This window comes from Candoia aspera, chromosome 2 (genome assembly GCF_035149785.1).
Source record: "Candoia aspera isolate rCanAsp1 chromosome 2, rCanAsp1.hap2, whole genome shotgun sequence".
In the NCBI taxonomy this organism is placed as follows: domain Eukaryota; kingdom Metazoa; phylum Chordata; class Lepidosauria; order Squamata; family Boidae; genus Candoia; species Candoia aspera.
Genome location: NC_086154.1, coordinates 113,058,670 through 113,121,956, shown reverse-complemented (window position 1 = coordinate 113,121,956; position 63,287 = coordinate 113,058,670). Strand labels below are relative to the sequence as shown.

The 63,287-nt window shown below is 40.4% G+C and overlaps 1 protein-coding gene and 1 long non-coding RNA gene across 2 annotated transcripts; one reads left to right on the top strand and one right to left on the bottom strand.

The window, feature by feature from the left end:
* Positions 1-5,597: 5,597 nt before the first annotated feature.
* FASN (fatty acid synthase) lies at positions 5,598-62,177 on the bottom strand. Its single transcript, XM_063293263.1, has 43 exons — positions 61,977-62,177; positions 50,194-50,334; positions 49,142-49,294; positions 47,572-47,745; positions 46,322-46,522; positions 45,007-45,129; positions 43,480-43,595; positions 42,891-43,025; positions 41,980-42,439; positions 41,586-41,773; positions 40,585-40,774; positions 37,059-37,153; positions 35,556-35,690; positions 35,256-35,459; positions 30,818-30,933; positions 30,218-30,393; positions 29,704-29,895; positions 29,005-29,085; positions 28,718-28,903; positions 27,899-28,078; positions 27,480-27,683; positions 26,130-26,440; positions 25,470-25,859; positions 24,437-24,601; positions 23,862-23,980; positions 23,592-23,746; positions 23,014-23,217; positions 21,199-21,349; positions 20,175-20,353; positions 19,425-19,544; positions 19,158-19,280; positions 18,486-18,709; positions 16,776-16,977; positions 14,143-14,294; positions 12,991-13,082; positions 12,738-12,889; positions 12,295-12,537; positions 9,899-10,087; positions 9,251-9,472; positions 8,799-9,019; positions 8,303-8,401; positions 7,889-8,140; positions 5,598-7,145 (listed from the first exon to the last, which is right to left on the bottom strand). Exons 2-43 carry the CDS (start codon positions 50,318-50,320, stop codon positions 7,008-7,010), a joined length of 7,539 nt encoding a protein of 2,512 aa, XP_063149333.1. The 5' UTR covers positions 50,321-50,334; positions 61,977-62,177; the 3' UTR covers positions 5,598-7,007.
* On the top strand, positions 23,970-24,708 carry LOC134490323 (uncharacterized). Its single transcript, XR_010067202.1, has 2 exons — positions 23,970-24,062; positions 24,337-24,708. It is a non-coding gene; the product is annotated as an uncharacterized LOC134490323 (long non-coding RNA).
* Positions 62,178-63,287: the final 1,110 nt, after the last annotated feature.

Here is a 63,287-nt window from a genome sequence, read left to right as displayed (position 1 = left end):
GGGTTCCGGGAGGGAAGGGAAAATTCAGGAAAAAAAAATGCAGGGCAGGGTTCCTACTACGGGGAAAGACCCCTTGACTCATTTGGCGGTCTGCCGAAAAGTCAGCCAGCATCTCTCCTGCCTCTGTTTCAGGTTACTGCAGTCCCTTCCCTTAATGCAGGGCCGCGGGTGGCGGGCAAGCGGGGCATGTGCCCCGGGCTCCGCGCTGGGGGGGGGGGCAAAATGAGCGCCGGGGGGCGCGCGCCAAAATGGGCGTGGAATCCATGTTTTCCCCGGATGGCACAGACCCTAGTTGCGGCCCTGCCTTAATGGATGGCAAAGCCTGGCAGATTTTACACGCTTGAGGTTGTCTTTTAATAGCATGGAGACAAGGAGGAAACTCTAACTCCTCTAACCGTGATACAGGTGACGAGACGAAGCCTGTCTCAGTCGAGAGCTGGGATGGAGATGAAGGCAACGTCATAGGAGCAGAGCAGAAAAATAATATCCCCAGGACATTTTGTACCATGGCTGGGTTCAAGTGAGAAAAGATTAATAGTTTTGCTCACTCAGTTCCTGAGATGACTGTTTTGTTGGCATGTGACATTCATGTTCTATATGCAACATGCATAGAAAGAATTACCTGATTATGTGCCAAATGAGAGATCAGTCAGTGCCTGTCATGTGCGCCGTTTCAATGTATTTGATGCATCGTAACGTTTCGCATGTCATTAATTGGATGCGTGTTTCATTTGTCTAGGGAGGATGGGAACGATTATATTTTGGCTATGCTTTGGAATGTATTTGTGTTATCTACTGCGCTCAAGGTTACTTTCCCAGGCTAGCAACTCTGACGATTGCTGGCACCTGTGCCGGGCGGGGCTGTTACGAGGGAGGCGGGATACGTTTGAAGCAAGGGTTTAAGTTTGTATTTGGCGCGCTTTTGCTCATTCTCAGCTTTCTCTGTATTTGTCTTTAGTACTCTAATAAATCAGATTTCATTTAGCATCCTCTTGTGAGTCTGAGTATTTGGGGCTAGAGCAATCATTACATAAAGCTGAGAATCTCAGTTCCTAACTCCGCTGGCCCCTGTCCAGGAAAGACAAGCGTCTAACCTGTGAGGGAGAGAGCCCGCGATGACCGAACCCGACATCGTGATGATGGAGGAAGGGGAACCGGACTCGACCGTGAGGCCGTCCGGCCGACCGTCCCAAGGTGGGGAGCTGTCCGCCATCAGAGAGGAGGCGAGCTCCGGGTCGGAGAGCGAAGCCGGGGGGCTGAAAACGGCCCCGGAGACCACCGTGAATTCTCCGGGCGAGCTGCTCACCTGGGATGAGACCCGAGGAGATGCCACAGCAGCGGGGGGCCCATCCTGGAGGCAGAGATACCCCTTATCCCCCAACGTGGTGCAGGTGCAGCCAACGGAGGGCTCACCCACTCCGGATCGGATCCGAGTGCTGGAGTCGAAAATGGATTCGTTGGAGGCTATCCTGAAACAGCTGAGCTTGGATGTAACCTCGATGCGAGAGGTCCGGGAAGAATCAAGCCAGAGGCATTCAACCCCTTCTTCCCAGGGGCTGACCCCGGAACGGCGACGGGTGGTGCGGAGGCGCGAAGGGGACCAGTCGGTCCAGATGGAAATCGCAGCATCGCCCGGGCGATCGCCCCGGGGCCCCGTGCCGCCCCGAGTCAGGGAAGTACCAGCCGCCGCAGCCCCGGTGGTGGGGCGCAGCCCGGCGGGAGGCGGCATGCGAGACTTCCCTGTCAAGTTTGATGGGGACCCGACCAAACTCTCGTTCTTCCTGACAAATGCGAAAGCCTATATGGAGGAATGGGGGGCGGTTTTCCAATCGGAGAAGGCAAGAATCATCACCATTGCCACCAAACTGAAGGGGAGGGCGGCAGACTGGTATGTCCAGATGTGCCAGTCGGAAGCGCCTGAACTGGAAAATCTCGAGGAGTTCCTCTGGGCGTTGAAGCAACACTTCGAGGACCCCTTAGCAAAGGAGAGAGCAAAGCGAGCCCTGAAGGAACTCAAGCAGGGGTCCCGATCAGTGGCCGATTATGCTTTGGAGTTTAAAGCGCTAGCTGGGAAGGTGGATGACTGGTCCCAAGCAACTATTATCGAGCTCTTCAAAGATGGCTTGAGTACAGAGGTGCTGCGCTGGTCCCTGGGGAGGGACGACCCATACACGCTGTATGAGTGGATCCTGCTGGCAGGAAGGGCTGAACATGCCCAAGAGATCTTTGCCCAGCGGAAGACCGCCAAGTCGGGGCGGGAGGTGAAGCCCAGCCGCCCATCGACCACCGGGGGGAAACCGGGACAACGACCCTGGGACGAGGAGCGGGAGAAGCGGTACGCAAAAGGCTTGTGTCTGAGATGTGGCTTCCCCGGTTCTGGTGGCCCGTTTCCACTCCGCTTATCCCTCGAAACCGGGTCCCTAGGGGTCTTTTAGGAGGGCGGTATGTCATGTGCGCCGTTTCAATGTATTTGATGCATCGTAACGTTTCGCATGTCATTAATTGGATGCGTGTTTCATTTGTCTAGGGAGGATGGGAACGATTATATTTTGGCTATGCTTTGGAATGTATTTGTGTTATCTACTGCGCTCAAGGTTACTTTCCCAGGCTAGCAACTCTGACGATTGCTGGCACCTGTGCCGGGCGGGGCTGTTACGAGGGAGGCGGGATACGTTTGAAGCAAGGGTTTAAGTTTGTATTTGGCGCGCTTTTGCTCATTCTCAGCTTTCTCTGTATTTGTCTTTAGTACTCTAATAAATCAGATTTCATTTAGCATCCTCTTGTGAGTCTGAGTATTTGGGGCTAGGGCAATCATTACAGTGCCTTTTTATTTAAAATTATTTGCTTTTATATTTTACATAATCAGAAAGAAGTATTTCAGTGATGGTGCAGCATTGGTGATTCAACAATCCCAGAGTCACTTTTATATGAGATGGGCAGCTATATAAATATGGTAAATAAATAAATAAATATTCCATTTCCTATATTTTATTGATTTTTATATTCTTGATATTATCAACTGCAGCACTGGGTCATCTTCAAGTCTGATTGTGCTGTTTGAGCCTAACCTTCAGCCGATTTACTCTAATTGCTGGGATCAGCAATCTTATTTTGGCCTGGGGACAGCAGAGGACATGGCCAGTGACTGGAAGTGGAGCAGACAGACCTGAAATGTTTAGACATTGTTATTTTGTTTTGAGGGCTTTGAGGAGCGGCAAAATTGATATCTTTAACCTTTCAGACCTGCCTATTTGAGGAGGCTCAGAGAGCACACTTGGTGTTCTAGGCTCTGCAGATTGGCCATCCCTGACTTATTGCCAAGAAACCCTATTGCTAATAAATGCTGCATTATGGGTCAGTCAGGTCTAGTGGTCCACACCGTGCCTCATATTCTGCTTGCCATCCATTGTGCTTACAATCTGAAACCATCATAGCACCAGGTAAAGTGTAATTTGTAAAGTATAACCTTTTATACATTCCATTTTAGGACTATACGTAGACCTCATGACTTCCATATCAAGTCAGCCTCCAACTTTGCTTTGTATTGATTTTTGGTAAGATTTTGTCTGATTAAGATATCTGGAGATAGTATTACAGTACATCCTTGCCATGATGCCTTAGTATGCAAAACCAGCAGCAGCCAGGGGCGTGGAATACAAGTTAGGAACTTTCTGACATGTCATTGTGGCATGGGACAAGATGGGAGAATGCGGATCCTCTACAGCAGGGTTTCTCAGCCAGGGTTCTGTGGAGCCGTAGGGTTCCACGTGAGGTCAGTAGGGGTTCCCTGGGAGATCGTGATATATTTAAAAGTATTATTTCAAATTCAGGCAACTTCACACTAGAGAGGTAAGTTTCATTATTTTTAGTTTAAGAACACTGTTAATTCATATAGGCAGGCCTACACATGAAACCAATACAATAATTTTGTAACTTCTGGCCTATGTTTGAGCCTGAATGTGCAGGGGTTCCCCGAGGCCTGAAAAATATTTCAAGGGTTCGTCCAGGGTCAAAAGGTTGAAAAAGGACGCTCTAAAAGGAAGCCTGCAGAGGAGGCATGATAAATTGGATTGTGGTGAAACACTTGTAAATCCATCCAACTAGCAAGCAGAATCATGCACTACCTGTGAGAATTTCAAGAAGGCAGCTTACTCAAATGTTATTTGGGATTCAACTGGTTCTGACTACATAATGGCTCCTCACGGTTGTTGAGAAGTTAGATGCTTAATAGCTGGACCTCTGATCTCAGTCCTCCCATTGTGCCTTGCTGTTTCTTCATGGCGCATTGCTTGTGATGCTTATTGGGAAATAAATTAGGGCTCTACAGTAATTTGATTTTGGAACCTAGCCCTAGATCAGCACCTTCATGACTCCTCTGGATCAGTGTCCAGATTGTTGTTTGGTGTTGGAAGTGATTAATTTTACATAAATTTATACCCACACCCATACATAAGAGACTAACAAGTGTGGCAGTAGGTATTTATTTGAGCAAACTCTATTCAAGGAAGAATATTAACACTTCCTAGAGCTATATGACCTGCTGTCCAGCAATAAACAGTGCAAGAGCTATGATTATTATCTATCCTTTCGTGAAACATCTAAGTGCCGGTAGCTGTTTCAGGTTCCAGTGTTGCATCCAGCAAACTGAATGTGTGGTGAAAAATTGGCAAGAAGATTGATCTTTAAATTAAAATACACACACGTCTGGTTGGCTAATTGAAAAGTAGCTTCTATAGAACAATTGGTTGCAAGAATTGTCACCCATTAATTTTATTTCTGCTACCATTGTTAGTCTGACTGTTCTTAAACTGCTTGAACACAGCATACTTTGAACCTACTTTTTGAAAACTCGTGAATGATTTCTACCAACAGTTGCCCTAATTGAAAACTATGTATTTTACTTTTATCAACAGCATTCAAAAGTGAGTCAATAGTTCTTACTAGACTATAGCTGAGGAGTAAGTGAAGATGTTTAAGAAGCAGAGTGAATATATGGCCAGCCCTCTTTTCCTCCCAAGATTATGTGTTTATGAGACTGAGAACAAATTCATGCAACATGTGCTTAGATACCCTTTATAATGTTGTATAAAACTGTTTTTAGAAGCAGCCCAGTGAAAGCTTGCATTTTAGGAGTTTAGTGCAAAAGCAACCTGGAATACTCTTGTTATGGGTAATATATTCAGTTTGTTATTGTTCATTTGTTATGACGCAGAGTAGCTTCTGCAAATAATGTGATAATGCCCCATCAAACACATTTTAATGCTGTTGGTAATGTATGCCTCCAGGAAGAGATTATCCTGTAAATACTTATAGTTATTCTCATATTTTGCATTGATTGTCCTTTCAATTATACTAAATAAACATTAGTCCCATTCTGCTGGTGGAATTGTAAATTGTAAAAAATAATAATGCATAGGTGTTTTTGTTTTTACCAGCTTTAAATATTAAAGGAAATGGAAGACACAGATTAAGGTACTCAGAAAACATGTTTGTGCAGTCAGTAAACTGGTCTGAATAAATTGGGATCTATTTTTTTTTCAATAAGCAAAAAAAAAAAAAAAAAGCAAAAAATGTAGAAATAGACAATGAACAATATGGCAGATTTAAAGATGTGTTTAATACAAGAAGAGCTGCAGAAAAAAAAAAGATGCAGTTTTTCTCCAAAGGAATGTAAACGTCAAAAGGGGGGAAAGCACAAACAAATGGAGAGGATTTTTTCATTTTACATTTTTGATTCAAAGACTGTTTAATTGAGAACTAAAAGCATGCATCCAGCTGCATGTCCACAGAGGATGGGCTAGCCAACTCATTCTCAGCAAGTATGAAATGTGTGGGTCCCAGTGCTAGTAAAATAATCCAGTTGAGCAACTGGATTCTACAGAGTTAGCAGAGGCACTACAGTCCCTCTCACTGCTGGTTGCTCGGACTATCTCCTCTGTATCATTATTGCGGCAGAGATGCACTGACTCAACTACAATCTTCTCCAACACAGAAGAGGCAAAAATAAAAAATTCAATCAACTCCAGTAATTTTAATTTTTTTTTCACATAGGAAGTTTTGCAGATATTGAAAATTATTACCTAGTTCTGTTTGAAGAATGGGGAAAGAAGGATACATCAGATTCTTGTCAACAAGAATCTCTGTAAATCATAATTCTTGAAGTTGCAAACGGAATAAACAAATTAAACTGAAAGCATTTTGGGGAGATGTTTATGTAGGATTTAAAAGATTGTATATACTTAATTTGTGCATTCCCAGATGAGTGAGGGTAGTATCTAAAGTTTTGATCTCAGCCTTGGCTAAAAAGCATGCCGTATACATGTTCAGAATTACTGTTTCCTTACCTCAGAATCTGAATAAGCATTTGGCAATTTCACAAAAGAAGCCCATCCCTCTGCAGAGAAAGGCATTACTTGTGTGGGGAATCTACCTTTCACTCTAAATGACATGATTTTAAAACAAATTTTAGTTAAAAAAGAGAAAACCAAGATGATCAAGCAGGAGAAAAATATACTCCTAAAGGGAGTATTTCGTCCTTATTGTTTAGTCAGTTACAAATTAAAACAACACACTTCTAGTAAAGTAACAATGCAATAAATACCTAGACTATTTCAAGTTAAAAATAATAGTTACAAAAGAGCCTCAGTGGAATTAATGTACTGTTATTGCTACAGACTGATCCTTCACAGACATGTGTGTCTCCAAAATCAGTTGTAGCTTCCATCCTTGGTCACTGAACTTGGTTAATTCCATTTTATCCTTTGGAATACTTCTAGACAGCAATACAATACAATACATAGTACAACACACACATACACAGGTCTGCTCCTAATTTTTTTCTCATACTGCCAAATGATGTAAATTGTTGCCATCAGAATAGTTCCTTGCAACAGCGCAACAGTAATGTTACTCTACTGGAGAGAGATGCTGATCAATAAGACTTCCTAGGCTTGGCTGTAGAGCAGAGGACAAAGTTCTTGGGGTTGGTATCTAACTGTCAGAAGTATCTAGCCTTCTCGAACACTGTCCCGAGGTTCTGCTAGTGAGCTGTGAATGATCCCAACAATAGATTCAGCACCTTCTCCTTCTAAGACGGTACGATGGTCTCCTTCAACAACATGGACAAACACTTTCCCATCACAGACCTGCAAAGGGTATGAAGATGTAGAAGAGAACATTACAAATTCCAGTCAGGAATATAAGATTGAGCTCTTAATATCCTTCCCTTGTAACAGTGGCTCCTTTCTGTAGGTCACTTCCCATATTTCTTTCCTTGAGCTCTCTCAGTCAGCCACAACAAAAGCAAGGTCCAAGGCTTTTCCTTTTCCTTTGGCAAATCCATTCTTAGAAACCATTAAACTAGATCTTTAGCTATAGCTACTACTGGGCAACCATGAATATATTTGCAGGAAATCAATACTGGGAACGGCATCATGTACGTTTATAGTTTCCTCAAAGTCTGGCAATGATGCAAGAGTACCAAAAGAAGCAGGCAAAGGGGAAAAGGATATTTCCCATACATCTGAAATGCATTATTCATATTAACAAGTCATTAACGATGAAGAAAAGGAGGACCATTATTTCACTTTTCTTTTTCTGTACATTATTTTGATGGGCTTTGGTGTGATTACCGGTCCCCTAAATGCCTGCAAATATTCCATTTTGGGAAGTATGGCAGTTAATAATGAAAAAGTAATAGATCGTTCTTGAAAATCTCTTATGCGCTAAAGGTAAGTGTTCACAGTGATTTTGTATTCTAAATTTTCTTGGCTATCTAATTTGGCTAGAACAGGTTAAAAGTTAAGACTTCATGACCTTTGGAGAACTTAAGGTGAGAAGACCTACTAGGTGAAAAGCCACTTATGGTCATATAATTTTTCAGACTAACCTCTGAAAGCTTGTAGTCTCCACCAAGACCTTCTCCATACTCATTGTGGGTCTTTGCTTTCAGTAGTGTCACATTGCCGTGATACTTGCACTCTGGTACATACTGGTCTGCTGCCTTTAGTTTGTGGTAAAAGGAAACAGCAGCAAAGGTGAGTGCCTCGTGGCTGATATCTTTGTGACTCTGAGTAATCAGCTCTGCAGCAGCACTAGCACGAGCTTCCAAATTTGGTAGGGGCAAAAGAATCTCCAGCAACTGCAAATAGTACAGATAAATACATCAATCAATCCATGTGTTACAACAAAAAACTGCACTTATCAAATGGAAGTAACACACATGCTCACGTGAATACATTTACATTTACATGTACATGCACATGTACATTCTGCAATGGCGAACAACGTGAAATACCATTACCTTATTATACTCCATGCCAGAGAACTGCTGGACAAAGGCACACATTGCTTCCGTCTCTGTTTGAGCTTCATTTCCTGGAGTTAGCTTGGCTCTGTAACTCTGGAAGAGGAGAATGATTTGAAAGGTAATTTTCACAAAAAGAATTTTAGACACAGAACAACATGTTGGTGATCAAACACGAGGAGAATTACAATTATTAGGAAAAGACATAAGAGGATAAAAACAGCTACTACACTTCGGACTAAAGGCTTGAGATGGTTTCTAATTAGTATGATCTGTCCCAGCATAGGACTATCTTCCATAGAATCCTGTGCCAGACAATGAGATAACAATGGAATATTTCAGTCACCAATTTGCATTACAGAAGACAATGTTGAAATGGGAAATTAATTCATCTAGTAAATGGATTGCTGTGTGCATGCATAACAAAATACGTGTATGCTACTGCTGATCTGCTAAGTGGCCCTGGCAGGTAGACAGACCTAGAATCTCTTACCTGAGTATGTGCTGCTACGTAGGAGTGAGAGCCATCAAACAGGAAGAGGCTGTTGTGTAAGCAGGCGGGACTTTGCTGAGCTTGGAGCTGACAACACATTTCGAAGGCTACACAGGCACCAAAGGAGTATCCAGAAATTCGGTAAGGACCTTTTGGCTGCACCTCTTTTATACAGTCAATGTAATAGGATGCCAGGCTCTGTATACTGTCCAGTGGAGCAGCTAGTGATAGAAAATAAAGTTAGGGAAAGAATTGGACAGTCAATGATCAGCACATTTATAATCCCGCAATAAAAATCCAAGCCAGACTAATAGGAATTTTGATAAAACGTGAAAGGTGTCCAATTGTTTCCCTCTGCTTATAGTTTGTTTTTTGGTTAAAACAAATCTTTGTATCTCAGCAGTGAATTATTAGCATATTGCTTGGGGACTGTGGATTAGATAAACAACTACCTTTGGTACATTGAAGCCCATAGCTTGGTATGTGGAGCTTAGAGGCAAGGGTGTTGAAGACAGAGATGGATCCCTCAATGGGATGAACAAGGAAGAGTGGGGACTCCGTGCTCTTCACTTCATTGAGTTGTATGATGGTTGGTCCTTCTGGATTAACCAGGAGGTTCTTCAAATCCACTCCGAATGGCCCACTCTGACCTCCTTTGGTTTCCTGGGATAGTACTAAAGACAAGACATAGACACATTCATACAGTGAAGTAAAAGAGTTTTACAAGTTAGTCTGGCACAAGTCTAAGTTGTTTTTTAAAGCTTTAACCTCTGAAGTACTAGGATCCAAATCTACTCTAATTCAGAAATCCTGAGGATGGGTCTTCATATAGTTTTTCTTTTAGGTAAAAGTTGTCATAAACCTGAAATTCAGATTGAGGCCCCAGCACGAAGGGGTTTGACATTTTCTTCCTATACCATTTTCCTAATCTAAATTCTCCCTTGCCCAAGTAGCTATGACTTCTAGAGAGGAAAAAAGACAAATGGATAATAGCAACTCGGGGGGGAAGTGGTGTCTGGGTAAATACTACCATTTTAATGGCTTCTATTGTCTTTCCTTTTTCTCCATCATGTATCAAAGGCAGGGCTATACACACTTACTCTCCTGAGTCCCGGATTTGGAAGAAAAGTCCCGTAGTTTGTTAATGGTAAGCAACCGTACGTCTCTCATTGACATGACAATATCATAGTCCCGTTCCAGGGTCTGGCGGACTTCGACTCCCATCAGGGAATCCAGACCCAAATCAGCCAGGGAGGTGTCAGCATTCAGACTGTTCACATCACGGACGCCTGAGGAAAAGAAAAACCCGCTTAAAAACCCGTCATATGGGCATGGCCCTTTTAGGCTGCCCCTTCAAGGGTTTAGCACTTGTTTGTCAGCTTTCTTTTCTTTACTGACTTGGCATCTCATGGTGGGATCGGCTTTAGATTATTTTAATTGCTCAACTCTTTAAGAAGTGCATGACATACGACTTAAGATACCTATGAAATAGAGGGCAGCTATCTTTTGGGTAATACTTAGTTAATCGCATTTCAACTCTTTGTACATCCATTCTGTAGCTTGTTTAATGTAAAGCTTAACCAGGGTGTGGAATTCCAAAGAGGGTCATTGACCCATGAGAAAAGCCACCTGGGAGTGGTACGCGTTAGTGGAGGGTGGATTCAGAACCCAAGGGATGACTTTGTAGCACTAAGGCTGCGTAGCTTTTTCCGTACCACCCTGTTTCTTCTCTGCTTTTGCAACACACACAGTTACACAGACCGCTTAAGAGAAACTGAGACCTAAAGAGCAGGAGGAGCTACACAGTGTCTTGAGAGGTGGATATTCTCAGGTGACAAGACATCACGCCCTCAGGTTTCCATCCTAGCTTTATAGCCATGGTACCACTCACAAACCAACAGGCACCCTTGGAGCCACGAGGGATGAAATATAGGCGCTTTTCTTTTAGGTAAAAGTCGTCATAAACCTGAAATTCAGACTGAGGCCCCAGCACGAAGGGGTTTGACATTTTCCTCCTATACCATTTTCCTAATCTAAGTTCTCCCTTGCCCAAGTAGCTACGACTTACAATGAAGTACAAATGTATATGATGTGCTTGCAGACGAATGCGAGGGAGCTGGATTACTAAATAATAAATTAATAAAGGTAAAATAACAAGTGAAAGGACTCAACAATTGCTAGAGAAATGAACCACATTTCACTGGCATTATCCCCCATCCAAGAATCATGTCTTGACTGTGACTCATGGAAAAGAAAGCAATAATGCACAGCAAGGTGGGGGGGAAGGGAGGGGTGGAGAGAGGAAGGGGAGAATGCTGCTTTCTCAGCAAAAAAACCTTGCCTTTTAAAAAATGTGACATTTAAACCATGGGTAACTGGAAAGCCTTCACTATTTCAGCAATTAATTACTCTTCTCACATGTAGCTTCCTACTAAGTCATTTTATTTTATTTTATTTTTTCCATTCAACCACATCCGATTCTCGGAGGCTGCCTGGACCAGTCCCTGCCGTTTTCTTGGCAAGGTTTTTCAGAAGTGGTTTGCCATGGCCTCCTTCCTAGGGCTGAGAGGGAGGGACTGGCCCAAGGTCACCCAGCTGGCTTTGTGCCTAAGGTGGGGCTCTCCTGGTTTCCAGCCTGATGCCTTAATCACTACCCCAAACTGGCTCTCAAATCATTTTATATTAATTCCTTCTTTTTGAAAATCCAGCCTATGCTTGTTCTTTATGGATAATTGGCAGTGCTATTTTATTCTGTACTTCAGTTTCAGTATTTCTATGATATGCTCTGCCTTCTTTCATGTTTTAAAAAAGAGAGAAGTATCAGTTCACATCTTTAAAATTCCACAGGCATTCCCCTGCATTGCTCTGACTTCTTTTTCTCCCACATCTACTCCTACTTGATGTACAGCAACCTGGATTTCTCCATCTGTACCTTAGTACCATCTTCAGTACTAATCTCTATGGACAATTCTGCAGAAGCTCTCCAATTCTGTGAAATCAACTCCAGAAAATAACAGACCTGACTGCCTGTTAATTTAATATGGAATAGGAGGCATAACAGACCTTGCAAACAGCTAAATGAAATTATGGAATAATAGCAATGGATTGTGTGAAAAAAGAGATGAACAATAAACATAAGCCCCACACACAGTTATTTCAAACCTACAATTAGCTTACTTAATGTACAATACATATTTTCCCCCTCTGAGATGGCATGCCTCCCTTGTCCTCTGGATCAGCATTCTCCCTGGGGTCACACAGTCCTGACCTCGCTATTGTTTAGGAAAGCGTTAGAAACTTGGCTCTTCCAGTGAGCCCTGGGCTAGGGTGATTTGTGAACCCACTGGAATGTTATGGGACTTTTAAGTTTTTGTATCCCCTGGGTGGATTGTTTATTATTTCTGTTTGAATAGGTGGCCTTAGAAGTAAGCAAATAAATACTTAAGAAAGAGAAATCACAGCACTACTACATTTTTTGGTTCTCAGTGATGCTTACCAAGGATGTGAGCAACAGCTTCCACAAGATCCCTCTGGCTACCTCCATCACTTTTGGCCAAAGTTTTTTCTGCTAGGACAAAACTGGACATGACAGGGTGAGGCTGGTTGAGGAAGTGATCCAAAACGTCCAAGCATGAGCTGATCCTTTGGGGTAGAGTTCCCCCAATCACAGTGTCATTTGTGCCCATTGTCTCCAAAACAATGCCTACATCACCAATGGCACCCCATTGGATTGCTAGACCTGGGGAAGAAGAAAGAATGTGTGGTGATTATTAAAGAGGACAGGCATAAAACAAGATAAGAATACTATTTTTCATGAGCATAAGGATGTGGTAGTGTGTGGGAAGAATCAGGTGACATGTACTTAAGTCTGTGTAATTCTGCTTTAACCTATGTCTTTAGAAATCAAATTTGTCAAGGCTGGAAAAATGATATAATTACCTGGAAGGCCATCATGTCGCCGCTGTTCACAGATACGTTCCATGGTAGAGTTGGCAAAACCATAGTTACTTTGGCCAGCATTTCCTCTTCCACAGCTTACTGAAGAAAAGACTACAAAGTGATCCAGTTTTGGGCACTTTTGACGGGTTACTCTAGAATAAAAAAACAAAAAAATTATTTGTTACTTGTTTTCCAGGAGATCCTCCTCCTCCTCAGCTTTAAGCAGAACAGCAGTTCTTCACATGCTACTTACTGGTCCAAATTAAGTGTGCCTGAATACTTGGGTTTGTTGACTTCATAGAAAAGTTCAGGGGTCTGATTTTCCAGCATAGCATCTTTCAACACCTGTAGAAACAGGAACAAATATGCTCATTTTCCTCTCTTAGACTTAGAAAAATATCTTGCTTCCATTCCAAAACAACTATGCTGTAAGGACCTATAATTAACTACATTTAATGTGCACATTTTATGAAAAACCAAAATAGTAAGTATTGATTGGGAGGGGCAGGTGAAGAAAGACTTATGCAATCGTGTAGCTCTGGAGGCAAGAGTTAAACTCCTTACCATCACCAGTTCTCTGTTCATGATCTAATATTTATATTTTTAAGAACAAACATTCTTTTAAGATCAGGTCTAGACAGCTCCAAGAAACCCAACCAAGATAATGTTGAAATATACACTAGCATTTCTATTCAGTCGAGGTCAGATATGTCCTCACAGACTACTTCTTCCATGTTACTGCAGTGTTCTCTTTTTCCTTTCACGTTTCCTCCTCAGTACAAACTCTTGGGAAAAAAATGCATTTGATGGCTACTTTTCTTTAATGCATTCTTTTGGCTCATGAATACTGAAGATTAGACATGGGGAAATTTATTCAGTTTAATGTCAGCTCACTAATTAACACTTTCTGAATCACTATATAAACTGAAAGAGTTACACTTCAAGAGTGTTACACTTCAAGTTACACTTTCCAATTTTTAAAAAACGATGTATTCAAAATTGCATATATTTGGTGAAAAAACTTCACCAAACATATCTGCCTAAAGAACTATTTTAGTGAAAACAACATAGAAAGGCATTGTATCTGTGAAGAATGCTTGACAAATTATACACACTAAGCAAAACTGTCTGCAAAATATCCATATATTAGGAAGAGTGTCCACAAAAAAAGTACATGTTTTTTCAGGTGCATTTTTTTAAAAAAATGTGAAAACTGATGTGAAAATAAGAGGTTAGAAAAAATGGAAGAAACAAAAAGTGGACAAATCCTATGGAAGATAGGGTCAGATCTTTCTGTTTCTAGACTGGTCCACAATAAAGAGCTGAATAAAACAAATCTGTAGAGAATTAAACAGCAGAGAAGAAACGAACAGAACCATGGCCATGCTGAGGGCCTGTCACTCACCATCGCCAAATTGAAAATGCCCCCAACGGGTCCTAGCTGAGAAGCTTCTTGTATTAACTGCTGTGCTCCCTCAAGAGAAGCGACATCACTGGTTGACACAAGAACTTGAACTCCAAGCTGTTTCCATTCTTGCACTCGCTTAGCCTGATAACCTGTAAATCAGGAGAGTCTGAAATCTAACTGCATTTCTGCTATATTTTTGGCTATAAAAGAAATTAAAGCCTTTTCAAGTATTTATTTACTCTTCCATTGTCTGGTGATGAAAGTAAACAGGAAAAGCAGGAATTTCTCTTCCATTTTACATGCACACAACTATATGGTAACCAATTGGGGGATAAATCAATTTTTATGATCATAGTGATCCTATTGATGATCACAGAATGTATCATTGTTTCTTTCTGAGATAAGTTTATGTTACCAGGACGTGGCAAAATTAACTTGTTTGCTTAGAGAAAGATCAACTTTAACATTTATAAGTGACTGGAAACCCTTTATGGACTTTTTCCTGCAAAAAGAAAAACGAACTTGTGATTTATGGGTTTGATGATTAAAAATGTAGCTTATGGAAGAAGAAAATTATGATGTAACCTTAGGGAGGGTAAAATATAAATGCATTTATAACCACTGTCAAAAAAGATCAGAAACCGCTTCTTTATAACCTTTTTCTTTTTCTATTTTCTCTCTTTGTTGTTCAGTCATTAAGTCATGTCTGACTCTTCATGACCCCATGGACCATAGCATGGCAGGCCTTCCTGTCCTCCACTGTCTCCTGGAGTTTACTCAAATTCATGTTCATTGCATTGGTGATGCTATCTAAACATCTCCTCCTCTGCCGTCCCCTTCTTCTTTTGCCTTCAGTCTTCCCTAGCATCAGGGTCTTTTCCAGTGAGTCCTCTCTTCGCATTAGGTGGCCAAAGTATTTGAGCTTCAGCTTCAGTATCTGTCCTTCCAATGAACAGTCAGGGTTGATTTCCTGTAGGATTGACTGATTTGACCTCCTTGCAGTCCAAGGGACTCCCAAGAGTCTTCTCCAGCACCACAGTTCAAAAGCATCAATTCTTCAGCGCTCAGCCTTCCTTATGGTCCAACTCTCACAGCCATATATCACTACTGGGAAAACCATAGCTTTGATTATACAGACCTTTGTCGGCAAGGTGATGTCTCTGCTTTTTAATATGCTGTCTAGGTTTGCTATAGCTTTCCTCCCAAGGAGCAAGTGTCTTTTAATTTCATGGCTGCAGTCACTGTCTGCGGTGATCTTGGAGCCCAAGAAAATAAAATCTGTCACTGCTTCCATTTCTTCCCCTTCTATTTTCCAGGAAGTGATGCGACCAGATCCCATGATCTTAGTTTTTTTAATGTTGAGTTTCAAGCCAGTTTTTGCACTCTCCTCTTTCACTCTCATCAAGAGGCTCTTTAGTTCCTCTTCACTTTCTGCCATTAGGGCGGTATCATCCGCATATCTGAGGTTGTTGATATTTCTCCCAGGAATCTTAATTCCAGCTTGTGATTCATCCAGCCTGGCATTTCTCATTATGTACTCTGCATATAAGTTAAATAAGCAAGGTGACAATATACAGCCTTGTCATACTCCTTTCCCAATTTTGAACCAATTGGTAGTTTCATGCCCGGTTCTAACTGTTGCTTCTTGACCCGCATACAGATTTCTCAGGAGACAGGTAAGGTGGTTTTGCACAGAACGTTCCCTTGATATCTCCAATTTTCTTGAAGAGATCTCTAGTCTTTCTCATTCTATTGTTTTCCTCGATTTCTTTGCACTGTTCATCTAAGAAGGCCTTCTTATCTCTCCTTGCTATTCTCTGGAAATCTGCATTCAGTTGGTTATATCTTTCCCTTTCTCCCTTGCTTTTCACTTTCCTTTTTTCCTCAGCTATTTGTAAAGCCTCATCAGACAGCCCCTTGCTTTCTTGCATTTCTTTTTCTTTGGGATGGTTTTAGTTGCTGCCTCCTGTACAATGTTACAACCCTTAAATCTATTCATCTATTTCTCTGTTATTTATTCACTATTCTTATTTTCTTTGTTTCTTTTCTAATATTTGTATTGCTTTTATCTTGTTAAAAATTTCTTCAATAAAAAAATATATTTTAAAAAGTGTCTATGTTACCAGGGATAACAGATAAGGAAGTGTCTGTGTATGTGTGAGTGTGTGCATAAACATATATTCAAAATACTTATGTTATTTTTTTTTCTTAGTGCTTTAGCAATACCACTCTCTTTCTACCCTTACATACAAGATCTTAAAGATGGTGTAATTCCCAGTTTAGTTCTATAACTGCCACAATTCAGTTTTTATTTCTGATTCCTCTCCACCGCCCATTGAAGAGGATCAAGTTTTTTCTACAAGTGGAAGGGACAAAACCATCACAATTGTTCTTCACTTTGTGGTTAGTATATTCTCCCTTTTTCTTAATCATTAGATCTTTTAAAAGTATGTATCCTCATTTTTTCCTCTAGCCCCAGATAACTTGCTAATTTCTTTTAGCAGCAGGAAAAGCTTATTATTTCACAATTCCATCTCAAGCTTTTTCCTACCACTGTTTGCTCTTGACACAAATTTAGCCTTTACCAAGAACAAAACTAAAAGTTGCATCTCTGATTTTGCTCAGCTTACCTGTCCGGATGCCTGAACGAGATGTCAGCACCAGCATTTTTGCTCCTCTTTCCACCAACCATTGAGCCAGTTCGAGCCCAAATCCTCCAAGGCCTCCTGTGATGATATATGACTTGTTTGGTGGGCAAGACGTTCGGGAGATGGCTGGGACTGGAGCTAAACTAGTTTCCTTTGTGGGACAGTTCTTCTTTTCTTCATGGATCTAAAAAAATAGCACAGCTATTTCATCATGTAAGTCAAAACTGACTCATGCTCATTTTAAACAAAAATAGCAGTAAATTATGGTATAGAGGGGAAGACTACCCCAAAGACATTATAATCATTGTGTGCGGTAAATGGGCCATTATATCTTGGTTTTAAATCCTTTTTCATTATAAAAAAAGAAGTATGCAACTGTATATTCTGGCGGTAGTGAGAACCTACACTGATTCTCAGATACAGAATGACATAACTGGAAAGGGCAATCATTTAGGCCAATGACCTTCTCAGTGCAGACATTCAAATTAAACATCCCTATCTGGTCTGTATTTGAACATATCCAGTGAAAGGGAGCACACTGCTTTCCTCAGTAATTGGTTCCACTGTTGGACTGCTCTCACTGGTAGGAAGCTGTCCCTACACAGCCTGCCTTCCTGTAACTGGTCATTACTAATGCACTCCTGCAGTTTGGGATGATAGGCAGCAAGTCCTGGGCTTCTGTATGATACTCTACCCAGTATCTGAAATGTGCTCTGTCAACTGCCTTTCCCAAAGCAAAAAATATCTATTTCCCTCAGTTTTTTGTGGCAATTTCATTTCCAATCTCCTAATAATCCTTGTTACCCTTCTCTGCACATATTCCTTCTCTGAGAGATCATTTGCTGAATCGTTATATATTTAATTCACAACACTCACAATTTACTAAGCAAGTTATCCAGTCAAAAAATGAAATGCAATCAATCTGACAAATTAGTTCTTGACAAATCCATGCTTCTAGTGACCATTGCATTATTTTCAAGGCACCAACAGAACAATAATTTAAAGATCTGCTCTAGAATCTTCCTACTCATCAATATTAGACTGACTGGCCTGTATCTCTGTATGTCTTGCCTCACTTTTGAAAAAAAGGTACAACAACTCCTCCTTGCAGTCATCTGGTCCTCATCCATTCTCCAGGATTTTTTTTAAAGATAAGAGAGGTTTGGACAGACCATAAGCAAATTCCTTCAATTCCCTATGAGGCGGTTCATTTGGCTTTGAAAATTTGAACTGATTCAAGACACTATATTTCTATCATTTCTCTTCCTTTATTTTGACCATATCTGATGAGCTGATTTGTTCTTTTTTGCTTTTTAATTAATCTGTACTTTAAATTTAATTATGTTTTAAGCAGCTGCACAATAGATAGTGTTATTGCTTCTGTTATTTTGTACTGTGTTTTACTTTATTGTAAAATCCATGATTAAAATTCCACTCTACTTCCGCCACGGTGTTTTCCATTCTGGATCTTACTATTGTTAAAATACTTTCATAAAGAAGGCAGGGTATCAACATACAAAGTAACAAATATGTAATAAATACTAGCACTATAGAAGCACTATATACTGACTCAGCCTCTCCTTTCCATTCGTCAAGCCCCCCGCCCCTTTTTTACAGTTGCAGATATTCACAGCAGGTATCAGGATGCACAATTATACAGTACAGTCTTCATAAAGCATTCTTGGATCATACCTGGATCACCACTTTTCCAATGTGTTTTCCTTGTGCCATGTATCTAAAGGCAGCTTCTATCTCTTCTCGGTTGAACAAAGTAGTCTGCAAAGGTTTTACCACACCATTTTTTATGCCTTCTTCTAACAGGCTGGACACTAGTTTCCACTCTTCATTTTCATCTTCAAAAATAGCATCTAACAGAATTCCATGAAAAGCCACGTTCTTCAGGAAAAGGGCCATTCCTAGGAGAAGCAATGCAATTATGCCTCTTATACCTTAATGTAGCTTCTGTTGCCAGCAAAATTATCTTGTGTTTTTAAAACAATTAATTAAGAATGAGCCAGAGACAAAACCAAATCAGAAAAAAATTATGAAGCTGCCATTTTAGCTAAATTTAACTGAAATAACATATTTAAAACTAGTTCCATGGAAACTCTACCCACATAACTCTTCTCCTGAAAAAGGTATTAGGTTACAAGCATTACAGCAGCATGATGCTAGGAAAAGGACGTTTAGGGTAAGAGCTGATTCAAGACATCTGTTAGTGACTGCTTTGATTGGTGCAATTCCTTGTTTATAGTCACATCAGGGTATAAGTAGTCATGAAATGTATGATTAAATTTGTGCTACATCTGCACAATAAAGCCCAAAATGATCCTGCACATAGATATTCAGGCTAAAAAATCTTACCAAGAGGGGTATTGTTGGACAGGTCATATTTGCCAATTTCCAAGAAGCGTCCATGTCGAGCAAGGCAACGAAGACTGGCCTGGAGCTTCTCTTCTGATAAGGAGTTTAACACCAGGTCAACACCTGCAGAAATATTCAACAGAGTCAGTAAAGTAGCCCAGAAGATTTGCATTGCCTCTTCTTTCTACCTAGTCATCCACACTCTTTACCTCTAATTAAAACTTCTTAAAGCCTAGAGGGATGCTTGCCTCCAGTGTTTATACGTACCTCTGCCATTAGTGACTCTTAGTATGTGCTGCTCAAAGGAAGTATTTCTGGAATTGGCAAAGCTGCTTGCATCAAGCTGTGGGAATCTTTTTTGGAGATATTCACGTTTCTCTTTGGAACCTGGAATCACAGAAAAATGTGTTTCCCTCAAGTTAAATGTCTTGCAGGCACTTCCTTCTACAGAGGCCTATAAGGAAGACAGAGGGTGCCATGGGCATCTACAGTGTGGGGTCAAAATCTGCAAGATGGTGGCTATGGCATTGTGATTGAAACCTATCCTTTCGTGTGTATGCGCAATGTTGATCTAGATACGGAAGGGGTGGGGCTTGGATCCCAACACCGCTCCTGCCATCTTGAAGGCTTTGACTTTGACCACTCCCACTCCATGGACACCACTGAATAATGCCAGCCACAGCACTGCTCTGGTAAAGTGGCAGCTGATGATTGCTGAAGGTATATAGAAATTAATCTACTCCAATGTTTTTTTTAAAAAACAAACCTGTCCTTATTTACTTCTCCCATGTTTAGCTTATATAGTCGAATAATGCATACAATATATTAAGGAGTAAGAGGTGTATCATTTTTCTCAGTTCTTCAAGCCATAAGTTAGGTTTGTTTCCGAAAACAAATAGCTTCTTTCCTTTGTTCTCTGCCGTCATTCGTTACAGCAGAAAGCAAAGGTTAAAAGGAGCTCTAAGAATGAAAGGCTGATGCAAGGCTACTGAAATCAAAGAAAAGGTGGCTACGTACCCACAGTGGCAAAGACACGGCAGCCCAGGCTTAGGGCAACAGCAACGGCAGCTTGGCCCACACCACCTGAGGCTGAGTGAATAAGAACAGAGTTGCCCTGCTTCATGCCCCCTCGAACCACCAAGGAATAGTAGGCGGTAGTGTATGCCACTGGCACGGAAGCTGCTTCTTCCAGTGTCCTGAAAAATGGGAAGCAGCTCTTTGTTGGTCTTCACACCTCTATTTTTCCCCTTGTCAGTTTTCATCATAATTCTTTTTATGGGGAAGAGAGGCAACATGGAGACTGTACATTCCTTTCTCAAAGGGTCATTCTACTCTATGGGGATATGAGGCTGTTATAAAACTGCATCTTTTCATCCAGCTGAGCCAAGGGAAGGAAGAGAAGTAGGGTCACTCCAGCAGCTCTTCTAGGAGATCTAGGAACATTTTGTTTGTCCTCCACTTGCAACTTTTTCTGTACTAGCAGTAAGAACGCTTTAATAACTAAAAATTAGTGCCAGAATATGCTTGCTTGCTTGCTTTTTCCCTCCTCCCTGCATTCTATCCTTACATAAAACAGATTTGATCATGTTAATTTCCAGACTGTAATTTTTAAAAGTTCTTACAGTAAAACATATATTAACTACCCATTCAGTCTCTTAAATTTAGCCACCAGGAGCCCTGGGTCTTCATTACCCTGCTTGGTAAAATAACCCTAAGTAAAGACTGGAGGGCTTCAATAAACTCAAAACCCTGCATTTTTGCCATACATATCCCAATCAAAAAAGCAATAACAGGAAAAGCAGAGAGATGGGGAACGGATGGGAAATAAGTACTGATATTCTGCCTTTCTACTTAAATGAGAAAAACTGACAAGACCCCAGACCACTGTATGATGAATGTAAAACAAATTAGACAAAAAAGTAGGTATTGTTCTGCTGCTACTGATAAGGTTCCTTACATTAAGTCCCAATTTATTTTGCAAATTCAGGGATAGAATTTGAGCAGCCTAGCTCCATAGAGGGTACAGTGTAACCAGACATACCAATCTTGTGGCACTTCCCACAGGAATCTCTTCTCACAGTCTACCACTGTAGCAAGTCCTTTAGCTGGTAGCAAACCCATCACTCTTTTCCCGGTAGGGTCATATCCTGAGAACTCCATTCCTAACATGCATTGCTGCAGTGTCCAGTTTCCTGAAAAAAAATGGACTGTTCCTTTGAAACTGCTCCAATAACATGCTACTGACAGACGTTTATGGACTTTAATGTCCACACTGATGTCTTAACGTTCCCAGGCACATTGGTGCTGGAAAACAGATACATAAATCAATTCTGGTATGATGTGATTGAGTATTCTCAGCCACAAACTGCAATGGGATAAAATAATTTCTAATGTTTAAGTTTAGCATTTGACTGAGTGTATTTTTCTCTGCCTGCCAAACTGTAGTACTAACTTTTCCACTTCTGAGTTCGGCCCACAGAAAGACTGGAAATTGCTTAGAATACATGACCCACAATGGCTTTCCAATTTCTCCTCAAGTAAAGTCACTGTCTTCCCCCAAATTCTGATCCCTCTATCTTGGCTTCTAGAGTCGACATTTGATAGATATTCCAGCAGGAACATTTTAAAGGGCCAACTGCAGGTTCACCTATGTTGTCTTTTCCCTCTCTGAGATAGGCGCATCACCAAGGAAACCCACTTGAAGGTGCTCTTAGCCTAAAAGTTCTCTTAGGTTTTCAGCACTGACACCAAGGAGCTCCTTCAGAGTGTTCCTGGCACCTTGAAACAGCTTCCTCTTGGGAGCTGGTCATTTCAGGAGTTGGGTGGAGTGTGGAGATTTTGGGCCCATTCTTGTGATATCATATAAGGACAAGACTAAGGAAGGATTCAGCCTGCCTTTGATCCTGTTCTTTACCTGATTTAGAAAAAGGATAACATATTATCATGCTAATACCAAATTTCTTTGCTGAAGATACCCACTCCTCAATAATTTCTACAGATATTGTATCAAGCCATCCTTATCCTCTATAAACAAAAGGGTTAATCTAGTTTATGAAGAAAATATGTATGAGATAAAGTTACTTATCTTAGGGTACACATAGAAAACTATTATATTTCCTTAATTTTAGTACAATCTAAGGCTCTTCATCCTGACAGTGGGTTCTAATTCTTACACAATATGAAGTCATTGACTGTTATGCAATAATCTGAGAACACTCAAGTGGAGATGACTCTCAGGAAATATTTCTCATACAAAGCAGCTTTGTAACAAGCCAGAGCACTAGACCATGTAGCTGCTGTAATTGGCAGCTACTTTCCAAGGTCTTTTTGCACACCCTCACGTCCTCTGTTACTGCACTTTGAGCTTTCATCTTGGTATCCCTACCTTGATTTTAAATCAAGCATATCTTTCTTTTAGATGCTTCTATATAACAAGGAACAGGTGAATTATAACATGCAAACTAAAATACTGCAAAGCCTCTGCTAAAACAAAAGCAACTTGCTGTCAGGAATAAGGCAAAGGAACAACGCTGAGTCTTTATTGTTCTACCCTATTGACAGAATCTTGCCAAAACTGAACAGAACTAGTAAACTCTAAGGGAAAAACTCCAGAACTCTGTGATTCCTTTCTGATCTTCTTGGCTGGGAGCCCAAGGCTATCTACACTGTGTGTACGTTTTTCCCCCTGGAAAGGGCCTCAGGGCCACAACTGGGGGGGCAAGCAGGGCATGTGCCCCGGGCACCATGCTGGGGGGTAGCCAAAATGGGTGCTGAATCTAGGCCCTAGTGACACAGACCCTAGTTACGAGCCTGAAGGGCCCCCTCCTTCTTCGCTAGCAATCTCCATAACACTTACCAGGAATAGCATCTGGAGAGAGTTTTCCTGTGGCCAACATAATGTCACGGAAATTTAGAGATGCATAATGGATTTTGCAGAGTTGGATGTTGGGATTGGTTGTGCAGAAATGCTGAAGTGGGGAAGTAATCCAGCGAAGAGAGGAAAGATCCCCACGTGTCAAAACATTCACAAATGCATATTCAGTAACCTCTTGAGATTGAGCTGGAGGAGATTGGGAGATGTACAATTTAGTATTCTTTCATTTTACAGATACAAATATGGCAAACTTACTGTACTCCTCAAACATTGGAAAAAGCTTGAGTTATACAGTTATCCAATTGTTTCCATTCTAACATTCCTAAAGCTTTGTGTTTCTAAAGTGAACTCACTACAAGACAACTTGCACCATTCACATGTACTGAAAAGGCATTTTACTGTTACACAAAATTAAGACAAGAGCTTAAGAGTTACAAGAAGACTTTACTTTTATCAAGATTAGAAAGAGAGATTGAGTGAGAGACAGTTAATAGAAATATTATTTTCTAATCCTTTTGTGAACACATGCTACACTTTCTGTCCTCTGTAATAAGAATCACCTTGTTTTAGTGGGAGATGTCTGAAAGAGCCCCACTTTCCATCACGATAAATATTCATTACCAAATCATTCTGCAGAATTGTTTGCATTTCTTTGGCAGAAGAGTTGGTGGGAGGGTTAGGAGAAGCAGCATTCAGGTTGGAGATGAAAAGGCACCTAGGAGGTAAAACAGAACTTTTAATCTAGTTCTTATTTCTCTGATATGTGTACCAGAAGCTCATAAGAAGCTATAGGAAATGAATGCTGTCACTAAATATTAAAATATTTCTACCTGATCCTGTGACCACCAGGCTCTTGACGGAGACAGTTCACCATACCGACAACTCCAGAAGTACCACAGTTCGTAGCAGTTAGCCATACAGAGTGTTCAGAAGGCTCTGCTAGCATTTCCTGAAAGAGAAATCTCTAGTTGCCATGGAATAGTGATTTCCATAATACGTAATATGAAAATAGCAACTCTCAAATTTGTGGAGTCCTTGGTGCTCCCTGAGCCTTGTTTTCTTGCAGATGTTTCATTGCCAGACTAGGCAACATCTTCAGTGCGAAGAGGGAGCCAACACAAGCAGGACAAGCCACGGTATATAAACTGAGAGCAAGGCCCACTCCCTCTTTGCACTGAAGATGTTGCCTAGTCTGGCAATGAAACGTCTGCAAGAAAACAACAAGGCTCAGAGAGCACCAAGGACTCCACAGTTCAACCCTGAGCTACAAATATTCGCTTCAATCGGTACTCTCAAATTTCACAGGATTTGCATATTAAAAGCTTAAATCCTTTTAACTGACTGCTGTAAAATCTAGTTTGGAGGCGGGAGAGAAAGAAAAAATCAAGTACTTCTCAGTTTTTACCTTCAAAGGTTCCACCCATTTATAATCAGTTTCATCCACGGGCAGGAAAATTGGCTTCTTGGTAGGAAGTGGTCGGCGGCATAAGAAGATGGCTGCACCAAAAGAGGACTTTTTCACTGCTACCAAATTCAGGCTAGCCTTCTTAAATAAGTCCTCCCATTCTACCTGCCAAGCCAAGAAAAATTAGAATTATAGTAAAATGTGACCCAGTCATGTGATTCTTGAAGAACAATTTTTCTCATTTGTTGCTTAATAAACAAACGTTAGGACACGGCTCTTCTGTTGCCAGTCGTTTTGTTTCTTTCTGATGCTCTTGCCTTTAAGCACTGCACCATTTATAAATACCTGCTATTAAGAATATGTTTAATGATAACTTATGAGGAATATTCTAGGGTTTGGGAGCAGGTGAATGGTGAAATAAACATGCTTAAAATTATGTTTTATTGTCCAATGTGGACTCAAAAGTAAACCTCAGAGAATTCAGTCGAACCATTAACGTACAGGGGATTGTCTCACATTGACCCATACGCACATACACCTATCAATTTATATATCTCTTCCGCACATTACTCAATTTCACTATGCCTATTGAATCTATAAAAATGGCTTCTTTTCATATTTAAGTCTTGTGGGAATTCTGTCATTCAGGTTACAAGGATCAGCAACTTGGCCTTTTTTCCAAGTTACTGTCCTTATTTTATTATGTGAGGTGAGCAGTCACTTCCTATTCTTTGGATTAATGGAAAAGAGATTTTCATTCTTGTCAGTCTGAGGTAGACTGTGACATGACTGACAGTTATTTAAATACATTATGGCTGTCCACTCTAGACTTTTTTTTAGAAAAAACTTTGGACTACTCTATTAATCTTCCCTCTCTAAATGTAAAAGAAAAAAAAATCTTTCCCAATATGGCATCTTCTAGATGTGTTGGGTTGGCAATTCCTAGAATTCCCCAAACAGCACAGCTGAGGGCTGGACAACACAACACCACTATAAAGCCAGCTGGAGAGAAACAGGAAGGCGTATATCATACCTGATTCAGAAGACCTGGTTTTTCTTGAAGCCCTGGGGATGTGAGAAAAGCAACTATTTCTCCCAGGGTTTCTCCTTTTAGAAGAGTGTGCAATAAGATAAAACCACCGTCCTTCACTGTGGCTGCCATGTTAGAAAGCGTTTCGGCTGTCTTGCTGAGACCATTCAATGAGCAGTTGCATACCAGGAGATCAGCATTCATCAAGCTTCCAGAAGGAGGACTGGCGGGATCCCACTGGTCAACAGAAATGCCCATTTCCTGCAAATGGTTCTCGTGTGATGCCAGATTTTTTAGTACTTGGTCAGTGGCAGTGTAGTCTATTTGCAACATGGGCTGAGTGTTTAAGATGCTTATAACTCGTGAGAATAAACGTCCATCTCCTGCTAGAGCCTGAAAGAGCAGAATAAAAGATAAAAAAATTTTTTAAATTCCCTTCTCACCCCTATGGGTGGTATGTGTCTTCCTCAACCTCGGGTCCTCTACCAGAGGCCTGGGAGTTTGAGGGTTCTGCACAGTGTCTTAGCTGTTCCTAGCACTGCACTGCATGCATATATACAGAGAGTGTCTGTGTGTGTGTGTGTGTGTGTGTGTGTGTGCATGGGGGAGACATACATAGAAAGGGCAAGTTTTGTGGGACTGTAGAATTGTTTCGTAGCTAACCTCTATGATTTTCATCTTGTGACTGGTGATATTCTCCAGTACCACATCAACACAAGTCTTCAATTCAGCACAATCCAGCAAGCCATTGAGAAGAGAATCTTCTTGAAGATGCAGCTTTTCCCGAGCCACAACCTGTTCTAGCTCTGAATAGAGGTTTCCATTTAGCTCTAGGCGGCAGATTTCGGCAAGTATATGTGCAAGGCCCTTCTGTTCGACGTCGGCTTGTGTAGGGCTCATTACAGTTTCCAGCCCAGGTATTGCCATCTTGACTCCATGCTTTGCTACCTTCTTCTGTAAGTTTTGGATCAGAACTGGAGAGAAAAGAACCAATGTACAAAATGATTTATGGTGGTGGTTCCTTCCAGTACTCTAGTCAGAGCAGCAACTATTTTTCACAGAATGCATTTAATTCAGCAGCATTTCTCTATGTAGTCTAGCTATTTGCAACAGATCAAATTATATCCACATTTTACATGAGTCTGTGTGTTAAGGCTGCAGCTCCCAGAATTCCTAGCTAGCATGGCTAAATTAGAGGGGGCTTTCTACCAGATGTCTTTAGGGATGTGCAGCACTTTGGATCCAAAGCCAAAAAGATGCTTCAGAGTATGCATGCTGCACTTGTCAGCACTTCCTTAAAGAAGCTGCATCTTTTTCTGGGCTTATATGGTAGGTATTCAAACCCTGGAAAACATGCATTAGAGTTAAGGAGGCCCTGGCAGGGTGTGACAAGTTGCCTCCTAAAGTCAAGTACATATTTTCCTGAGATCATACAGCTAACATGGTAGCCCAGGACAAGATACACTTTTTTGAAGGAGGTGCCAGCAGGTGCAGCATGTATGCCCATGCCTGCTCCTTTGGATCCAAAGTGCTGCATGTCCCTACTTCATACACATATATAACTTAAGGATCTTTGCTAAGAGTTCTTCTTACCAAATATATCCATAACTAAACGTATGCACACAAGAGATGTGCACTCTGTCACCCTCCAACTTTAAATTTAAGGAGGCTGAAAAGCATCTTGAAAGACTGCCCTTCCCAGCTGATGCCTTCTAGATGTGTTAGGATGATACATGGGGGTGCAGATTGAGGAATGCTGATTTAGGAACTATTCAGAGAGCCATTGGAGGTTATTTGGTGACATAATCCAAAACAATGGGCCGGGGGGATGCGGTAAGGGTGGAAAAGGGAGCAGGAGATCTTTGGGAGACATCCATACTATAACCCCACAAAGCCCGAAACAGACAGAAACCTCCAACAGGATCAAACAGACTGTAGAGTGATAACTCTCTCTTCATCGCCTACAGGATACCTCATACCAAAAACTTAGTCTAAGCACAAGAAACCTTTTACCTTTGCAGTGCTCAAAACTAGAATGAAGCTTGGCATCAGAGGCTAAGCGGCCACTCTCAGCATATGGCACAAAGGAAAATTTCTCCAGGGTGGGAGGAGTCTGTTCCTGCTGTCGCCGAGGAGCTGTGCTAGAGTGAAGGCCACTGATCTGAACAGCGCCTCCTGTAACGGTATCAAGGCAACGGTCCACCGCAGCATCTAGAACTACAAGGCAAAGAGAGGGTCAACAGACAGCACTAAAAAAGTAAACCAATCAGAAAAGGGGCCTCTTGGAATTCAGTCTATGGGTTACAGAGAAATTCTGGAAACTAATTACCAAAATTCATCCTACAACTTTAGGCTGGAACAGCAATTTTAACATACTGGCTTTTCTAAAAGAGCTGCAGCAAAAAATAAGAAAATGGCAAGGTGCTTCTTACCTTCAGTCTCTTCAGTGTATTTGTGGATGAACTCTAGATGTAGTTTTGGGTCAACGCACACTGAACGGATTCTGGTTGGCAATCGCAGATTTCGCCCCATTTCCCCCAAAATCATCAAATGCAGCATGGTGTCAAGAAATGTCACCCAGTTCCCATTCCACAATACCTTCCCAGCATTTCCTGCCAATGATAAACCATCTAATTAGCACAGAACACCCCTGGCATTGCAATTTTGGCATGAAGTGAAAAAAAGAAAATGCAGGGAGAAAACTGTAGGAGCTACAACACAGAATTACTGTGCTTACCAAATGAAATTCAAGAGAAATGCCCCAAATTATCTTTTTTTTCTCAAAATCTTCCCTAGTTGCCAAGCAAATATTTGTATTTCTGTAACTAGATTATAAATTCCTCTCATCTCATAGTCAGACCTCCAAATCTAGCGGGCCCCTGATATTTTGGATTATATTCCCCGTAATTCCACACAGCATGCCTTTTATTCGTGTTACGCAGGAATCATGGGAGTTGTCAGCAAACACTTTGAAAGTACCAGATTAAAGAAGAGTGTTCTATTTATTAATATAATTTATTAAAATAATTTTTATACCTATCTTTCTTGCAAAAAGTCTCCAAGTAAACAAAATAATACAACAATATGATAAAAGCTATTAATACTTTTGTTTATTAATTTTAAATTTTAAACCAATTAAATATATTTGATATCAGTGGAGTAATAGCCACATTGATAATATCTTGAAAATTAATAATAATAATAATAATAATGATAATAATGGTTATTTCTGTTTAGATATATGTTGTTACCATTACTACTGGATTCCATGAGTCCTTGGAATGTTGGCCCGTAGTCATAACCACGTAGACGAAGCTCTTTGTAAATGTCCCCCTTCGATAAGCAAACTCCTGAGCAAGCATTTGGCTGGTTTTTCAAACCAATAAGCTGGTTTCGAAAGTTATTGAGAGCAGTTTCTTCCAAAATGCAAATTTTTCCTGGTATATCCAGTACGTAGAGGAAAAAAAAGAGAATCAATAACCAGGCACATTTGGTGTTTCCTTTTTTCAAAACACGTGCACTGAAACCATTTACTTACCACTCACAGCCAGATTTCCGTTTCCAGACACTTCAAATCGCTGGGAAGCAGGCATGAGTCTCACCTCTAACTGTGTTGAGCCTAAAAGAAAGGCAGAAATTAGCAAGTTGACTGCACATCTAAGTACGCATAAAAAACAAAGGAAGCAGAAACGGTATTTGCACTTATGGTGCATATCACTATCTTTCTCTGCTACTAGATAAATACTGTATTGGCAACCTTTTAAAATTTAGCTTCGGTGGCGCTGCGGGTTAAACCGCTGAGCTGCCGATCGGAAGGTCGGCGGTTCGAAACCACGCGGCGGGGTGAGCTCCCGTTGTTAATCCCAGCTCCTGCTCACCTAGCAGTTCGAAAACATGCAAATGTGAGTAGATCAATAGGTACCGCTTCGGCGGGAAGGTAACGGCGTTCCGTGTCGTCATGCCGGCCACATGACCCGGAAGTGTCTACGGACAACGCCGGCTCTAAGGCTTAGAAACGGAGATGAGCACCGCCCCCTAGAGTCGGACACGACTGGACTTTACGTCAAGGGAAACCTTTACCTTTACCTTACCTTCCATGTTATTCCAGTTCATATAAAAGTGAACAGATTTTTTAAAAAACTCCTCCCAAATAATATTAATGTTTTGGCTGCTTGAATTTCAGGGAATCAGCTCAATCAGCCAATATTCAAGACCAAGCAATCTTTGTTACTCTCACCTTTTTTAGGAAGTATTGTTGCCTGATGGATTGTAACATCTTCAAACATGATAGGCAATTCTTCTATTGAAGTGCCCAGGGAGCGTGCCAGAGTGCGCCAGGCTAATACCAAGTAACCAGTTGCTGGATAGAGAACTCTGCCATCAATGCAATGGCCCACTAAGTAATGCTCAGGGGATTCAGGATTCACATCTGTTAACAATAATAGACAAACAATATAGGAATTTCAGAACTTCAACTAAATCCCTGGCTTGGTACCTCTCACCCCATGCCCAAGCATCAATCTTTTCACTCTTTCTCCTAACCTAGTTTCTGTGCCAGAGATGTCTCAAAGAAAGCAGCTCTTTTCTCTAGTTTTTATTGTTCTCCATCTAGTTCTCCTGCTAAATCAATACAAAGACTATAACATGTTTTCCCGTGAGATTGTTAAAATCCTACTTGGAGCATTTCATGTTTCTTTTTCTTTTTGGAGTGCGAGTCGAAAGGAAGAAGTTATTTGACTTCTAGAACATACCAATATTGTAGATTGTTGCTGCCCCAGAACCTCCAGACCCTGTTGGAAAATCTTCAGGTTTTGGGACATCCCAGTTCTGGCTGTGGTCCCATACAATGTAAGGAGAAATAAGTGGAGTTCCCATTGGAACGGGATATTCAACAGGTGGAAGCAGACTGTTTGCCAGGACATTTATTCTAGGAACACAAAAACAAAAATTTGTGAAGACTGTATCCAGCATTCAGAAGCAAGAATAGTATCTTATGGAAGGTGAGCTTCATGAGAAGGATTACCACCACCATTTGGGACTCCTGCTTGGCCTCTTGTAAACACATATAACACTTTTCCTCCCTGATTCCTTTTATTGATGCTCTTGCAGCATCACAAACAAAATTTTGATTTTTAATGGTAGCATTTAAATGTGAATAACATAGAACGCTTGTCATGCCCCCAATCCATTTTTCCATTATCTTAGTTGTAATCAGAAACACAGCCCTTCTTTAATGATTTCTTGGGATAGTCACATAGCTGGGGCAAAACAACTAATGGCACTATTCAGTTCAATCCAAGTGTGAAATTTAGGCTGTTACATTCCCTGCTACCTTTCACTCATCCCCTTACCCTGTCAAGTGGATTTTTCCAACATTTGTCAGGAAAAACTCCAGATTGTTCTTGTGTTCCCTCTTCATCAAGGGTAAAATGGTGCAGGTTGGTTTCAAAGATCTTTTCAAGATTGCCTAGTTAGGTAGAGATAAAAAAATGATCAGAAAAAAGTTACACATTCCCCAATTCCAAAAGATTTCCTAAATTATGATCGTCAACTTGTTTTGGCAGGCAGGCTTTTATGAGGTTGGGAACAAGGGTATGACATGAAGACGAAACAGTTAAAGAGATCAGGAACAGTAATTTTAGAACAATTATTCATTTTGCTTAGTAAAGTTAACAGATGACTCTTTGCTCATCATTTTACTATGTGCTGTGAAAAGCTGCCTGCATCTTAAGAAAGGAAAGAAAAAAAAATAAGAAAAGAAGTGTTGCCAGTGCCATCGTTGCCCTGAGATGAAAACTCCTTGTACCCATTATGTTCTGTCAATGTTTATCAACTGCAAGGCTAAAAAGTTAATAATGCCTTTTGATGAACTTCCTACATGCACCCCATTAGGACTTAACAGGAAGAATTTCATTTTAGAACAAGCTGGTGTAAGATCTACTTCATTTTTACTGGAACTCCAAGTTCCCTCAGCTGGAAGAGATGCAAGGTAAGATGTAAAAGGCATAAACATACTCTGAGAGTTTATATCTTTGGACACATGTGTAGTTTGGGTACTGAGCTTACTGTCCACCCCCTTATGGTTCTTCCCCCAAATTTCTCAGTTCAGCAGCCTGCCTAACCTTGTATACATTACTTGGGAGAACGCACCTTTAAATAAAATAGGGCTTAATTTTTGTCAAAAAGTGGATAAGGCTTCATCACTATGTCTTTTGACAGCACTGCTATTTTAAAAAAAGGGGGGGCAGGAACACTTCCTTCATTATTTCAAATCACTCAGACACAGAGCAAAAGGTCCTGATATAGCTTTTGTCCCTCTCTGATTTAAATACCGTGCAAGAAGAACCCTCTTCCTTCTCCTTCCCTTTATCACACAAACCAGAGCCATGTGTGGATGCAAACTGCCAAGATGTGGCATCATAGCTCTTAGCACTGCCAATCAAAAGGCTCTGGGCTGCTATTCCAGACTGGAGAAGCAGTGGGGAAATGTGAGAATGATAAAGGAAAGACATCAGGAATGCTGATAAAATTTCCTAAGTGAGGGAAGGGCATTGCACAATAAAAGTCTTGGCTGGGAGCATCTGAGTGGCAGAATAATAGATGCCAAAAAAAGGCAACCTTAAGAAAAGATGAAGGCTCCTTAACCACAAATTTATTGTATAGAAGGGAGTGCCTTGGATCTGGAATGTCCCTGATTTTGACCCAACAGAGGCTCCCACTAGTGGGAGGGGGAGAGAGGACTACTCCCCTTTCCCCCTCTGGGTTAAACAGCACATTTAACTCTCAAAAGAGCTTAGAGGGCTTGCAAAGGAAAAGTGAAATTGGCTAAGATCACTTCCAATTTTTATCCACCATATCTGACAAGAAAGGTAACAGATATGTAAACTCAGCAGAAGTAAGATAAAAAAAACCCCTCAGAACAAGCATCAGAAACCAAGCTTCCAGTAATATCCTTAGAACAGCCACATCGTTTTACTGTCTATGTTTTACACAGTATATCTATAGGGCAATTTGGACTGGAAAAACTGGAAAAGTGGTTTAACACAAAGTAGATCCAAATCTGCAACAAAGCTTAATATCTGTTGCATAACTGTAGTTTCATATTGCACAGTCTAAACCAGTGTTGCATTTGCCTTTGCACATTATTCTTCTCCCTGAATAGATTTTTCAAGAATCTGCAGAGGCATCCCCCACATTTACATTCCCAAGATTATTTTCTGTTCCTCCCTCCCTCCCTCCTGATGTGACTTGCATCTTGTCTTCTGGTTCTCCTTGTGTCTAATTGCATGAAATAAGTTATCATGTGGACCTTTCTCTGTGCTCTTTGGAGTAATTTCACAAGATCTCTTAATTGCACTAGGTATTTTTGAGAGCCTTAAATCAAGAAAGTCTTTCAAAGTTTGCTGTGTAGAACTTTCCTTACTTATCAGCTGCCCTTTCATAGAGGGATCTGAAACTGAGGACACAACGATTTTATGACTGCAATTTATTTGGAGGGTACAGATGTATTGATATTTGCTATCCATTTCTCTTCCTTAGCATTTTTCCCAGTAATGCTAAGAGTGGCCACTAAAGAGGTGGAAGGAGTGGCACTGGGAGAGGTGATGGATTAAAGCACAGCTCTTCTAAAGCAATGCCAACAGCTTTTGATGCAACGCTGAGAGTAGGTGCCTATGAAACCTTATAGCTCTAAATTGTCATATGGCTACAAATCCATGTCAAAACTCAGTCAGGAAATAAACTTGCTATTATAATACAAGAGGTATAGTTGCAGCATCTACCACCTGCCTGTGACTTCTGGAGATGCAATAACATTGCACCCAATATTTGTTCAGTAACTCTCTCTGCCACCACTCCCTATTCATCAGGTTCTTCTCACAAAGTCAGAAGCACCTTCTTCCTTCTCCTCTGAAATAGGGCTATGCAGTGCTGTATTCCAATTGTGCAACGAAGTATTTCAGAGCAGTTACATGTTCCCAGGAAAAGGTACAACAACAGACAAGGGCCACGCTCATGCTCTTATGCCCTCTGAAGCACTTTTTGAAAAACAAATTGAAGCACTGTGTAGCCCTTAAAACACAATAAATGAGGTCATCGTAGCAAAACTCTATGTGACAACTGCTACACAAATAATACCGGTGGGTTTTACTTATAGGTGAAAAGGCAAGGTTTACAGATGAAAACAGGGAATTCTGGATTAACCCACTGCAATGTTTTTAAAAAATCTTCTGCAACCCCAACTAGCAATACTACATCTAACCCTGCAATCCCATGAAAATGGTTCTGCCATTGATAGTTATGGCTACATAGATCACAGAGACTGGCTTTCTCTCCCTCTGAGGCCCCGTTTTTAACAGTCAATTCTTAATGGTCAGAAACATTGGGTCTGTTCCACCATGGGAGAGGTGCCTCCCTTAGAGACAGATTCTCAAACCTGAAACTATTCCATAATTTTTGCTACAATATATTATTTCTAAAATTAAAAATGACCAATTATAATGAGCTCTTTTTATAAAGAACAAATGACAACCGAACATCCTTATAGACTTTGGTTCTGTGTCACATCAGTACAAAAACACGTGATATCCGTCTGTAATTGCTTTCAGTAAATCAGGATTGCTTTCCAAAGAAACTTATTAACATAAGATAAGAACACAATTTTGCAGTGAAGGCAAAATCTGATAACCTTCATTCAAAAAAACCAAAACCAAAACAGCACAGGTAAGCAGAATTGTAAAGCTTTGAGAATTTTTTTCCTGTCCTTCCAATACGAAACAAGCAGCTGTGTCTCTTAAGGATCTAAACCTATACATGCATATCCAGAAGTTAAATCCCACTAAACTGTGATCTACTTGCTTCTAAGGAAGCACTGATAGGGTGCAACGTTAGACTTAGAGTTGCCTGGTGAGTGGCAGCCATATAAATTGAACACATAAATGACTACGGTAATAAATCATCCAGGGGGCATCCTGCAGCTTCCTGGCGTGTTCAGAATTCTATCTTCTTAGAATTGCCTGGACAGTTTGAATAAGAAGTAACTGGATCTCTGTAACTCTATTCTAGTTTAGCTGGATATACAGGCTTGGCACTTCTCGTGCAGTTTAACTCTGACCTGGTGGGCAAATGGGATCCTTGTTGTCACTGCTTTTATTGTCCTATTTGTACTGGCCTAAGCCCGTAATAAAGATTTGTAGATGTTGTAGCTCTATTCCTTACAGAAACGAAAATGAATTGCTTTAACTCAATTATCTGAGAACAGTTGGGAAACCTACAGGTAAAAGCTACAGAGACCTTATAAACAAATGAGCAGAGCAAAAACAGCATCAACCACCTTTCAAACTGTGAGCTACAAACACCACATCACAACAACCATATAATGCTAAGTATTACAAAGCAAACTCAGAGATATTTCTGATTGAATAGGCTTGTGGAAAGATGGTTATGATTTAATTTTCTGGTCCATTTTCTACTCACAAATGATGTTAATTAATTTCAGTTATTCTGGTTTCTCTTTTTTCAATTTCAGGAAGCTGAGGGCATTATGTAAGTCCAGCAGCAAATTAAAATAAGCGCAGGAAAGCTGGATGATATTTAGAAACGCAGAGAAAAATAGCAAGGGATGGTGAGAACCCAGCAGACTTCCACAAGATGGTGCTTCAGGAGAATCATGACTGCTGGGAATTCTGGGAGTTTTCAACCCCAACACATCTGAAGACACCAGTTTTGGGAAGACTGGTCCCAGGGTATTCTAACTAATGTTTGCCTCATAGCAGTCCCCAAGAGTAATACCTGTAGAAGTGCATGTGGAGCAATCTCCACTACCACAGCATTATCTGGAACGTGCTTCAGACCTTCCTGGAACAAGACTGGGTTCACAAGGTTATTTACGTGATACTCAGCAGAGGAATTCTGAGCCAGCTCACTCTGCCACTGACTTTCAGGGATGGAGGTACTGATCCAGCGGGAAGAGCGAAGCTTTGGATTTAGGATAACCTAAGAGAAGGTAGTAAAAGGACACACGAAAATTGGATGTCACTTTTTTTGATCTGAACCCCTCCTCCCCAGCCCTGGGTCCTTCCAGAGCATTACCTTTTGCAAGGCACTCAGCAACACTGGGGCAATTGAAGCCATGTAGTATGAGTGGAAGGCAACTCCAGCACTGAGCACTTCTTTTGCAAACACACCTTCTGCTTTCAGCTTGGACACAAATTTGGCTACAGCCTCCTAAAAAATTGGGAAAAAATAATAACCATTTGGAGTTATTCTAATAGTTTATAGTTAATTGGGTTGTGCATTTGGGTTCTGCTGCCTGAAGGGCATCCACTACTTCCCACTCTTTGCCCCAATGTAGATGAGTTTACATTTAATACTACACCAAATATTAAGTATTCCAGGAGCTAATACTGTTGTTTGTTACATCATTCTCCTGAACTGTCCAAACTGAAATAATATTTTCTCTCCCTATATGCTATTCTATATCTTATTATTTACTCTCCACTATCCTCTTCTACCCAGCGGGCAATCAAGGCAGCATCCTGATGTGGCTCTTGGCTAGCACCCACGCAGCCTCCTGGCAACTCTTAAGCTAATTGGCTTCATTCTCTACACTGTGTAGCTAATCGGTGGTGGAAGTAGCTGGGCAGCACCCTAATCTCCAATGTCATCAGAACCTATAACCTACGCAGTGAGGTAAAGCATGTAATAGGTACCGCCAATTACATCATAGGCCTCCTTGCTTTCTAGCTGATTGCTGCTAAAAAAATCATTGAACAGCACATCAGGTACCCTCAGAGTTTTTTAGAGTCAATCCGCTGGTCATTTTGGAGGTACAGGTACTGCGCTACGAGACCAGCTGATTAATTTGCTACCCAAAACACTTCCACACAGACTTTCATCCTGTAGCCTCACAGAATTTTTGCACTACTGCATGAGAATCCTCACTGCTCCTTTCTTTGCTCTGTTTAGTCCTCCCAAGGATCTAGTCAATGCTCCCCACAGTTGGCCTGTGGGGAGATGGAAGGGCAGTGGCCAGCCAATGTCTCCTCCGTGTCCTGGAGCTTCCCTCACCACGTTCACTTTCACAGTGAGGAAAGAACAACAGAAGAAACCCTCTGACCATTATGTAACTGAAAGGAGAGAGACTCAGCATCAAGCCACCACTGTGCCTTGGCTTTAGGTGAGGGAACTCTGAGGAGACGGAAAGCAAGAAGAAGCGTAAGCTTCTCCAGTTAGAAACTGCTTCAGAGAAAATGCTGCACAATTGCCTTCACAGTATCTCCTCTGGCACAGCAGTTCAGGGGGACTCAACTGATCTTGGAACATCACAGTCCTTGCAGATGGAAGATCCTCAAGTCTTCAACTGCAGGCCTCTAGTGTGCTTCATTACTAGCCTGCTTGCCTTCATTTCTTCAATAAAGAAAGATGGGTCTTTCACAAATACAAGTACTTCACAAATACAAGTGAGTTTAATTAGCTGAACAGCACTGAACTTTTAAGTCCAGTTGACCCAGCTGATACTCCAGTGTTGAGAACATGCCACTTATTACCCTAAATGCACAACATTTGAAGTAATAGTTCACACTGTGATTTTACCTGAGGTCCTGAAATGGTGACAGTGTCTTCAGCATTGTGACAGGCAGGTACCACTCCTGCAGGGCACTTTTTCCTGCATTCCTCCCATGTCAGACCTGAAAAAAACAGATTACTTTAGGTAAATCCAATCCAGTGAAGAATAAACAGGAAGACATTTTTCACAGGAACAGCAACTCAGAATTCCTAGGTCTAGAACACATTTGCTTCCTTGGAATTATTTCTATGTTTTAGCAGAACACCCTTTGTGAGAAGGATCATGAAACACTTTTCCTCATCTAGACTACTGTAATGTGCTCTACATGGGGCTACCCTTAAAGAGTATCCAGAAACTTCAGCTGGTCCAGAATGCAGCTGCGCGGGCATTTCTAGGTGCTCCAAGATCAGCACACATAACACCTTTGCTGTGCGAGCTGCACTGGGTGCCAGTCTGCTTCTGGGTCCAATTCAAGGTGTTGGTTATCACCTTTAAAGCCCTACATGGCATGTGTCCAGGCTACCTGAGGGACCACCTCATCCCCATTACATCAACCCATCCCACCTGGTCAGGCAGAGAGGGCATGTTACGGACCTTGTCTGTGAGAGAATTCCACCTGGTGGGGCCCAGGAAGCGGGCCTTCTCTGCAGCAGCTCCCACCCTCTGGAACATTCTTACCCCTGAGGTGAGGCAAGCCCGCTCTCTCCTGGACTTCGGTAAAAAACTGAGGACTTGGTTTTGCCATCACACCTGGGGCAGGGAGGGGAACAGTCATTCTTGGGGATGGCTGGCACCCTAGAATGGCCCCTTATATATTCACGGACTGAAGGAGAACCTTACTGCCATCTGGATTTTATTGCATTTTATATTTTTATTTTCTATTTATATCAATATTTAATGTATTACTTATAGTTTGTATTGAATTTTAAATTTTATTTCTATTGTAAACCGCCCAGAGTCTCTCCTTAGGGGGGAGATGGGCGGTGATTAAAATTTGACAAATAAATAAATAAAATCTAGTTTTTCAGAGGATATCACCAAAATCTCATGCCTTCTCTACTAACAAATAGTACAAAACTATGTTACATGTATAGTGTTCTCCTGTACATATTTATTCAAAAGGACCATATTTCAGTGTGCATTGGATCATAGCTGTAATTATGTAAAATTGGTGACACAGACAGCCATAGATTAGATACCTAAAAAGCAAGCTGAGTGAGCACTTTTAGTGTTCATACAGTCTAAGGAATAGAACAGTGTCCAATAGAACTTTTGAATAAGCATAGTCAACAGAATTTTCCCTTGATGTCAAGTATGTTGGACTACCATTCTCATCACTCCCAATTAGAATAGCTTCTGATCATACTATTCTAAGCAGCACAATCTAAAACACTTTGTCATTCTTATGGTCTATTCTTATCATCCAACATCCATGATGGAACCTTGCCAACTTATTCACAAGCTCTCTCCTATTACACGTTCTAGTTCAACATCTGGGCTTTTACATTTTATATTGTGTTAATTCAACAAGGTTTGCATAGTTGACCTGCACAATGCAAATGACTGAAAAAAGCCATAAATGAAGACATGTTGAATGTCCTTAGGTAGGCACATTTACTGGCAAGCTCTGATTCCACTAAACCTAAGAAACTTAATTGAAGCTGCCAACTGTTGCTTCAATTAACCAGCAAATGCAGCAATCTCAATTCATTCTAGTGGCTGTTAATTAAAAAAATTAAAATGCCGAAATATCTAACCGGACACATGCCATTCAAGTAAGAACACTCACTCATTTATTTATTAACTTCTATAGCTGCCCACTCATTTATCACTCTGAACAGAACGCAGGGCTTAAAAACAATATAAACAAAATAAAACAGTACTAGAAATAACCATGCCAGGAGGAAAACCCACCAAAAGGGTTAACAACAATTAACTTAAATAGCACCTGGGATAGAGGATAAAGAATCCTTTTTTGATAGTAGAAAGGAAGGTTGAAAGTGGGACTGTACTCCATAAAGCACACATGCTTATCTGACAGTTGCCTCTGGAAAACAAGCTTTGTAGATGTATCTATTGTTTCATAAAGTTGCCACACCTAGTTGACTGGAGGCAACAGCTCAAAAAAAGATGTGTAGGCATTTTGAGAAACAATGACTGTTTCTAGAATATTATTTTGATGGTCCTTGTTTCTTGTGATATTTCATCAGCAAAAATAAAATATAATTTTCAAACCCAATTTCTTACTTAAGCACAGGGTACAGCGATACAGCATTAGACTGTTATAAGAATCTCACAGACCCAAAGGATCTCTATATGATTTTGTAATGAAGGGTAGTAACCTAAATCCAACTTGTTTTCTTGCTTAATATATAATAAGCTGTATCTTCTTAAGGCCATAAACGTTTATTTCTGAGCCTGTGAGGTTTACCCCTTGCTAAACCTCACTTCCATATCATTGGAGAACCAATTCCCTATCCTACGGCACAGCCAGCTTATGGGAAGATACATAAAGTCTGTCTTTTTTGTGCATCCTTTTAAACTAAACTCACTGACAATAGAAGTATTTATAGCGACAGTTGTTACCTGCAAACTAGTTTACAACCTCGTATGTCAGTCTTTTCTCTTCTTTTCTTTTGGTGACTGAAGAGCAATAAGCATGGCTTGCCTAAATTGATGGCAAACTTTGATTTTTTAAAGCCCAGATCTATCAGTAACAGAAGCAGTTTTAAGATCAGTACATCGTAAGAAAAATGCCTCATTGGACATTTTCTTAGGTCTACCCATTTTCTTAAGTCTACCCATATTTTCAATAGATTCTGTGAGAGCTTCTTCAGTAACCTGTAACTTTCCCCAAATTCCTATCACAACTATGCTGCACAGTAACCATGGGTTGTAATCTAACATGTCTAGAGGGACAGCAGGATGAAAAAAGTTGGGTTTTATGATCACTCTCAAAAGAGTCAAGCAGAATAGAAAAGTAATATCAGTTTTATCGGATATCTGAGTACATTCTAGTGCTCAGTCATTTGAATAAAGTAGTATAAAGAAAACAAACCATTACTAGGCAGTTTTCCATTCTTTGCATTTAACCAGGCTGTCACCTTCAGTCATAATATGGTTGGTTTGGAGACAGTGCATTGTATGGGCACAACTGTGTTAATTCAGGTTTAAGAATTTGTGATGGAATGTGTTCCTGAAGGAGGGGATGATGGTGGTGGATTCTGGCGCTGCCACTGGTTCCCAGGGAGAGAACACATTCCAGACTGTTAAGAGACTTTGTAGCCCAGGCTCTGTTGATGGGAAGGTTAAGAGGTTCAAGGTAGCTCCGCCCTAGAGCCCTTCTGGGTTATTTTCCTTTAGGTTAGTGATTAGCCTCAGTCTGGCAAGATTCTGTCTATAAGGTGAGAACAATAAAGAACTAAAGTTGGATTAGCGGCTCAGTGTAATTCCTAACCTGGTTTCCTGACAGAATTAGTGTGTTGTGTGAACCTCATCCTCACGTTATAACTCAGAATTTCTTCTGAATGTGCACGAGGAATTTTTACTTACCAACAGCAGCCATGCCTCCTGGGGGCAATTTCGCCTCTTTGACACATTTTCCTCTCCAGTAAGCTGAGAGAATTACTTCTTCATGTGTTAGGGAGTTATCCGCATAGCCACAGGCTAGTTCTCCAACTGAGTGGCCAATAATCCCATCAGGCTGCAAACCTGCAGCTCTTAAAACATCAATCTGTCCAATCTGTGGAGCAGAATATTGTTGCTGGGTTTACATATGTGAAGCAGCACTGGCAACCCTATTCAGGTGAGCATCATCACAGCATGACTATTATTGGCACAATGCATGGTCCTGAGAGATTTTCTTAAGCTGTTGCTAAGAGTGCCTAATTGTACTCTTATTCCTCTCTCAAACATGTTGTCACCTAGTGACCCATATTCTTCATCCTCTTCTCACTGAATTCCTGTTGTCAACACGAGAAGGCATATGTTATTTTTCCCAATTCAGAGATGACACTATCTGATACTGGGCCAAGGATCTGCTGCACTCACACCCACATTTTCTCACAGTCAGCTGCCACACTAGCTACAGAAATGAGGACAATATTGTAACATTGTGTTGTTCTACACACCTCACATATGTTAATGCAGTGGTCTATTTTCAAGATTTCATATTCTTCTTTTGATCATCTTAAAAGGATAAAGCTCAAAGTGACTCACAGTGAGTTACCCAGTAAGCTTTGTGATAAACAGGGTTTGAACATCAATCTCCATGGACTAATTTGACATTAACTTGGGACAGATGCCCTCCAGATGTTTTGAATTACAATTCTCATAGTACTTTGCTATAAATAATCTAATTGGAACTGGTGAGAATTGAAATCCGAAACATCTCAGAAGTACCATGTCACCCACCCCATCTTTAAAGTGCTGTACCAGCCTAGTTCCTACAGTTGTGAACTACTGCAGCAGACTATGAGTAAGACAAATCTTCACTCTGTAACAAAGCTTGTGCGCATCAAAACAGATGGCCACAGTAGACCCATTCTTCTTACCTGAATAGCTGCAAGCCCAACAAACGCATTTACTGTTTCATTAAAGGTATTTTCATCTTCACTCAAAAGAAGATCAGACACTTTCAAGCCTGTGTCTTTCAGAGCCTCATCTGAACGCAAGATGGATTGTCGGAAGAGATCAAGCTTCATTAGGCTGAGGCCCATACCTTTCCATTGTGTTCCCATGCCTGTGAAATAAAGGAGGAGGGAACATTTGGTATTACTAGTGAATGCATGGGATGGAGTTTTGACGTGACATTTGGAGCAGCATTTAAAAATTTTGTTCCAGAAGATGTGAAACCCTCCAGTTAGCAGCACATGTATGAAGGTGAGCCAAGCAGTTTCAAGGCTGTTTGCAACTGAATGAAGCTGGACAGAAGAAGAGAGTAATTACCTGAACAAATGTACCACAGAGGTCTCCCTGAGGCCTGGGCAATTTGAACTTCCTTTACATCACTCTCACTTCCAATCAAGGTATAGCCCCTATAGGGCATGGATGACACAGATACCCCAGCGATATCATTAAGCATGCTCAGATATGCAGTGTGTTCCTGCATTTTGCAGCTCTGTTCTATTAGCTTTTCTACTGCTCCTTGAGTCCTTCCACAAAATTGTACCAATCGTGGCAAATTGGGAGCTTCTGGTGGGGGTGATTTGTTCCTGTTGGCCCTCAGGATGACATGAGCATTTGAACCTCCAAAGCCAAAAGAATTGATTCCAGCAAGGTGACCTTTTATGGGGGTTGGCTTAGTAACTACTTGTAGGTGGCCATCTTGTAAGGCAGGGATATCTGGATTTGGGGTATTGTAGTGGAGATTTGGTGCCCATAAACCATACTCAAATGACAGAACAACCTGAAACAGAGAAAACACAGTCAGACTGATTACTGTTTTTGAAACAAGTGTAATATAGAGATATAACCATAAAGGCTAAAAAAACCCTACTCTGTTAAGTTATATATGAGGACTTTTAAGACCCTGTAAGGACACCACATTCTGCCCTAAAGTCAAGTTTTTTGAAGTAGAGTTGCTGGAGTTTTTTTCTATATTGTGGAAGCTTCAAAATTAAGGAAAGATTCTGTTCTTCATCTTATATATCTTTTTTGTATTTTTTCTTCCTCCCCATTCTCTCTCCTCTTCTGTATTCACGACCTTGGCACTCTCCTCCGCTTTCATCCATAAGGATCAATGAACCTAACTTTTACCTCTGTGCATTGGTTCACTTATAAATGATCACTCTGCTCTATTCTCATTCCCAACACAAGTGGGAGTAACATATACAATGAGACGAATATAAAATCTTTACCTTTGCTAAAGCTGCGAGACCAGAGGCTGGTTCTGGATGGCCCATGTTAGATTTTGTTGATCCAATCAACAGTGGTGGTCGGTCTGATTGGCAAAAGACATTGATGATGCCATTCACTTCCTGGGGATCCCCAACCTAGGAACAAAGGAAAGATTGGAAGATTTCAGAGCTATCAAAGACTGCTTCATTCTGTCAGTTTTCTCCACAGAGTTGTACACAGAGGTAATATGGCTGACGGTAGAGACTTCTATGATTCAGGTTAGTGGGAAGCCAGCATGCGTATCTAAGATCAGGGCTAAATCTTTATGTGCAGTCCAAATCTTCCAGTGTGACTGTGTCCATACTCATTAAGGGGACTTTAAAATCATGAACCAATTTGAGGACCACACATTACTGAAATATTGGGATGAAAGAATGAGCTGGATCATGGTTTGCTGAGGCATTGTCTTCTCCAGTAAAGACTTTAAATGGGAAGTCTATTTTTTTTCCAATTCAGCTAGAGGAGCAAAGAAAAAATATGGTGGAATTCTGGAAGAAATAATTACAGTAAGCATTAAAAGAAAAGAATCAGAATGGAAATAGAACATACCTTTGTGCCTGTGCCATGAGCTTCTATATATTCTACTTCTTCAGGTTTAATTCCAGACTCTTTGTACAGAGAACTGACCAACTGTTGCTGCATCCATCCAGAAGGAAATGTTACACCTAAAGCAAGAAGAACCGTTAGTTCTCATTCCTGTATGAAGTATCAAAACATCCTCATTTAACATGCAGTCCTATACCAAATTACCTGGGACAGTCCATTTAATTTATCAGGACTTTGTAAATAGGCATGTATAATTGTATTATTAGTGTGTGGAATAAACACCACAACATTTACCCGCACATAATGGATTAATTTTTTTAAAAAAAAATGGCTATAAATATGAACTATGAGTCAAGAACCCTCAATTCATCCTGGGAACAATATTAATATGTTTTTTAAGGATTACTAGAACTGTTTACATGAAGTACTTTGAGTATTCAAAAATGTAAGTTAACTAGTAAATATGATTATGGTGATGCCATAGAACACATGTTAAACATTCAATTTTGCAAACAAAAAAGGCAACTTGCAGAACTTTTAAAAAATCAGCACTTTCTCATGTAGTGCAGAAACGTCCATAGGTTGAGTGGGTGGTAAACAGCATGCAGAAACTGAAGTGAAGGCTGGGTCATTGGGATGTGTTTCCATGTTTCATAAGAAAGGATTTCTTATAATTCATGATTAAGGGCATTTCCATCTGAGGCTTTTATTACTGTGGAATTGCTCTGCCTTATTCATGTAATATTATTTAGAGAAGATCTAGACAAAATTTCCATTTCTAACTCCCTAATTCTTTTTCTGCTTTTTTTTCCTAACACAGCAACACTAAGGAAAGGAACCAAGCTCCATAGTTCAAGTAAGTGGGCAATCTTTTTTGTGGCTTCACTTTTCCTCTTAATTTCTTATTCCCTGGATTTGGGGCCAATTTTTCACCTCTTTTGGATTTGAGAGTTAAATATTATAGGTATGTTAAGCCTATCATGGGTTTACTGTTCCTATTTTCATTTGGTTCTCAATGAACATCAGCAGGAACATGTGCCATTGTTGTTCAACTTTGCCACTGAATTCCTGCAGAGGGACCAAAAGGAGGTTGCATAAACGTTGGCTCTGAGGCTGCACGCAGTCTGTGTGCCATGAGTTTCCCAGTCTTCCTATGTGGCCTTTAGTATTTTTAAAATGGCAGAATTCTTTATTTCTAAGTAAAAGGGGAAAGAGGTAGTTGCCACAATGACGTGGCAACCTCTGCTGCAAACTTTAGTTTCCTACATTAGTTTCTGGATGGCAGTAGTGAGTGAGTCTGTCAGAGGAATCCTTTTTTTGGAATTCTGGAGAGCTGCTCATGGTCAGTGTACGTGCCAATAAAGTAGATGGAACCATAACCTAAATCAATGAGAAAAGTTAGCTGATTTAAATATGGTATGGGCATTTCTAATCCAAACACACTGCTCTACTGTATGTATGTTGCCTCTGTTTCCTGCCACGATAACTCTTAAAACCTTAGAACTTTCAAGAAAGGAAAAGGTATCTTACCTTGTTCCTTAAATCCATCTGTGTTAATCCCAGAGTTGACTATGGTAGCGTAAATGCGTTTGGCTGTTGATTTCTTAGTCAGGAACACAGCTACAACAGCTTCCGAGCGACAATAGCCATTCCCTTTAGAAATCCAGAACCATAAAAGCAACAGGTTCAGAGTATACTCTTGTTTTAATAACTGGATTTCTACTCATACTTTTCAAAAGTACTGAGCAGCCAAAATATAGAAACAAATACTAAATCATGTTTGTTCTCATGTTTAAAATGGTAGAGTTCTCAGTTCCACATATTTTTTAGAGGTGTCACTATATAGAGGTTACAGAAAATAATTGATTACCAGGATAAATTTATGCAAGAGTCTTACAGTATGTTCTGCTAGCCCAAAATGCCAACTTGGCTTCTTATTCTTTTGATCATCATGCTGGGTCCTGGCCCCAGTTTTCCATAATTCTACTAACAATCTGTGCATAAAGGCCACACTTTATGGGTATTAATTTTATATGGATATGGGTAATATTCCCTCACAAATTCTGACAGTATATTAAATGTTACAGAGAAAATTTTATTACATAAAATCTTCTTTCCTCAAATAAAAAATTATATTTAAACATTAAATAAACATATCTAAAAATATGCATATTTAAAAATTACCAATTAGGCAAATTCTATTTGCTCCCTCTATGTAAAATGTTTACCGCCACAATCTGGAGGGCATCACATTAAAACTAAAACTAGTAAAAGTTAACAATGAAGTATTCATTAAAAAGAATACTCTAAAAAGAAAAAGAAAAATATAGAATTAGCTTGTTATACATATGTATGTTTTCCCTAATTTCTTCCTGTATTTTTAAAACTCAAATCTATTTCATTTATTTAGTACAATTTACTACAAACAAACAAAGCTCTAGGTGGCTTTTTTTGCCATATAATTTCTTTGTCACTCTCCAAACTTTATGGAATCATATATGTAGATCGCATTTTTATAACTTCCTAGCTTCCTTACCAAAGCTGCAATTTATGGAGAAGGAGCAAATTAATATTAGCAGAGGCAAGTAATACTTCAAAAAAAAAGAGGCTGGTTTCCCTGCCTGGTAGCTTCCTTGCCTGATCTGAACCTACAAAGTAATTCTCAGATTAAAAAAGCAATTAAAAGCACTTCATTATTGCTGAAGAGCCTTGAAGGAAAAATCACACCTTCTCTGGCTTTTCTGATTAAATGCAAGCTCTGAAAACATAAAATCCTCATCCTCATCCTCAAATCCTTACTACGGTCGACACAAGTACTTAACAATGAGAAAAACAACCTTATTACCTTCCGCATCAAAAGATTTGCAGGCCCCTTCAGGGCTCAGCATGCCAAGCTTCATGAACTGCACAGATGTGTTGGGTTTCAGTATAAGATTGACTCCACCAACAAGTGCTGATTCACACTGTCCACTTCTAATTGCTTTGTAGGCATTGTCCAGAGCAACAAGGCCAGAAGAGCATGCTGTGTCAATGGACATACTGGGTCCTTTGGAAACGCAAAGCATGAAAAGACAGATCACCAACTGTGTGAACTTTTCCAAGGTCATCCACCAAACCTTCCCAGTGTGCCTCTCTTGTGAGAATAAGAAAGATTCCCATTCCTCCCGACTCCAGCCTTCATGAGAAATCTCCACTTTGTCAACAGCTGTGCTTTGCAAACATTGTAGCAGCAAACTGCCAAGGAAAAATTCCAAAAGTCTGTGTAGTGGAAATTGTGGAAGACCATTGTATTTCAAGGAATTTAAGTGGTATATTTTGACTTCTCCTTCACACGAAGAAGCTTAGAGTTCATTCTAAGCCAGAGTAACGTTTAGCTGCCTTGTTGTTTTTCACTCTTGCTTGGAAAGGAGGGGGGGAGAAGAGAAAACCCCAGGACTGTTTACGTTAAGCACTAGCTTATCTGTATAGCTTCCCAGGCTCTTGGATGATGTCATAACCAGATGCCCCAAACCCTGGGAACTTATCTAGTCAAGGTCAAGTCCTGCAGCCTCGGTACCATGGAAACAGGATCAGGAGGGTTTAGGGCCAGGCTTTGATAAAAAAACTAAGGATTGCCTCTTGAGCTGGGAGCCTCTGCACAGACCTGAGTGCTGGATACTGTGGAAATTGAGTCACCCTGGGGTATCTCTGCTGTGGTTATTAAGGGGCTCCTGACAGCCGATGGGATGTTGGGTATCATCTTGCTTGGTATGTTATGATTCTTCTTTATGTTATGCTTTTTATGTTTCTGTTTAGTCTGCCTAAATTGTGTTTCTGTTTAAATCTGTTTGCTTGAGTTAATAATAAAGCTTAAAATCTCTTTACTCACTGGTGTGCTTATTGGCTCTGGATCTAAAAGAACCAATTATCTGGGCACCTGATCACTGCCTGGACACTCGGCAGAACAGTCTGCAAGGATATATTTTTCCATCTTAATACTCATATAAAATGCCAAGATTCCTATAACTAAACCCTTAGTTAGGAATTATCAGCTCACAAGATATCTACTGGTAGTTGTTAATATTAAGCTTGTAACCTGTAACTCTGCACACTTGCCTTTGAAATCGAAAAAGTAAGAGATTCTGTTGGCAAACATAGCACGTTGACAGCCGGTCATACTGTACCCCAGCAGCAGTTCAGGATCTACACTAAATGCTTCTGCAGCTTCTGACCCACTCACACCAATCCACACGCCTGTGTCTGTGCCTCGAATGGCAGCTGGATCAATACCTACAAAGGAGGAAGACAATTTGATTCCCTGAGGTTTACAAGACAAAATACTCAGAATAACATCAAGTGGTTAATGGAAATATGAGATGGGTGCACAGGCAGGAGAAAAAAGCCATCTATGAAAGAACTTAAGTATTATTGGTTGTAAGAAAAAGTTTATATCAAAGTACCAAGCTCCATTTACTAATGTTGCAGCTAAGTAATATTATTTATTTCTTAGATTTATATCTTGCTTTTTGATCAGGAGCTCATAGTGCTTCCTGTCCTATTGCCCCCAGCAACAACGTGAGGTAGATTGGGCTGAGAAAGGACTGGTCCAAGGACACCCAGTAAATTTCCATAGCTGAGGTGGAGTTGAACCTGGGTCTCTCTGATACCTGTCCTAACAATGGGAAGCCAGCAGGCCTGGGAGTCAGGACCACAGTTTAACTGGATCATGGAATAAGAATATTCTTTTACCAACTTAGTGGATTCCCTACAAGGGAAGAAAGCTGCTTCTGCCACTCTTAATTTGTCAAAGTGAATGGGCAAATCTTTGCTCATGTCTTACACATTATATATTAGTAAAACAGAAATGTCAATTCATGGGTTATAGCAAGCATACTAGAAATGTGTACTCAAGAAAACCTATAGTCTTTAAATGTTCTTCTGGTTGCCGAGTGACCCATTTTCCAGTTATTTGAAAAGACAGACTTTGGGGAAGTATTATTAGTGGCAGTAATGTTGTATAATCTTCCTTTCACATCCTTTTTTACTGTATTATTTTCCTATTGTACCATAACTTTCTCATACTGCTTTTAATAAACATGTTCAAAGATGTATTTTGAAAATAGTGGTAACGCTATTTCAAAACCGTCTCAAGGTCTTCAGAATGGCCCAACTGTAGTTTGTAACTTTTATTCTGTCAAACTACTTGATCTTCCCACAAATAGTAAAAGTTTGGTATTTTATGCAAAATCTTACAATGTTATAGGTAGAATAATCCCAATATTTTATTCTTGAGAACTGCCAACCTGGAAGGAAGGAAGGAAGGAAGGAAGGAAGGAAGGAAGGAAGGAAGGAAGGAAGGAAGGAAGGAAGGAAGGAAGGAAGGAAGGAAGGAAGGAAGGAAGTCTGTGTAGCTGTTACTAGATTTGGCAATCAAAATGAAACTGCTCAGTGGACCACATCTTTTTAGTTTCTTTACGTACATACAATATTGCAATCAAACATGTGGCCAAGCTGGAAAAAGTGATCAGTAATTACTAATGACTACTTTAAAAAGCAGTCTCCCTGTGTCTATTCTATGCACAAATATAGCTGTATCTAACCAATTATATATGCAAACTATAATTAGTACACTCAATTCATATGTAATAGGACTTTTGAATAAAGAATTCCAGGCTCTTTTGCTTACCACCATCCAAAATGGCTTCATAAGAAACTTCCAATAACAGACGGAGTTGAGGATCCATGGTATGAGCTTGTTTTGGATGGACTCCAAAAAATGTGGCATCAAATTTGCTGATGTCCTTGAGTTTCCCATTTCTCTTGGGTAGTCCATAAATGCCTGGAATTGAAAAAGAAAGAAACAAAAGAATTTTATCACAGTTTCTGTGTAGTATATAATTACTGAATGAGCAGGTGTAATTATGAATTACATGCCAATTGCACTTATTTTGCATGTCACTACTACTTTTACATCTCAGCAGCCCATGTAAATATGGAAGCAAGATGCGAGTTATTGGTAAGAGCTGTTTTTGAACTAAATCTACATCTATTTGTTTGTAAAGACAACATGCCTTAAAGATTATTTTACCACTATCTGAGCTTTTATGCATTGTTCTGCTGGAACATACAACTTGTCATAGATTCAGAAGTAGTTACACCTAAGAAATCTTGACTAGCTTATGTCCAACTCCAGTGGAGTTGGATGGCCAATAAATTTAAACAAACAAACAAATAAATAATAACTTACTTCCCAAGTATAGCTAACACTGCATTTATTTGGCCAAGTATCTAAGTCTTATCCAATCAATAACATTAATACCACTGATGTATAAACAGGGTTAATTTGGCTAGATTTTTCCATCCATAAAAGATTCCTTTTATTCTAGTAGTAGGGGGATGCCCTATTTAAACGCCCAGTTTGTAAACTAGACTGTAGAGAAATTAGAAATAATCCTTCAAATCACTTCAAATTTCCAAATGATCATGATTGGAGGCCTGGGCATCAGAGAAGAAACAGGAGTTGAGAGGACTACAGAAGCTTCCTAATGAGAATGGGAATTACTTACTTTCCTGATTTATCAAAATAAAATAAGAAACTGATCAAACTGTCTAAAACAATTAAATCATTTAAATAGAATGGTTTTATTTGATTCCTGCTTCTGCTTATTCAACCTGATGCACTTAAAGGCTTTTTTCAGTTTTCTTTTTCTACCACCAACTAAGAATTATTTAACCTACCTGGTTTCCATCTCCGATCATCTTCTGTGACCATGTCCACTCCATTGATCAAATTTTCCCAAAACTCCTGCAAGTTTTCTGATTCTGGCAGCTTTCCTGCTATACCTGCAATTACTACGTCTTCCATCTTTCAGTGCTTTTCTGAATAGAAAAGAAACAAAGCAAAACAAGAGTCAGATCTAGGCAACAGTGAACATTGCAAAATAAATAAATAAATAAAGCCTAACAAGGTTTTTTTTAAGTTGCATTTATCTGCTCCTTGAAGAGTTAATTCTTCATTCTTGGCCACGACAATGCAGACTATTTTAAAGATATGCTTGAGGAACAGCAGAACAATATTGCATAAGTATGCATAACCACACACTAAAGGTGTGCATGAGTCATAAAAAAACAGGTCAGGTGCCAGCATTGATCAGTGAATTAAATTATTCAAATGGAGGCAGAACTAGGACTTAGTCTAAGGAGATTGTGATCAATGAGGGTTCCTTCCTTCCATATTGCAGGACAGATCCTCATTTTCTGCTTGCCTCATCACCAGTAGGGGCCACCTACCACTTCTTGAGCACAGAAACAGATGCTGTTGTCCTCTACACACTCCCAGCCCACCACAAATGCACCAGCTGCCTTTATTTTGAAGGTGTGCTTCAAACTGGCTGCTTTCTGACCTAAGCCATCTTAAGCCCTCTTCCAAGCAGATGATCTGCAGTGCTTCCTTTCAATCTTGTGGTAACTCCTCCAATCGACAACAGCCCCTGGCTGGCCTCTTCCCTCCAGGGATTCTTCACTGCCCTGAGCTGCCTTTCATCTTGGGCAGCCAGATTCCTATGTTCTCTGCTGATGAGGAGCTCCCACTTTTAAAATTATCTTGTGATTGATTCAGTAGTGGCCTATTAAGTCAATTAACTTTCCTCAACCCATGTTTTCCCATCCCCTCAGGAAATTCATCACTCCACTCAAGCCTTACATCTCCCAGTGGGCACCCTTTCAGTTTCTGCCCAGGCCGAGTGAAGCAGGCTCCCTTTGCTTTCTACCCTCTTCCCACAGTGCTGCAAAGTTTCCCTTTTTCTTTATCTTTTTAGTTGCAACATAAGCACGGTGGAACGAAGCTACCAAGTTTAAGTGAATGCTACTTTGCTTCCATGAAGCTGAACCCTCAATTCTTCCTTGTTACAAAGATTTCATGGACTTACAATGGAACATAGGAATGAAGGAACAACTTGTTCCCTTTGCTTTAATCATCACAGCATCAAAAAGAAATAACCGTACAAGAGATAAAGAAAGAGACGGAGGGAGGGAGGAAAGGTACAGTAGATGGGTTTGTATTAGTGTCAAAAGCGAGAACCTCAGAAGAGTGTGTGAAGGCATATAGGTGTGCAAATATCTGGGAAAGTCAAGGAAAAAAACAGACCAGTGAGGATGGCTCAGTCTGTTAAAGGAAAAGGCAGCTACCAGGAAGCCCTAAATGAGCAGAATCAGACTAAGTGAAAAATGACAAACAAGTAGGATGGGCATAATATTATAGAGCTCTTCTGTTTCTGGTAAGGATAATCTGGATACAACTAATTTTGTTCTAGATTTTTTATTTTGGTAAATTAAGAGACTTTTAAACAGTATGTGGATTTTTTGCAAATTTTATAAGGTGGATTTTAATTAATAAATCTACCTATCTAGATTTATATTATGATGTAAAACATCAGTTTTCAAAAATTTAACTTCTATCATTATATTTATTATGAAAATTTACATGCTTCTTTTTTTAATTCAGATAGAGAATCAAATTTATTATTAATACTTCTCCCCAATACAGTCAGTCTCCATTCTGTATTGTATTGCTGTTCCTCCAACTGTGTGTATATGTAAATCTTTATTTGCTCCATTTCAAATTATTTTATTAAGCCAGCTCTCTGAATTGTCAGGATTACTTTAGATGTAATACACAAATTGTTTCTTCATTAATAAATATTATTGCACTCCACTGATTTTTGCTTAAGTGTGCCATGGACTAAAAATAACTGTTGGTCACTTTGTTACCTGACATATTCTGAATGGAACTGAACTGTTGCTGCTGCTTAGGATCTTAACAGGTGTTTTTGAATGGGTGAATTAGGTAATAATAGCAGTTCAATTTATCTGCTCAGTGTAAAAGGACTGATAGAATGTATAATTTAGTCAGAAAAAAATGAGTAAGAGCTGGAAAATAGTGAAGTACATGTGCAGTACAAATTTATAGTTTTATTCCGAAGTCTCGTTAGAATTAGATGAGGCATATTCCCAAGCAAGAGTGCAAAGTGATTGGCAACTGTAATTGAAGTTAAATAAAATTAGAAAAGATTTAGATCATTAAAATAGGTTACAACGATATGGCAATTTGTGACATATCTGACAGTTTGAAGGGTGCACCTTGTACTAAAAATAACTATGGAAATAGCATACGAGAGTAGACATTTCTTTTCGATTTGAAATTAAAAGTTCAGATCCCATAATCAAAAGTACATGCTGGTAACATCTGGGGCTTGTCAATAAATGCATCAGCAAAGCCACTTATATTCTATCTCTCCTCTCAGTAAGTAGAGCAAATCCAAAGGTATTGTTTCTACTCCTCAGGGTGCAAACTTGGAAGAAAGGGACAGTTTGGGACATAGCCCCCCAGGTGCTCAAGGGATTATATCTCTCTCTAGTATGTTAGCTGTATTCAAAGTAAGCTGTTACATTGGTGACAACTAATGAAGCGACTGCCCGTCCTGCTTCTTTTTATGCTGGATGGCCCATGTTGGAGGTGTTCAAATGAACATCCATCATGCGCCAGCAGGGAGTAAGGGAAGAGAAGCTACCATATACAGTATATTGAGCTTCTTAAACAAGACTGTGGGCATTGTTATGGAGTCAGACCCCCATACACCACCCTCCACCCACAACACAGAAGAGCTCTGTGCATGCTTTGTAGTAAGCACATAGGGTACAACTGACAGGGAGCGATTTTGGCTTTCGTAGTCCCCCTGTTAAGTATGTATGTAAAGGTATTCAATTACCTGAGGGCATCAGGTATTTTCTAAAGTCCCCTTTGAGCAACTCCTAGTGAGTACATGGATATATCATTTTCTAGCCAGCAACACAGAATTGGGCTACCATGCCTCTTATGATGTTTTTCAAATGTCCCAACCTCACCTACAACCTGGCATTTCCTGAAGGTCTACTATCCAAGTTCTAATCAGGCTCAAACCTGCTTAGGGGCATCAGGTATGCCTTGAACAAACGTGACAGTGCCATTGGTTTCAATCCTTTTGTAAGGTATTTTCACTCTCAGGATATAGTTATACAATACAGCTGCTCATAAAGTATTATATGCTAATGGAATAGAATCATACAATGCATGTGTTGGGAGGGACCATATAGGTCCCTGAGCAAAACGTCTTGCTTGATGCCCTAAATCCACTAAACCATCCATTATAACAAAGCATCTAGACCCTGCTTGAAAATTTCCCAGATAGGGGATTCCACCACTCTTCGAAGTAGTCTGATCCATTTCTTATCAACTCTTACTAACAAGGAATTCCTCATAATACTCAGCATGAACCTCCTTTTCCATTGCAACATGCTGACCCCTTTCCTGCTCCTGTTTCATTGAGAATAGGGCTGCCCCCTGCTGCAAATGACAGCCTTTTATACTTTTGTAGACTGCTATCTTATCACCCCGTCTTCTCTTCTGCAAGCTAATCACGCCCAACTATTTTAGCCATTCCTCGTAGGATGTGATTTCCAGACCCTTATCATCCTGATAGCTCTTTTCTGAACTCAGTCCAGTTTTTCCTTGTCCCTGTTAAAGTGTAGTGCTTTAGCCTTCTTATTTGAGTGGCCACTTGGTATTTGTGGGGATTCATCTCTACTTATGCTTTCCCATCTTCCTTCAACTTGCTTATCTGTTAGGAGTTCAAACCATAGTTTTCTGTTCTTTTGCCTGAGTTCATTATAATCTGCCTTTCTGAAGTCCAAGGAACAAGTGACTTAACTCAGTTTTCCTTCCATAGTTACCCTCAACTCAAAGGTCTGTTTGCCTAGCTGAGATAGTTTTCCAGCAGATATCAGAATAAATTTATTACTAATATAGCCTCTCCTGAAAACTTGATGAATTAATTTAGAAAGGGATTGTCCACAGCCATTGTCTGTAGCCTGTAAATAAATTTCCACGATAACAAGAATTTGTATTCTTACTGCTTTTACTCTTACCCCAAAATTTTCAACAGGACTTCCATATTCATGGAAATGAATTTCTTTACAAGGATATGACTTCTTTACGTACAAAGCCAGTCCACCTGCCTTTGTGTTGGATCTATTCCTTCTGAACAAGAAATATCTTTCTATGTTCCAATCATTACTCTCATATCACCCAGTTTCCATGATACCTCTCAGGTCACATTTTCTTTCCTGTATTTATTTTTAAATCCCCCATTTGTCAACCTTTCTCTGAACACCAATATACAGACACTGGAGCCTGGGAATGGCACTGCTTACTAGTTTTCCAACCACCATGTCTTGAGGATTTCTGAGTACTCTATCCTGCCTCATGCCTCCTCCATTACCATGTGCAACCATGTTTCTAATAGCCAATATAAAGTAGGAAAAGGAATAAATTCAGTCCCTCTCATGCAGTTATGTGTTCAGCAGAGCTTACAAAGGATATCTTCCTATATTATTTCTAAAAGAGCAATGTTGAGTCACATGCAGAAAATAAGACTTCTGGCATCTGAAGAACTCTGTTTTGATGACCCAAACTGCTATGGATGTTATATATTTACCAGTTGAGGATTTCATGCCTTGGATGATGAACCCTGGTTTGGGGAAGGCAGATTTCAGATTTGTGAGATCTACTTTGTTTTATTAGAGCCAAAAAATAATCGGAATTAAATAACATTATACCTCTATATAGTGCTGGGCTCAGAGATTTGTTCTGAGTGTTAAAACTAAGTCAAGCTCACAATCCTTCCACACAACAATCTATTCCTGGTTACCCAAGCTTTCTTCATTACAGCAATCTAAACTGGTTAGTTAACACCCTGTTTAACTGCAAGGGATGCATTTTATCCCCACTCCTTTTCAATCTCTATGCTGAAGTGATCATGCAGAAATTAGACCTAGAGATGCTTGATATTGGGTGAAGATTGGTGGAAGAACCATAAACAATTTGAGGTATGCAGATGGCACGTTATTGGCTGAAAATAAGGAAGACCTGGAAAAAAAGATTCTGAAAATCAAGGAAGAAAGTGAAAAAATGGGATTGAACCTTAACATCAGGAAAACAAAGATAATGACAACAGCAGCAGATGGATAAATGATGTTTAAAATTAATAATGAGGAAATTGAGCAAAGATATCATTGTAAATACAAAAGACAGACTAGTTACAGCAATAGTCTTTCCCATAATGATGTATGGGTGTGAGAGTTGGACAGTAAGAATGGACGACCAAAGAAGAATTGATGCATTTGAATTGTGGTGCTGGCATAGATTGTTACGTTTACCATGGACAGTCAGAGTAGCCAAAAGAGAAGTGCTGGACTGTATAAAACCTGATGCATCATTAGAAGCCAAAATTGTAAGACTATGGCTGACTTATTTTGGCCATGTCATACATGCAAACTCACTAGAGAAGTTGGTGATGCTAGGAATTGTTAGCGGAACAAGAAGAAGGGGCAGGCCAAGAATACGCTGGTTTGATACCATCAGAACAAATACCAAGATGAACATCCAGCAATTGAAAGAATTTGTGCTTGATAGGGCTGCATGGAGAGCTCTCGTCCATAGTCGCCAAGAGTCAGACATGACTGGTTAAAGCAGCAGCAGCAGCAGCAAACTGGTTACTTAGAGGATGTAATGTTATTATTGTTATTGTTAACAAAAAGGGAGGGGGAAAATCAGATAACTTCAGATCACCCAATGTTTTACCAGTAGATCCCAATGTACCTTTTTCTGACCTCTAATTTAAGGTGTGAAAGACTATGCTAAAGATGTAAATGTAAATATAATAGCTATAAATTAGCTACTTTTCTTAACTGTTGCAAGATTTCTATACTATATAGAACAAGGGTGTCTTCTGCTGGATAATTTAAGTCACTTTGGATTTCCAAAACATAAAATAACTATCTATTATATTGCTCTGTGGCAATATTTTCTGCCTAGTCCCTTCTAGAGGAGTTGGGATTACAATTTCCCAAATTCCCAAGTACTGGGGCACACTACAACTGGGACTGTACAATCTGGAAAACACCAGATGGGGAAAAGATGTTTTATGGTAATTTCCCTTCATGCCCTTTACGAACTTCTAGTGACATCTGGATGTCTGATTTTGAAAATAGTGGGCCTAGGAGACTTTGATCTGATCCAGCAAAAGGTTTTAAATGATCTAAACATAATCTGAAAACAGTTTTTTTTTTTTGCAGAGTTGAAAGTGGTATGAAATAGAACTTGTAATTCATTTCTCAGTTTGTTCTGGAAACCTAGTTTTGCAGATGCGTCCTAACGCTTCAGGATCAAACCATGAATTATATTGCTGTTTTCACTATACTTCATTCTGTCATTGTCTTGTCCTCTTTGACATCCCTAAAATATTTGCTTGTAAAACCAGGCAAAAAAAAAAAAAAAACTCCTCTTCAGAAAAGATTGTATAAACACAAAGCCTCCATGATGAATTTCAATTCAGGGAGGGCACGCTGACTTAAAGATGGCACATTCTTGGCTTTCCTGGCGATTCTCTTCTATTATTGATCTGATTTTGTAGAGTTCAATATATCCCTCAGAGTGACTTAAGTTACAGAAGGAAAAAAATGACTACCCTGTTGTGACTGCAGCCTAATTGTAACAGAATGGTGCAACAGTTAAATTAAGATTCTGGATGGAGCAGAAGCCAGATATGAAACCATGAAATATGTTCAGCCCTATCTTTAGGAGTAATCAGGTATTATATTGGAAGCCAATCAGGAAGGCTGTTCTGCTACCAGGCCCTAAACCTTTTCTTGTCCTTGTTTTATCTTCCATGAGCAGTTCACAGATGCCTACAACAGATGCTGATGATGCTTCTGTTACCAATCACTGCTTTCTCAAACACGTGGCAAAATACAGATAATCTGGTTAACACAAGATACCTAAACATATCAAGAAAAGACCTAGCAGATGCACTTACACAATATGCTGATTAATGGATTATAGCTTAGTATATATTTTGAACCTAATTAATGGTTCAAAGTATTATGCAAAAAATAATGGGTTAATTTATCAAACCGATTATGTGTGCTGTGTAACTATAGCCTCTGTGGGGCTGGTGAATCTGGTAATCTCAGCTGTCACTGGCAACCTCTATTTTTTTGCCCCATTTCCTATAACAACTGTATCCAAGGAAAAGAAGGGTAGGAAGGAGAGAGCAGCTAGTGAAGCGGAATGGCCTGCCTGAAGAAGAGCAAAGCAGCATTGCAAGTACAGCAGACCCCCACGCCACCTCCACTTACTCAGCTAGTATACCAACCGTAACAGATGATTAAACAACTTCAATCCAAAAAAGTTGGCAGAACATAAAGAGATGGGACAGAAGAAAGGGAACTGTAAGAACAGAAAGCAAGGTTGTGCTTCTGTAGGTGTAGCAAGGGGGGAGGGGGGGAGAGAAGTATGCACCACTAATTCAAAATAAAAATTCTTTCTAAAAGCATCCCTGTGTTCAGGATATTATCCACCTTGATTTGGGGAAGAAAAGAATCAGTGACTGTTTTGCCTTAGACAGCTCAATGCCTTAGCCAGCCTAAGTTTGAAATAAACCACAGATAGGATAGTAGAGTAAGACAGGAAGCAGAGGAGAGATAGTCTATGCATAGCACCCCTGCAGGTGAACACTACATGTAGCTTAAATAAACACAGGAAGTACAATAGACCAAGAATGGAGTGAAGAAAGTAGAAATTATGCAGTTTACTTAGGTCAGGATAATACAATATGTACTTGAACAATTGGTCCTCATAAACCCAAGGAATCCATCTGCATTTTGGCAGAGGAATGATTGACAGCTTTATTCATCAGAACAATTTCCACCCATTTGGGGCGCTCCATGAGCAAACCTGGTGTTACCCCAACCAAGTACAAGAAGTTTTGGAAAGTATAGCCCCAATACCTCTGGAAAATACCAGTTTGGGGAAAACTGCATCCAAGTGTTCTTCACATGTTACCTTTGCCAAAGCAAGCATATACTAAGGACCATGGGCTGTTCTTGCATAATACAAAATATCTGTGAATGTGTCCACAGCTTTTCCATTCTGACTGACAAGCCTTTCTTTCAGGATTCATTTCTACAGGTGGGATATATTACTTCTTTTTCTTAAGTTGAGGACTATAATAAATGATTTGATTTCTTCTTATTGCCTTAGCCAATAAGATTAATTCTTCCCATTCCTGTAAGAGCAACATGTCCAGATAGATATAGATAACCCAAATGGTGTCAGATTAAAAAAAAAAAATCTAGAAACACTGTGAACTCTGGCTCTTCCTCTGGTCACCCAAAATACTTTGCTACCTAAAGTGAAATACAAGGTGCCATCCCTAGACAAATTCCACTTATAGAATCCAAGGGACTGGCTTTTCAATCTTGTTTCATTAGAAATAATGAAATATCATCCTAGGAAGAGCCTTGCTAGTTCAGGCCCAAAAAATCATCTAGTCCGGTATACTGTGTCTTAGAATGGCTTAAGAAATATGTCTGGAAAGTTTAAAAAGAAAATCATACCAAAGGTACCTGACTGGTTTAATGGATACAAGATGGGTGGTGCACCACAGTCAACAGTGAGTGCTGTCCAGTTCCAAAGGATCTGGCCATTCTAATTTGGAATACTCTGCTGTCCGAGGAGAATTTAGATGGTACAGAAGATAACCGTTGGATCTTACTTAAACACAAGTAATGGAATCACGTCTTTTACCAGACCTAGAGTCAATAGGCTAAATTAGGGAGTACAGGACAGACACCATCGCTCTATCTTTCAACACAGTATGGATCAGAGAAGTATTAACTAAAGAGACTGCCATTACTCACTGTGCCTCAAATACCCATTTGCTTCTTAAACATGCCTTCATTCTTTCCCCCTCTTCACAACCCTGAGGAAGAATTTTCAAACTTTACCAATCATTCACATCCTCAATTGTGATTAATCTGAACAATAGTTTGTTAAAAGTTTGTTAAATAAGACTATTTGAACAATAGTTTGTTGAATAATGAAGATGGATTCTTTTAAGCAAACCACAGTTCAAATCGCATTACAAACTGTGATTTATAGTGAAAGCTATGGTTTAGCATGATATCAAATACATTCAAAATATATTTCAAATCTACTTTGATGCTGGCCATGACAGCCTGCACTGATATACAGTATTTAGAATTTGTTGCAGGCATGCCCCCTTCAGAAATTTTAAAAAATGGAAATATTCTAGTCAAAAGTTACTAATGCCCCTGTTGAAGGAGCTCATGAAATGCTCTTTGTTCAGCCTAGCTTTTATATACCAAATTATTCCATTAACTTTTTATTATGTGTATCCAGTACTCACATCAAGATACTTGTATCTCCAGGAAAACTGAAGTGCTATTATGATATACAAACTTTTCCTGGTTCTTCAATTTGTTGACTGAGAAATCTCACTGAATGCAAATTAGTTCTCTTCCAGGGTACTTGTGGCTACAAGTAGAGCCTAGCACTATAATCCTAAACAGGTTTCTTATGGATAAACTCACTGAATTTAGTAAGACTTGCTTCTAAGTTTACTAACCCAGGACTGGGTTGTTACTGTGCAGTCTATATCTACTCAGAAGCAAGTCATGCTGTATATAGTTGAGCTTGATCATTAGTAAATGTGTGACATAGATTTCAACTAAGTATAAATAAAATACAAACAATTAAACAAACAAAGCCACTGTTAAAATAATTTTACCTAGTGTTGCAAACAGATTAGTACTGTTGAAGCCAATAAAAGCTGCATTTTAGGTTACCGCCATTATTGAATGAATTGTTTATAGACTGGGAAATTGAAGTTCCTTGTTTCAACTGGCCTCAACAGAAAAAAGGAACTTATGTTACCATTACAATTTTTTTCTTACTTCCTGTAGTTCTAAAGCAGCCTTCCCCAATCTGCAGCCTCCAGATACTGATGGGGCTACTGTCTCCATCATTCCCAGTTAACATACCAAAGAATTGGGCTGGTCTTGGAATGAGGGGGCTAATGTCTAGCACATATTGAAGGGTCCAAATTGGAAAGTCTGCTTTAAAAAAAATGTTGTTTTCAGATCATTCTAAATAACAAAAGGTTTACGCTTTAGTTCTGACTAATTCACTTCGGAATCATATTTCAAAAACTTTCAATAAGCCAATAATAGGTACTTAAAAACTTAATGCAATTACAGTTCAAGCAAAATATAGTTAGTAAATGGGAATGTGGCATCCATTATGCCTACTGTTTAAAATAAAACATGTATGTGCCTAAGTTTCATTATTGCATGCACTTGTTACTTGATGATAAATGTGAAAACTGTATTTCACCAGCTTTATTAAAATGCATAATAAGATTATGTAGTTGCAATTTTGAATGCCAAATCATGTCTGCATCATTAACACATCTGTAGGCTTTGAAAATCAATGGAGTAAGGATTTAGGATGGTGATGATAGTTGGAGAATACCGGAAATATTGCAACAGAGAACAGTAAGTTAGATATTTTGTGTGAATGTCCAAAAGCAAAGAGATTTTCTTCTGTATCAAGCAGAAATATCCTATTTTATTACCTCTCTGAAAAGAAGCAAATTAGGTTGTAAATAACAAAGCAGATTATCTGATATCCAGATTTCCTCACAGAAAAATAACAGAATATTCTCAACATCTTGTTTTTGCCTTTCAGGGCTTAGATCTTTCTGCATACTACTTGTATGTAAAAAGTAAGGGCTAGAAATTTCCCTCAGGGTCTTTAGAAATAAATATTAGTACGTCAGTATATCTGCCTTCCATGCTTGATATCAAAATGGCTGGATGCAGAACACTTATAAGGCAGAAGGGCTTAGTCTCCCCTCATGAAATACCCCTCCCCCTTATTCAACAATCTTAGAAATCACTTCACTTTGACCACATAGGCAGACTACAAAATTACAAAATGAGGATCTATCCAGAATTTATTTTTGTCATTCTATGGAAGGAAACAGCAGAGGTGATTTCTCTAAAGGAACATGATCACTGAGTCCCCAAAAGGAAATAGAAAACCCAAAGTGGCATCATAAGTTCAACGGTCTTTGTTCTAAAAGGCAAGCTCATTGTATAATAACAGACTTTCCTGCACCTCCAAGGCCTCGTCTCGTGGAACACAATCTTTCACTACCTTTCAGAAGCACCTGAAATTGATGTCGCCCAAATTTAGCATACAGCACAACTTCCATTCCAAATAGATGCATTTAAGTCTCCTCAGGCTTGCCCAATCCAATTTGCATAAAGAGGCTGGGAAAATGGAACACATTAGAAGATGTGGTGCCTTCAATACCGGTTCCCCTCCCCACGCAGGAGCAGGAGCGAGGAAGATGGTTCTGGAAAGAAAAGGGCCTTGCCGACGGAAGAATGGATTTGAAGCCATCTAAAACGCCGCCCTTGCCCCAAGAGGTGAAATACCCAAAGGACAGCTCAGGCCCTGCGCACCCGCGAACGTTGTTCCAGTCGCAGGCTCCATTTTAGCTCCCCGCACCCCCATCCAAGTCTTGGCTGCCTCTCTCTAAGCAGCCCTAGCTGGTTACCTGCTCAGGTCCCTGAGGTCGGCTAGGCGGCAGGTCTGTGCTGAGACAAGCGATGCGGCAGCTGCTGAAAGCTGGTTGGCGGAGAAGGCGCGCTGTCCGGCTGCTAGGCACGCAAGTCTCTTCAACTAATTGCCTCTTTCGTTCCCGGTGCTTGGCGGACACTGAGCGATCTACGCTCTCAGTTTCTTTCTCACTGTCTCCCTCTAGCTCCCGGCGCCTATTTAAACAGCCACCACCTCCGGTGGCCACGCCACATGGGCTGACAGTTTGCTTTTCGTTGCAGTCCAATGAGAGCCGGGGCTGGGCCTCCCGGCGCAGATCCTGGGGCGATGCCAGGCCCTGGCTCACGGGAGCTTCTCGCGATCACCGAGGGGGAGGGAGGGAAGCAAAGAGCAGAGCCATAGAAGCACGCGCCGTCCATACCCTAGGCGTCTGGATAGCGCAGCGGTGCCAGGCAGGAACCGAGCCAAGGTGCAGCTACGATGCATACCCGGGCGGATCCGGGCTGCCCGATGCGGCCCTTACCTCCCACCACCCAAGGTCTCTCGTAGCTCTGTCCCTGCAAAATGTCGCCAAGAGGCACAGTATTATTGCTTGGCTCATAATCTGAAAAGAGGAGAGCAACGATTCTTTGAGATCTGTGTTATGGATAGATTATGCTTAGATATCCACCTTTTCCTTTAGGAGCGCAAGGCGGTGTACCCCCTTCCCTCAGTCTGAGGGGCAAGGGAGGCTATGAAAGCCTGAGGCTAAGAAAGCTGGCCATGAAGTCACTGTGAGCTTTGTGGATGTTCAAGGTGGGATGTGTGTCTTCAAATGCTAAGCACTACACCAGAAAGTCCAAGATATTTGCTATTCTCTGGAATCTTCACAACCACATCTACCTCTCACACACTCCCCACCATGAAACTTTTGCAACTCTAACGTGGAAATGGTGAATCAAGCTGAGGTCACCATCTCCCTGTGGAGTGGATTCACTAGCGCCATCCACAGACTCTTCGCTAGCTGAGTCCCCAAAGACTCGTGCCTTTTCCTCCGGGCCCACCTTAAGGAGGCTGCATGATGCTTTCTCAAGAACCACATGGTTCCGGCGGATGCAGTGGTAGGGAGGGGGGAAGCCCACTTGCTGTCTAGAAGGGGGGGGTCCTTTGGTAGCTCGCAGGCGGCTGGCCTGGCCATGTGAGAGCGTGGTGCACGATGCACTTGAATTCATTTCCCCCAGCCTCAAGGGAAAGCTGGCAAGCGGGAGATACAGCCTTGCTGAGGAATCACAGAGTAGTTGTGTGTATACACAGTCTAGTAAAGCCTGGG

Bases quoted from the DNA above. Each gene is read 5' to 3' on its own strand.
- FASN (XM_063293263.1), bottom strand. From the start codon at position 50,320: ATGGAAGACGTAGTAATTGCAGGTATAGCAGGAAAGCTGCCAGAATCA. The intron at 43,026-43,479 runs GTATGTTCTATT...CTTTGTTCCTAG, and splicing joins CTCATGGCACAGGCACAAAG to GTTGGGGATCCCCAGGAAGT. The intron at 9,473-9,898 runs GTAAGTGTGTAT...TCTTGTCTTTAG, and splicing joins CAAATCCGGGACTCAGGAGA to TACTATCCCAGGAAACCAAA.